At 46.3% G+C, this 72,089-nt stretch overlaps 1 long non-coding RNA gene across 1 annotated transcript in view; it reads left to right on the top strand.

The window, feature by feature from the left end:
• Window positions 1–71,907: 71,907 nt before the first annotated feature.
• LOC120939607 overlaps window positions 71,908–72,089 on the top strand; it is a 301-nt gene continuing 119 nt past the window's right edge. Inside the window, exons 1-2 of the long non-coding RNA XR_005749307.1 lie at window positions 71,908–71,944; window positions 72,024–72,089. The exon at window positions 72,024–72,089 is cut by the window's right edge and continues 119 nt beyond it. This is a non-coding gene — a long non-coding RNA (uncharacterized LOC120939607). The remainder of the gene's footprint in view (window positions 71,945–72,023) is intronic.

Below are 72,089 nucleotides of genomic sequence, written 5' to 3'. Positions count from 1 at the left end.
GTTTAGGTGCTAATACACAGCACAAGTGCAGTAACACCAATTACGTTTAGGTGCTATTAAACAGGACAAGTGCAGTAACACCAAGTACGTTTAGGTGCTAATACAGAGGCAAGTGCAGTACCAGCAACTACGTTTTAGGTGCTATTAAACAGGACAAGTGCAGTAACACCAAGTACGTTTAGGTGCTAATACACAGGCAAGTGCAGTACCAGCAACTACGTTTAGGTGCTATTGAACAGGACAAGTGCAGTAACACCGAGTACATTTAGGTGCTAATACACAGACAAGTGCAGTACCAGCAACTACGTTTAGGTGCTATTAAACAGGACAAGTGCAGTAACACCAAGTACGTTTAGGTGCTAATACAGAGGCAAGTGCAGTACCAGCAACTATGTTTAGGTGCTATTAAACAGGACAAGTGCAGTAACATTGAGTACGTTTAGGTGCTAATACACAGGCAAGTGCAGTACCAGCAACTACGTTTAGGTGCTATTAAACAGGACAAGTGCAGTAACACCAAGTACGTTTTGGTGCTAATACACAGGCAAGTGCAGTACCAGCAACTACATTTAGGTGCTATTAAACAGGACAAGTGCAGTAACACTGAGTACGTTTAGGTGCTAATACAGAGGCAAGTGCAGTAACACCAATTACGTTTAGGTGCTATTAAACAGGACAAGTGCAGTAACACCGAGTACGTTTAGGTGCTAATACACAGCAAAGTGCAGTACCAGCAACTACGTTTAGGTGCTATTAAACAGGACAAGTGCAGTAACACCAAGTACGTTTAGGTGCTAATACACAGGCAAATGCAGTACCAGCAACTACGTTTAGGTGCTATTGAACAGGACAAGTGCAGTAACACCAAGTACGTTTAGGTGCTAATACACAGCCAAGTGCAGTACCAGCAACTACAATTAGGTGCTATTAAACAGGACAAGTGCAGTAACACTGAGTACATTTAGGTGCTAATACACAGCACAAGTGCAGTAACACCGAGTACATTTAGATGCTATTAAACAGGACAAGTGCAGTAACACCAAGTACGTTTAGGTGCTAATACACAGGCAAGTGCAGTACCAGCAACTACGTTAAGGTGCTATTGAACAGGACAAGTGCAGTAACACCGAGTACATTTAGGTGCTAATACACAGACAAGTGCAGTACCAGCAACTACAATTAGGTGCTATTAAACAGGACAAGTGCAGTAACACTGAGTACGTTTAGGTGCTAATACACAGCACAAGTGCAGTAATACCAACTACGTTTAGGTGCTATTAAACAGGACAAGTGCAGTAACACCGAGTACGTTTAGGTGCTAATACACAGCCAAGTGCAGTACCAGCAACTACGTTTAGGTGCTATTAAACAGGACAAGTGCAGTAACACCGAGTACATTTAGGTGCTAATACACAGCACAAGTGCAGTAACACCAACTACGTTTAGGTGCTATTAAACAGGACAAGTGCAGTAACACCGAGTACGTTTAGGTGCTAATACACAGGCAAGTGCAGTACCAGCAACTACGTTTAGGTGCTATTAAACAGGACAAGCGCAGTAACACCAAGTATGTTTAGGTGCTAATACACAGGCAAGTGCAGTACCAGCAACTACGTTTAGGTGCTATTAAACAGGACAAGTGCAGTAACACAGAGTACGTTTAGGTGCTAATACACAGGCAAGTGCAGTACCAGCAACTACGTTTAGGTGCTATTAAACAGGACAAGTGCAGTAACACCCAGTACGTTTAGGTGCTAATACACAGCACAAGTGCAGTAACACCTATTACGTTTAGGTGCTATTAAACAGGACAAGTGCAGTAACACCGAGTACGTTTAGGTGCTAATACACAGGCAAGTGCAGTAACACCGAGTACATTTAGGTGCTAATACACAGACAAGTGCAGTACCAGCAACTACGTTTAGGTGCTATTAAACAGGACAAGTGCAGTAAAAACAAGTACGTTTAGGTGCTAATACACAGCCAAGTGCAGTACCAGCAACTATGTTTAGGTGCTAGTAAACAGGACAAGTGCAGTAACACCAAGTACGTTTAGGTGCTAATACACAGGCAAGTGCAGTACCAGCAACTACATTTAGGTGCTATTAAACAGGACAAGTGCAGTAACACTGAGTACGTTTAGGTGCTAATACACAGCACAAGTGCAGTAACACCAATTACGTTTAGGTGCTATTAAACAGGACAAGTGCAGTAACACCGAGTACGTTTAGGTGCTAATACACAGGCAAGTGCAGTACCAGCAACTACGTTTAGGTGCTATTAAACAGGACAAGTGCAGTAACACCAAGTACGTTTAGGTGCTAATACACAGGCAAGTGCAGCACCAGCAACTACGTTTAGGTACTATTGAACAGGACAAGTGCAGTAACACCGAGTACATTTAGGTGCTAATACACAGACAAGTGCAGTACCAGCAACTACGTTTAGGTGCTATTAAACAGGACAAGTGCAGTAAAAACAAGTACGTTTAGGTGCTAATACACAGCCAAGTGCAGTACCAGCAACTATGTTTAGGTGCTAGAAAACAGGACAAGTGCAGTAACATTGAGTACGTTTAGATGCTAATACACAGGCAAGTGCAGTACCAGCAACTACGTTTAGGTGCTATTAAACAGGACAAGTGCAGTAACACCAAGTACGTTTAGGTGCTAATACACAGGCAAATGCAGTACCAGCAACTACGTTTAGGTGCTATTGAACAGGACAAGTGCAGTAACACCGAGTACATTTAGGTGCTAATACACAGACAAGTGCAGTACCAGCAACTATGTTTAGGTGCTATTAAACAGGACAAGTGCAGTAACACCCAGTACGTTTAGGTGCTAATACACAGCACAAGTGCAGTAACACCAATTACGTTTAGGTGCTATTAAACAGGACAAGTGCAGTAACACCGAGTACGTTTAGGTGCTAATACACAGGCAAGTGCAGTACCAGCAACTACGTTTAGGTGCTATTAAACAGGACAAGTGCAGTAACACCAAGTACGTTTAGGTGCTAATACACAGGCAAGTGCAGTACCAGCAACTACGTTAAGGTGCTATTGAACAGGACAAGTGCAGTAACACCGAGTACGTTTAGGTGCTAATACACAGGCAAGTGCAGTACCAGCAACTACGTTTAGGTGCTATTAAACAGGACAAGTGCAGTAACACCAAGTACGTTTAGGTGCTAATACACAGGCAAGTGCAGTAACACTGAGTACGTTTAGGTGCTAATACACAGCACAAGTGCAGTACCAGCAACTACGTTTAGGTGCTATTAAACAGGACAAGTGCAGTAAAAACAAGTATGTTTAGGTGCTAATACACAGCCAAGTGCAGTACCAGCAACTATGTTTAGGTGCTAGTAAACAGGACAAGTGCAGTAACACCAAGTATGTTTAGGTGCTAATACACAGGCAAGTGCAGTACCAGCAACTACATTTAGGTGCTATTAAACAGGACAAGTGCAGTAACACTGAGTACGTTTAGGTGCTAATACACAGCACAAGTGCAGTAACACCAATTACGTTTAGGTGCTATTAAACAGGACAAGTGCAGTAACACCGAGTACGTTTAGGTGCTAATACACAGGCAAGTGCAGTACTAGCATCTACGTTTAGGTGCTATTAAACAGGACAAGTGCAGTAACACCGAGTACGTTTAGGTGCTAATACACAGGCAAGTGCAGTACCAGCAACTACGTTTAGGTGCTATTAAACAGGACAAGTGCAGTAACACTGAGTACGTTTAGGTGCTAATACGGAGGCAAGTGCAGTACCAGCAACTACGTTTAGGTGCTATTAAACAGGACAGGTGCAGTAACACCGAGTACGTTTAGGTGCTAATACTCAGGCAAGTGCAGTACCAGCAACTACGTTTAGGTGCTATTAAACAGGATAAGTGCAGTAACACCCAGTACGTTTAGGTGCTAATACACAGCACAAGTGCAGTAACACGAATTAAGTTTAGGTGCTATTAAACAGGACAAGTGCAGTAACACCGAGTATGTTTAGGTGCTAATACACAGCACAAGTGCAGTAACACCAATTACGTTTAGGTGCTATTAAACAGGACAAGTGCAGTAACACCAAGTACGTTTAGGTGCTAATACACAGGCAAGTGCAGTACCAGCAACTACGTTTAGGTGCTATTGAACAGGACAAGTGCAGTAACACCGAGTACATTTAGGTGCTAATACACAGACAAGTGCAGTACCAGCAACTACGTTTAGGTGCTATTAAACAGGACAAGTGCAGTAACACCAAGTACGTTTAGGTGCTAATACAGAGGCAAGTGCAGTACCAGCAACTATGTTTAGGTGCTATTAAACAGGACAAGTGCAGTAACATTGAGTACGTTTAGGTGCTAATACACAGGCAAGTGCAGTACCAGCAACTACGTTTAGGTGCTATTAAACAGGACAAGTGCAGTAACACCAAGTACGTTTTGGTGCTAATACACAGGCAAGTGCAGTACCAGCAACTACATTTAGGTGCTATTAAACAGGACAAGTGCAGTAACACTGAGTACGTTTAGGTGCTAATACAGAGGCAAGTGCAGTAACACCAATTACGTTTAGGTGCTATTAAACAGGACAAGTGCAGTAACACCGAGTACGTTTAGGTGCTAATACACAGCAAAGTGCAGTACCAGCAACTACGTTTAGGTGCTATTAAACAGGACAAGTGCAGTAACACCAAGTACGTTTAGGTGCTAATACACAGGCAAATGCAGTACCAGCAACTACGTTTAGGTGCTATTGAACAGGACAAGTGCAGTAACACCAAGTACGTTTAGGTGCTAATACACAGCCAAGTGCAGTACCAGCAACTACAATTAGGTGCTATTAAACAGGACAAGTGCAGTAACACTGAGTACATTTAGGTGCTAATACACAGCACAAGTGCAGTAGCACCGAGTACATTTAGATGCTATTAAACAGGACAAGTGCAGTAACACCAAGTACGTTTAGGTGCTAATACACAGGCAAGTGCAGTACCAGCAACTACGTTAAGGTGCTATTGAACAGGACAAGTGCAGTAACACCGAGTACATTTAGGTGCTAATACACAGACAAGTGCAGTACCAGCAACTACAATTAGGTGCTATTAAACAGGACAAGTGCAGTAACACTGAGTACGTTTAGGTGCTAATACACAGCACAAGTGCAGTAATACCAACTACGTTTAGGTGCTATTAAACAGGACAAGTGCAGTAACACCGAGTACGTTTAGGTGCTAATACACAGCCAAGTGCAGTACCAGCAACTACGTTTAGGTGCTATTAAACAGGACAAGTGCAGTAACACCGAGTACATTTAGGTGCTAATACACAGCACAAGTGCAGTAACACCAACTACGTTTAGGTGCTATTAAACAGGACAAGTGCAGTAACACCGAGTACGTTTAGGTGCTAATACACAGGCAAGTGCAGTACCAGCAACTACGTTTAGGTGCTATTAAACAGGACAAGCGCAGTAACACCAAGTATGTTTAGGTGCTAATACACAGGCAAGTGCAGTACCAGCAACTACGTTTAGGTGCTATTAAACAGGACAAGTGCAGTAACACAGAGTACGTTTAGGTGCTAATACACAGGCAAGTGCAGTACCAGCAACTACGTTTAGGTGCTATTAAACAGGACAAGTGCAGTAACACCCAGTACGTTTAGGTGCTAATACACAGCACAAGTGCAGTAACACCTATTACGTTTAGGTGCTATTAAACAGGACAAGTGCAGTAACACCGAGTACGTTTAGGTGCTAATACACAGGCAAGTGCAGTAACACCGAGTACATTTAGGTGCTAATACACAGACAAGTGCAGTACCAGCAACTACGTTTAGGTGCTATTAAACAGGACAAGTGCAGTAAAAACAAGTACGTTTAGGTGCTAATACACAGCCAAGTGCAGTACCAGCAACTATGTTTAGGTGCTAGTAAACAGGACAAGTGCAGTAACACCAAGTACGTTTAGGTGCTAATACACAGGCAAGTGCAGTACCAGCAACTACATTTAGGTGCTATTAAACAGGACAAGTGCAGTAACACTGAGTACGTTTAGGTGCTAATACACAGCACAAGTGCAGTAACACCAATTACGTTTAGGTGCTATTAAACAGGACAAGTGCAGTAACACCGAGTACGTTTAGGTGCTAATACACAGGCAAGTGCAGTACCAGCAACTACGTTTAGGTGCTATTAAACAGGACAAGTGCAGTAACACCAAGTACGTTTAGGTGCTAATACACAGGCAAGTGCAGCACCAGCAACTACGTTTAGGTGCTATTGAACAGGACAAGTGCAGTAACACCGAGTACATTTAGGTGCTAATACACAGACAAGTGCAGTACCAGCAACTACGTTTAGGTGCTATTAAACAGGACAAGTGCAGTAAAAACAAGTACGTTTAGGTGCTAATACACAGCCAAGTGCAGTACCAGCAACTATGTTTAGGTGCTAGAAAACAGGACAAGTGCAGTAACATTGAGTACGTTTAGATGCTAATACACAGGCAAGTGCAGTACCAGCAACTACGTTTAGGTGCTATTAAACAGGACAAGTGCAGTAACACCAAGTACGTTTAGGTGCTAATACACAGGCAAATGCAGTACCAGCAACTACGTTTAGGTGCTATTGAACAGGACAAGTGCAGTAACACCGAGTACATTTAGGTGCTAATACACAGACAAGTGCAGTACCAGCAACTATGTTTAGGTGCTATTAAACAGGACAAGTGCAGTAACACCCAGTACGTTTAGGTGCTAATACACAGCACAAGTGCAGTAACACCAATTACGTTTAGGTGCTATTAAACAGGACAAGTGCAGTAACACCGAGTACGTTTAGGTGCTAATACACAGGCAAGTGCAGTACCAGCAACTACGTTTAGGTGCTATTAAACAGGACAAGTGCAGTAACACCAAGTACGTTTAGGTGCTAATACACAGGCAAGTGCAGTACCAGCAACTACGTTAAGGTGCTATTGAACAGGACAAGTGCAGTAACACCGAGTACGTTTAGGTGCTAATACACAGGCAAGTGCAGTACCAGCAACTACGTTTAGGTGCTATTAAACAGGACAAGTGCAGTAACACCAAGTACGTTTAGGTGCTAATACACAGGCAAGTGCAGTAACACTGAGTACGTTTAGGTGCTAATACACAGCACAAGTGCAGTACCAGCAACTACGTTTAGGTGCTATTAAACAGGACAAGTGCAGTAAAAACAAGTATGTTTAGGTGCTAATACACAGCCAAGTGCAGTACCAGCAACTATGTTTAGGTGCTAGTAAACAGGACAAGTGCAGTAACACCAAGTATGTTTAGGTGCTAATACACAGGCAAGTGCAGTACCAGCAACTACATTTAGGTGCTATTAAACAGGACAAGTGCAGTAACACTGAGTACGTTTAGGTGCTAATACACAGCACAAGTGCAGTAACACCAATTACGTTTAGGTGCTATTAAACAGGACAAGTGCAGTAACACCGAGTACGTTTAGGTGCTAATACACAGGCAAGTCCAGTACCAGCAACTACGTTTAGGTGCTATTAAACAGGACAAGTGCAGTAACACCAAGTACGTTTAGGTGCTAATACACAGGCAAGTGCAGCACCAGCAACTACGTTTAGGTGCTATTGAACAGGACAAGTGCAGTAACACCGAGTACATTTAGGTGCTAATACACAGACAAGTGCAGTACCAGCAACTATGTTTAGGTGCTATTAAACAGGACAAGTGCAGTAAAAACAAGTACGTTTAGGTGCTAATACACAGCCAAGTGCAGTACCAGCAACTATGTTTAGGTGCTAGTAAACAGGACAAGTGCAGTAACATTGAGTACGTTTAGATGCTAATACACAGGCAAGTGCAGTACCAGCAACTACGTTTAGGTGCTATTAAACAGGACAAGTCCAGTAACACCGAGTACGTTTAGGTGCTAATACACAGGCAAGTGCAGTACCAGCAACTACGTTTAGGTGCTATTAAACAGGACAAGCGCAGTAACACCAAGTATGTTTAGGTGCTAATACTCAGGCAAGTGCAGTACCAGCAACTACGTTTAGGTGCTATTAAACAGGACAAGTGCAGTAACACCCAGTACGTTTAGGTGCTAATACACAGCACAAGTGCAGTAACACCAATTACGTTTAGGTGCTATTAAACAGGACAAGTGCAGTAACACTGAGTACGTTTAGGTGCTAATACACAGGCAAGTGCAGTACCAGCAACTACGTTTAGGTGCTATTAACCACTTCCCTACGGCCGTACGACTATTGACGGCCGCAGGGTGGTTCTAAATCTCTGAGCCGCCGTCAATTGACGGCAGCTCATTTCCGCGTTCCCCGCACGCGCTCCCGAGCGCGCGGCGGGGAACTTCTGTACTGGCCGTGTCCCTCGGACACAGCCAGTCACAGATCGCCGTGAACGGCCAATCGGAGCGGCCGTTTCCTAGGCGATCTGTGCGGCCAATGAGAGATGATCTCATATGTTTACATATGAGATCATCTCTCATTCGGGGCTCTCGCAGACAGCGGTGCTGTCAGGGGAGAGAGGAGACGGATCTGTGTCTCTTGTACATAGAGACACAGATCGGTCACCTCCCCCAGTCACCCCCCTTCCCCCACAGTTAGAACACTAATATTAGGGTACACATTAACCCCTTCCTCACCCCCTAGTGTTAACCCCTTCCCTGCCAGTCACATTTATACAGTAATTAGTGCATATTTATAGCACTGATTGCAGTATAAATGTGAATGGCGCCAAAAATGTGTCCGATGTGTCCGCCATAATGTCGCAGTCACAATAAATGTCGCAGATCGCCGCCATAACTAGTAAAAAAAATAATAAAAAAATAATAATAATTCTGTCCCTTATTTTGTAGGCGCTATAACTTTTGCGCAAACCAGTCGCTTATTGCGATTTTTTTTTTTTACTAAAAATATGTAGAATACGTATCGGCCTAGACTGAGGATAATTTTTTTTTTTTTTTTTTAAATTGAGCCATTTATTACAGCAAAAATTTTTTTTTTTTTTTTTTTTTTCAAAATTGTCGCTCTATTTTTGTTTATAGCGCAAAAAATAAAAACCGCAGAGGTGATCAAATACCACCAAAAGAAAGCTCTATTTGTGGGAAAAAAAGGACGTCAATTTTGTTAGGGAGCCACGTCGCACGACCGCGCAATTGTCAGTTAAAGCGACGCAGTACCGAATTGTAAAAAGTCCTCTGGGCAGGAAGGGGGTTTAAGTGCCCAGTAAGGAAGTGGTTAAACAGGACAAGTGCAGTAACACCAAGTACGTTTAGGTGCTAATACACAGCCAAGTGCAGTACCAGCAACTACAATTAGGTGCTATTAAACAGGACAAGTGCAGTAACACCGAGTACATTTAGGTGCTAATACACAGCACAAGTGCAGTAACACCAACTACGTTTAGGTGCTATTAAACAGGACAAGTGCAGTAACACCGAGTACGTTTAGGTGCTAATACACAGCCAAGTGCAGTACCAGCAACTACGTTTAGGTGCTATTAAACAGGACAAGTGCAGTAACACCGAGTACGTTTAGGTGCTAATACACAGCACAAGTGCAGTAACACCAACTACGTTTAGGTGCTATTAAACAGGACAAGTGCAGTAACACCGAGTACGTTTAGGTGCTAATACACAGGCAAGTGCAGTACCAGCAACTACGTTTAGGTGCTATTAAACAGGACAAGCGCAGTAACACCAAGTATGTTTAGGTGCTAATACACACGCAAGTGCAGTACCAGCAACTACGTTTAGGTGCTATTAAACAGGACAAGTGCAGTAACACCGAGTACGTTTAGGTGCTAATACACAGGCAAGTGCAGTACCAGCAACTACGTTTAGGTGCTATTAAACAGGACAAGCGCAGTAACACCAAGTATGTTTAGGTGCTAATACTCAGGCAAGTGCAGTACCAGCAACTACGTTTAGGTGCTATTAAACAGGACAAGTGCAGTAACACCCAGTACGTTTAGGTGCTAATACACAGCACAAGTGCAGTAACACCAATTACGTTTAGGTGCTATTAAACAGGACAAGTGCAGTAACACCGAGTACGTTTAGGTGCTAATACACAGGCAAGTGCAGTACCAGCAACTACGTTTAGGTGCTATTAAACAGGACAAGTGCAGTAACACCAAGTACGTTTAGGTGCTAATACACAGGCAAGTGCAGTACCAGCAACTACGTTTAGGTGCTATTGAACAGGACAAGTGCAGTAACACCGAGTACATTTAGGTGCTAATACACAGACAAGTGCAGTACCAGCAACTACGTTTAGGTGCTATTAAACAGGACAAGTGCAGTAAAAACAAGTACGTTTAGGTGCTAATACACAGCCAAGTGCAGTACCAGCAACTATGTTTAGGTGCTAGTAAACAGGACAAGTGCAGTAACATTGGGCCAGATCCTCAGCCAGCGGTGCAAATTTAGTTTGTCCTAACATATGTCATTTAAGTTACGTTGCCCTAAGTTGGTGTCGTAAGTGCCGTATCCACAGCGCATTTGCGTCTAAATTTGCGCCAGCGTAACTTAAATTCAGAGGCGTAAGGCGGGGTTTTCGCAAGTGGGAAGGAAGTGGGCGTGCTTGAGCCGTGACCCCATGCAAATGAGGCGACGGCCGTACTGCGCATGCGTGCACGAATCGGGACCTCACTGGGCATGTGCAGAACTGGTCTCGGCGCAATCAGTGAGATAGGTAAAAGGCCAAGTGTACTTAGTTTGAGGATCGCCCTGTGTCTAAAAAGCCCCACACACACACACTTCTCTTGCAAAAGTATATCCCATTGTTTCCCTTCCATGAGCAATTTGCTTCTGCTCTGATTGTTTGTGTGTTGGTAAGTTGTGTTTGTGAGAAAAGTGTTTGAGGAGTTGGAGAGTCTAGTTGTTGTTTGTTTTTGCGAAGTGTCTTTATTTAAAGTGGTTGTAAACCCACTATTTGGACTTTTACCTACAGGTAAGCCTATAACAAGGCTTACCTGTAGGTAAGGAGAATATCTCCTAAACCTGCACGGTTTAGGAGATATTCCCCCCGCAATGCGGGCGGCGCATGCGCAGGGGGGAATCCACGGCTGAAGGACCGGCATCCGCCGGACCCTGCCGATTTTAAATCTCCCGCGCGCACGTGCGGGAGTGACGTCATCGCCGCTCCAGCCAATCACAGCGCTGGAGCGGCGATACCCGGAAGACACGCCGGAGCAAGATGACATCCTGCTCGGCGTGGACCAGGTAAGTGGTACACACCTCGTTCCGAGGTAAGTATTTCATAATAGGCTAGTATGCGGTGCATACTAGCCTATTATGCCTTTTGCATTGCAGGTTTGGGGGGAAAAAAAAAAAGTTTATGCGGTTTACAACCGCTTTAATTTGTTTGTTAGTGTTTTTGCTGATTGTTTTTTGGTGTTTGTTTTTTGTTTTTTTGTTTGTGCGTGTTTGTTTGTTTTTGAATTTATATTAGCTGTGTCCTTGTGTGTTTATATTTGTTTTTGTTTTTTGTGGTGTATATTTTTGTCTGTTTTTTGGGTGTGTATTCTAGATTGTTTGTCGGGTGTGTTTGTTGTTGCTGGGTGGTGTATGTGATGCCCCCCAAACGCAGGAAGCTTAATTTCACCCTGGGAGAGAAGCAAATTCTTGCTCGGGGCATTGTGAAATATGGGCGATTTCTGCATGGCCCTGAGAGCCAGAACACCACCCCGGCCAGGAGGAGGCAGCTTATTAAAAAAATCACGGACGAGATCAATGCGGCGGGGGGGGGGAGACCAGGCCCCCCCGCTGGCATACAGAAAAAAATAAATGATCTGAGGAGCGTCGTCCGGAATAAGATGGCAAGGATCGACGCCCATACCAGGGGCACTGGAGGAGGGGGACCCTGCCCAGTCAGACTGACGGAGGAGGAATGGGCAGTGGCCCAGTGTTTCCACCCACAGCAGGTGGTGGGCCTGCCTGGCTATACGTCAGATGTTCCAAGGAGGACAGGTACGTTTTTTTTTGGAATCTCTGTTGATTAGCATGTGTGGGTGGGGGAAGGGAAGATGTGCCAAGTGTGTGGTTCCTCAAACATGTGATTGTTTTGTGTCCTCCACAGATGGCCAGGTGGTTGCAGGCCAGGAGGTTGCAGGCCAGGAGGTTGCAGGCCCATCGGGCCAGGCTGCTGCACCTCCCCCAAGACAGGCTGATGATGAGTCCCAAGAAGGGCAGGATTCCCCAGGGGAGGGGATTGGCCAAACCTCCACTCATGAGGAGGTTGAGGGGGAGGAGGTTGAGGGGGAGGAGGATGAGTGGGAGGAGGATGAAAATATGCAGATTGGCCGGGAAGTCCTCCTGGCCACTGATATGATGACCTTTGAGTCTTCCCCTGAGGCTACCCCTGAGGCTGGCACCAGTCAGGCCACCATCAGGGGTAGCCCCTCCCACTTCTCCCCCAACAGGCCTCCAGTCACAAGGGTCACTCTCTCCCCTCCTCCAGGCCCGCAAGACTCAGCGGCAGCCAGGGGGCCAACCCAGGAGACCGTGGCTGTGGGCGAGCGTCTGTCGGCCAGTGTGGTGAAGGACAATGCCCGGCAGACCCGCACTCTTGGGAAAATACTTGAAAAAATTACGCAGATGGAGCACAGCCAGGGTGAAATGATGGAGGCACTCGGTGATGTGGCCACCAACTCAACGGCGGTCATTACATGTTTGAACGACATACAGACCGCCACAACACGCGTAGCCCATGAGCTGAGTGCCCTGACCCAGGCTGTGCAGGACAATACTAGGTCTGGCCAGGCCAATGCGGCTGCCCTCACTGCCTGTCTCACTCGAATTGCAGGGGCCATGGAGGGCAGGCCAGCAGGGGCGGCTCCTCCTTCCCCAACTCACCCCCCCCAGGAGGCTCCTCCTTCCCCAGCTCACCCCCCCCAGGAGGCTCCTCCTTCCCCAGCTCACCCCCCCCCCAATGGACATCCCCCGTGGCCATGGCTGTGCCCCTGCCCGTGCCCCTGCCCGTGCCCCTGCCCAGCCAAGGCGTAGCAATCGCCGCCGCTAATTAATTAGCTGGGATACTTTTGTTTTTTTGTTTATGCATTTTTTTTTATTATTATTTAATTTGGTCTTCTGTACTTATGATTTGATTTATGTGTGTGAATGATGTGTGAATGTGGGGGGGTGGCATTCCTGATAAATTTAGGGTGTCACCCTCAGTTTTGGTGGAGTAGGGATCCCCAGGACCAGGGAGAAGTGCAATCCCAGGTTCCTGAATGGTGTATGAATGCAAAGTGGCATAATTGGAGCCGTGGCGTGGCGTTACTGCTCCCAAGTCCCAAAGGGGGGGGGGGACTTGGATCCAATCCAATTCGATGTGCATGTGATGTGTCTGTGCTAGGAACCACAGTGGTGTGCATTCATGCATTATCATTGTGACTTTATTGATGTGCATTTACAGGGAAAAGATACATTCTTATTGTGACATTAATCATGTACGTTTACTGGGAAAAAATGCCTTCTGCAAGGCGTCTCCTGGCTGCTGTGCCCTCAGCAGACCGGGTAGAGTTGGTTGGGGGGGTATTGCCTGGGTCGGGGGTCAGGTCATCACATAAGTCAATATGCAGTCCCCTTCTCAGGGCAAAGTTGTGGAGTATACAACATGCCCCAATTATTTGGCACACAAAGTCTGGGGAATACAGCAGTGTACCCCCAGACTTATCCAGGCATCTGAAGCGGGACTTCATAAGCCCAAATGTACGTTCAACCACTCCCCGGGTACGTATGTGCGCCTGGTTGTAGCGTTGCTCTCCTGGGGTTTGGGGGTTCCTGAATGGGGTCATCATGTGAGGTCCCAAGGCATATCCAGAGTCACCTGTAAGGGAAAAGACAGGAGGATATTAGTCATGCATGTGCCCCTTGTGATGTCAGCATCATGGGGGGGACATACCTGACACACATGTCACTCACCAATCAGCCAGCTGTCTCCATACATGTTCTGGTCCAAATCTCTGGAGATCTGTGTTTGCCTGAAAATATAGCTGTCATGGCAGGATCCCGGAAATTTAGCACAGACGTGCCAGATGAGGCCATGGGCATCTACGATCACCTGCACATTTATGGAATGCCAGCCTTTACGATTCCGGAACATGTGCTCAGTATCATGGGGGGTTGTAGTGCCACATGGGTACAATCAATGGCCCCGATGGTGCGTGGGAATCTGGCAATGTGATAGAAGTCTGTCATGGTCTTCAAACGCTGGTCCTCCTGGGTGGGTTTTTGAAATTGATTTCCCATGCGCGGCAGGATTGCAGGGACCACTTGGTGCACACACCTGCTGATGGAGGATTGTGCCATCCCAGCCATGCCTCCACTTGTGCGTTGGAAAGAGCCAGTGGCAAGAAAATGCAGAGTTGCCAGTACTTTGATGAGTGGCTGCAGTGCATGGGAGCGTTGTGTTGGGCTGGTAAGATCATCCTGAAGTATTGTTGTTAATTCCAGGATGGCCTCACGGTTAAATCTGAAGTTGCGGAATACTTCAGAAGCAGGCATGCCAAACAGATCTTGGCGTGGGCGGTATACCCTCTCCTGTGCCCTCCTCCTCCTCCTCTGTGCCCTCCTCCTTCTTTGCGCCTCTATAGACACTAATGCAGCTAGGATCATTGATGGTCCTGGCATTTTGGCAGACAGATTGTAGTCCTGAAAGTGTGTGTGTGCTGAGCTCTTCCTCAATGGTGTTGCTTCAGCAGACATTCAGACGGCATGTGTAAAATTAGGGCTGCTTTTATAAAGTGTAAATTCCCACCGGGAAACTAACAGGTGCGCACAGGGCGTAATCTACGGCGCACACACTTAATTCTGTGGATCGCCCTATCTCCCTCATTTGCATCTTTGCCTATCAAAAAAAGCGGCGTGCCTAGCGTAATTTGCGCCCGAGAATGCGCCGGTGTAATTATTTTAGGTAGGACGGAAAAGCCGGAATTTCAGGCGCTTCTCGTTTTGAGGATCGGGCGCAAAGATACACGCCGTGTAAATTTAGAAAAATCGAGTTAAGTCGGCGTATCTCTTTTGTGGATCTGGCCCACAAACTACGTTTAGGTGCTATTAAACAGGACAAGTGCAGTAACACCGAGTACGTTTAGGTGCTAATACACAGCACAAGTGCAGTAACACCAATTACGTTTAGGTGCTATTAAACAGGACAAGTGCAATAACACCGAGTACGTTTAGGTGCTAATACACAGCACAAGTGCAGTAACACCAACTACGTTTAGGTGCTATTAAACAGGACAGGTGCAGTAACACCGAGTACGTTTAGGTGCTAATACACAGGCAAGTGCAGTTCCAGCAACTACGTTTAGGTGCTATTAAACAAGACAAGCGCAGTAACACCAAGTATGTTTATGTGCTAATACTCAGGCAAGTGCAGTACCAGCAACTACGTTTAGGTGCTATTAAACAGGACAAGTGCAGTAACACCCAGTACGTTTAGGTGCTAATACACAGCACAAGTGCAGTAACACGAATTAAGGCCCAGATTCTCGTATATCGGCGCATCCTTATGCGGGCGTAGCGCATCCAAGATGCGCTACGCCGTCCTAACTTAGAGAGGTAAGCTCCGTATTCCCAAAGCACCGGCGTTCAAATTTGCGCCGGCGTAGTGCAAATTCGTGGGCGTATGTGGGCGTAAGTGAAAGTAGGAAAGAAGGGGGCGTGATATATTTAAATGAACCGTGACCTTATGCAAATGATGGTCTGAACGGACGGCGCATGCGCCGTCACGTGACCGGGTGTCCCCCGCCCCTATGCGCATGCGCACAACGCGATTGGCGAGTTGCTCCGACCAAGTGCATAAATACGCCCAGACATGCGCCCATCGTGTGCAAAAGTACACCTGTTAGTTTACTGTTGGTGGTGAGCTTACTTTTGCAGTGCTTTGCCATGTCTGCTGAGCGTACAAGGAGCAGGAAAAAGAATTTCTCTCCTGATGAGAGGGCCATAATTCTCGCAGGCATGGAGAGGCACTATGACCGCCTCCATGGGTCCAGGAGTAAAACTACAAGCAAGGGGCGAAGGGATGAGATCCTGCAGAGGATAACGAATCAAGTGAATGCTGTGGGCAATGAGGCGAGGAGGCCCCATCATATAGGCAAAAAAATAAATGATCTTAGGAGGAGGGTCAAGGACAAGATGGCCCTCATGGCGAGGCATGCCAGGGGCACTGGTGGGGGACCTGCCTCAAGGATCCGTCTGACACCAGATGAGGAGGTAGTTGCCCGGTGCCTTACCAAGGTGCAAGTTGAGGGAATGCCGGGCTATGATTCTGTTCATCCGCCCTTGAGGACAGGTAAGTGTTTATTTCAACTATCTGGTGTGTAGCATGTGTGGGGGGGGGGGAAGGGAATATGTGTGTGGGTCCACCAACATGTGAATGTTTTGTGTCATCCACAGGTGTCCAGGATGAATCTGGCCCGTCTCGTGCCCCTGCCCGTCACACACCATCCCCTGATGCTGATGTCCCTGCCCGTCCCACACCATCCCCTGATGCTGATGTCCCTGCCCGTCCCACACCATCTTCATCTGATGAAGATGCCCCTGACCCCCAGGGAATGCAAGCGGCATCGGTGGAGGAGAGTGGTGGCCACGCCTCCATTGAGGAGGTTCTGCAGGATGCGGAGCATTTGGGGGAGGAGGTGTCACTGTCCCTTTTCATGGAGGATTTGGGAAGCTTGGCTGGTCCATCCCGGACCTCAAGCCCACGATCCTCCATATCCTCGGACTCCATCTCCAACCCAGCCACTCCCTCTGTCTCCATCCCCAACCCACCCCCTCCATCTAATCCCTCCCCCTATGCCAGGCCTGAAGCCTCTCGTGGACCAAGGAGGTCAACGCCGAGAACCAGGGGGGTACCCGAGTTCCTGCCTGTGACCCTGACCACTGCGCAGGAAAACCAGACCCGCCTTATGGGTGCGATGGGCCAGGACTTCACTCGAGTGGCTGACAGCCTTGGGGAGAGGGGACATGTCACCGATGTGATTCAGTTCATTGCAGGCAACACCACTGCAATTATCACCTGTTTGTGGGATCTCGAAACCACCACAGCAAGCCTGGTGAAAGAGGTGCAGACCCTAAATGAGTCTGTCCAGGGGCACACAGCTGCCATTGTTGGTGTTCAAACCGAGACCAATAACCTCCTGAGGAGGATAGCAGTGGCATTAAAGGGCAGGCCTCCTGCCCCGGTGGATGCTCCTCTGCCTGATGCAACCCCCTCCCCCTCAACCAGGCAGTTGAGGAGCCGGGGCCGGGGCCGTGGCCGAAGGCAGGCCAATTAGTGATTTTTCTTTATGATTATTGCTCGGGTAAAGAGTTATTTTCTTTATTTTTCTAAGTATTGCTCTGGTAAAGAGTATTTTAATTTATTGTTGACAAATGCACACGGTGAGGCGTGCAGAATAGTGTGACTGGTGTGAGAATGGGGGGGGGGTTGACACTCCTGCCAGCAAAGGGGTGTCACCCTCTGCCGTGTGAAAGGTGTATGAATGTACAGTAACATAATTGGAGCCTTGGCGCGGCGTTACTGCTCCCTAAAACCATGTGGTTTGATTGGGTCTAATCCAATTCGATGTGCATGTGGGGTGTGTGTGCTAGGGACCACAGTGGTGTGCACGCGTGCATTCACATTGTGCCATTTTTAATGTGTGTGTTTAACGTTCAAAGAGACGTTCAACGAGGCATCTCCTGATTGCTGATCCCTCAGCAGACGGGGTACCCTCAGGCAGGGGGGGATTGTCGGGTTGGGGGCTCAGGTCATCACGTAGTTCAATCTCCAGGCCCTTTCTCACTGCGAAGTTGTGCAGAATGCAGCATGCCCCGATGATCTGGCACACAAAGTCTGGGGAATACAACAGGGTCCCCCCAGACTTATCCAGGCATCTGAAACGGGACTTCAGTTGGCCAAAGGTTCGTTCCACCACTGCACGGGTACTTATGTGTGCAGCATTGTAGTTTTCCTCTCCTGGGGTTTGGGGGTTCCGGAATGGGGTCATTAGATGAGGTCCAAGTGCATATGCCGAGTCACCTGGAAGGGAAAAGACAGGAGGATGTTAGTCATGCATGTGTCCCTCGTAATGTCTGCGTCATGGGGGGGACAGTCATACCTGACACCCATGTCACTCACCAACCAGCCAGCTGTCCCCATACACATTCTGGTCAAACTCCATTGGGATGTCGCTTTGGCGGTAGATGAAGCTGTCATGACAGGATCCGGGGTGTTTGGCACGGACGTGCCATATGAGGCCATGGGCATCCACGATCACCTGGACATTGATAGAATGCCAGAGCTTCCTATTGCCGAATAGGTGCTCTGTGTCATGGGGGGGCTGTAGTGCCACATGGGTGCAATCAATGGCCCCGATGGTGCGTGGGAATCCTGCAATTCTGACAAAATCTGCCCTTGCCTTATTCCGCTGGACCTCCTGGGTGGGTCTGACGATTTGGTTGGACATGTGTCTCAGGATTGCGGGGACAACCTGGTGCACACATCTGCTCATGCTGGTTTGTGACATCCCAGCCACACCTCCACTTGTGCGCTGAAAAGATCCAGTGGCCAGGAAATGGAGTGTTGCCAGGACCTTGATCAGTGGCTGCACTGCATGTGAGCAGTGTGTTGGGCTGGTGAGGTCATCCTGCAGGATTGTGGTTATTTCCTGGATGGCTTGAGTGTTAAATCTGAAGAGGCGATACACCTCTGCTTCTCCGATGGCCAAGACGTCTAATGGCGTTCGGTAAAAACGCTGCCGTGCCCTCCTCCTTCTCCTTCTCATTCTAAGCGCCTGGGCGCACACTAGTTGTGCTATGACCATGCCTGCCCCTGGCATGTTGGCATACAGAAGTCTTGTCCTGCAAGTGTGGTTGCTCAGCTCGTCCGTAAGGGTGCTGCTAAAGCTGCTCTCCAGCTGACCTGCACACGTCTGGTGCAAAGTTGCCCCTGCTTTTATGAGGGGCAAGTTTACACCGGACGAACAGCTTACGCGCACCGCTCGTAGCCTGCGTCGGGCGGTCGTACGTTCGGGAATCTCCGTATATCCCTCATTTGCATATTTGATTATGAAATCAATGGGAGCGCTGGGCGTTCTCGGCGTAAATGTGCGCCTACGCTACGCCGGCGTACAAACGTTGCGCCGATCGGAACAAGACTAATTTCTGGCGGACCTGGTTCTGTGGGTACGGCGCACCGATACGACAGCGCATCTGTACAGTTGCGCCGCGCATATCGAGGTGCCCCGGCGTAACGCCTTTGAGAATCTGGGCCTATGTTTAGGTGCTATTAAACAGGACAAGCGCAGTAACACCAAGTATGTTTAGGTGCTAATACTCAGGCAAGTGCAGTACCAGCAACTACGTTTAGGTGCTATTAAACAGGACAAGTGCAGTAGCACCCAGTACGTTTAGGTGCTAATACACAGCACAAGTGCAGTAACACCAACTACGTTTAGGTGCTATTAAACAAGACAAGTGCAGTAACACCGATTACGTTTAGGTGCTAATACACAGACAAGTGCAGTACCAGCAACTACGTTTAGGTGCTATTAAACAGGACAAGTGCAGTAACACCAAGTACGTTTAGGTGCTAATACACAGGCAAGTGCAGTACCAGCAACTACATTTAGGTGCTATTAAACAGGACAAGTGCAGTAACACTGAGTACGTTTAGGTGCTAATACAGAGGCAAGTGCAGTACCAGCAACTACGTTTAGGTGCTATTAAACAGGACAAGTGCAGTAACACCCAGTACGTTTAGGTGCTAATACACAGCACAAGTGCAGTAACACCAATTACGTTTAGGTGCTATTAAACAGGACAAGTGCAGTAACACCGAGTACGTTTAGGTGCTAATACACAGCCAAGTGCAGTACCAGCAACTACGTTTAGGTGCTATTAAACAGGACAAGTGCAGTAACACCGAGTACGTTTAGGTGCTAATACACAGGCAAGTGCAGTACCAGCAACTACGTTTAGGTGCTATTAAACAGGATAAGCACAGTAACACCAAGTATGTTTAGGTGCTAATACTCAGGCAAGTGCAGTACCAGCAACTACGTTTAGGTGCTATTAAACAGGACAAGTGCAGTAGCACCCAGTACGTTTAGGTGCTAATACACAGCACAAGTGCAGTAACACCAACTACGTTTAGGTGCTATTAAACAAGACAAGTGCAGTAACACCGATTACGTTTAGGTGCTAATACACAGACAAGTGCAGTACCAGCAACTACGTTTAGGTGCTATTAAACAGGACAAGTGCAGTAACACCAAGTACGTTTAGGTGCTAATACACAGGCAAGTGCAGTACCAGCAACTACATTTAGGTGCTATTAAACAGGACAAGTGCAGTAACACTGAGTACGTTTAGGTGCTAATACAGAGGCAAGTGCAGTACCAGCAACTACGTTTAGGTGCTATTAAACAGGACAAGTGCAGTAACACCCAGTACGTTTAGGTGCTAATACACAGCACAAGTGCAGTAACACCAATTACGTTTAGGTGCTATTAAACAGGACAAGTGCAGTAACACCGAGTACGTTTAGGTGCTAATACACAGCCAAGTGCAGTACCAGCAACTACGTTTAGGTGCTATTAAACAGGACAAGTGCAGTAACACCGAGTACGTTTAGGTGCTAATACACAGGCAAGTGCAGTACCAGCAACTACGTTTAGGTGCTATTAAACAGGATAAGCACAGTAACACCAAGTATGTTTAGGTGCTAATACACAGCACAAGTGCAGTAACACCAATTACGTTTAGGTGCTATTAAACAGGACAAGTGCAGTAACACCGAGTACGTTTAGGTGCTAATACACAGGCAAGTGCAGTACCAGCAACTACGTTTAGGTGCTATTAAACAGGACAAGTGCAGTAACACCAAGTACGTTTAGGTGCTAATACACAGGCAAGTGCAGTACCAGCAACTACGTTTAGGTGCTATTGAACAGGACAAGTGCAGTAACACCGAGTACATTTAGGTGCTAATACACAGACATGCGCAGTACCAGCAACTACGTTTAGGTGCTATTAAACAGGACAAGTGCAGTAACACCAAGTACGTTTAGGTGCTAATACACAGCCAAGTGCAGTACCAGCAACTACAATTAGGTGCTATTAAACAGGACAAGTGCAGTAACACAGAGTACATTTAGGTGCTAATACACAGCACAAGTGCAGTAACACCAACTACGTTTAGGTGCTATTAAACAAGACAAGTGCAGTAACACCGATTAGGTTTAGGTGCTAATACACAGGCAGGTGCAATACCAGCAACTACGTTTAGGTGCTATTGAACAGGACAAGTGCAGTAACACTGAGTACATTTAGGTGCTAATACACAGACAAGTGCAGTACCAGCAACTACGTTTAGGTGCTATTAAACAGGACAAGTGCAGTAACACCAAGTACGTTTAGGTGCTAATACAGAGGCAAGTGCAGTACCAGCAACTATGTTTAGGTGCTATTAAACAGGACAAGTGCAGAAACATTGAGTACGTTTAGGTGCTAATACACAGGCAAGTGCAGTACCAGCAACTACGTTTAGGTGCTATTAAACAGGACAAGTGCAGTAACACCCAGTACGTTTAGGTGCTAATACACAGCCAAGTGCAGTACCAGCAACTACAATTAGGTGCTATTAAACAGGACAAGTGCAGTAACACAGAGTACATTTAGGTGCTAATACACAGCACAAGTGCAGTAACACCAACTACGTTTAGGTGCTATTAAACAAGACAAGTGCAGTAACACCGATTACGTTTAGGTGCTAATACACAGGCAAGTGCAGTACCAGCAACTACGTTTAGGTGCTATTAAACAGGACAAGTGCAGTAACACCAAGTATGTTTAGGTGCTAATACACAGGCAGGTGCAATACCAGCAACTACGTTTAGGTGCTATTGAACAGGACAAGTGCAGTAACACCGAGTACATTAAGGTGCTAATACACAGACAAGTGCAGTACCAGCAACTACGTTTAGGTGCTATTAAACAGGACAAGTGCAGTAACACCAAGTACGTTTAGGTGCTAATACACAGCCAAGTGCAGTACCAGCAACTACAATTAGGTGCTATTAAACAGGACAAGTGCAGTAACACCGAGTACATTTAGGTGCTAATACACAGCACAAGTGCAGTAACACCAACTACGTTTCGGTGCTATTAAACAGGACAAGTGCAGTAACACCAAGTACGTTTAGGTGCTAATACACAGGCAAGTGCAGTACCAGCAACTACGTTTAGGTGCTATTAAACAAGACAAGTGCAGTAACACCGAGTACGTTCAGGTGCTAATACACAGGCAAGTGCAGTACCAGCAACTACATTTAGGTGCTATTAAACAGGACAAGTGCAGTAACACCAAGTACGTTTAGGTGCTAATACACAGGCAAGTGCAGTACCAGCAACTACGTTTAGGTGCTATTAAACAGGTCAAGTGCAGTAACACCAAGTATGTTTAGGTGCTAATACACAGGCAAGTGCAGTACCAGCAACTACGTTTAGGTGCTATTAAACAGGACAAGTGCAGTAACACCAAGTACGTTTAGGTGCTAATACACAGGCAAGTGCAGTACCAGCAACTACGTTTAGGTGCTATTAAACCGGACAAGTGCAGTAACACAGAGTGCGTTTAGGTGCTAATACATAGGACAAGTGCAGTAACAGCAACTACGTTTAGGTGCTATTTAACAGGACAAGTGCAGTAACAGCAACTACGTTTAGGTGCTATTAAACAGGACAAGTGCAGCAACACCAAGTACGTTCAGGTGCTAATACATAGGCAAATGCAGTACCAGCAACTACGTTTAGGTGCTATTAAACAGGACAAGTGCAGTAACACCCAGTACGTTTAGGTGCTAATACACAGCACACGTGCAGTAACACCAATTACGTTTAGGTGCTATTAAACAGGACAAGTGCAGTAACACCAAGTACGTTTAGGTGCTAATACACAGGCAAGTGCAGTACCAGCAACTACGTTTAGGTGCTATTAAACAGGACAAGTGCAGTAACACCAAGTACTTTTAGGTGCTAATACACAGGCAAGTGCAGTACCAGCAACTACGTTTAGGTGCTATTAAACAAGACAAGTGCAGTAACACCGAGTACGTTCAGGTGCTAATACACAGGCAAGTGCAGTACCAGCAACTACATTTAGGTGCTATTAAACAGGACAAGTGCAGTAACACCAAGTACGTTTAGGTGCTAATACACAGGCAATTGCAGTACCAGCAACTACGTTTAGGTGCTATTAAACAGGACAAGTGCAGTAACAGCAACTACGTTTAGGTGTAAACTAAACAGCACACAGGCAATACAAGACGTTAGAACACTGCAGTTAGCACAATCTACTGCCTGACAAATAGGAATAGCTGATCTAGCTAAGCTATACAGTGTATAAATATATGTACAACTTCTAGGATGTATATATATCCTCTACACACTGTGGGCTAGATTCTGATAGCCCGCCGTAACTTTGTGCGGGCGTAGCGTATCTCAGATACGCTACGCCGCCGTAACTTAGTGAGGCAGGTTCTGTATTCACAAAGAACCTGCGCCCTAAGTTAAGGCGGCGTAGCGTATGTGGTCCGGCGTAAGCCTGCGGAATTCAAATTATCCATGTGGTGGGCCTGTTGTATGGTAATGAAGGCTCACCCCACGTAATTGACGTTTTTGACTAATGGCACATGCGCTGTCTGTGAACGTAACCCAGTGCGCATGCTCCAAATGAACACGCAAAAAGCCAATGCTTTCGACGTGAACGTAACTTACCACAGCCCTAATCGCGAACGACTTACGCAAACAGCGTAATCGACGGAAAATTTGACGCTGGCCCGACATCCATACTTAACATAGGATACGCCTCATATAGCAGGGGTAACTTTACGCCGGAAAAAGCCGAACGTAAATGACTTAAAAAAATGTGCCGGCGGACGTACGTTTCTGAATCGGCGTATCTACCTAATTTGCATATTCCTCGCGTAAATCGACGGAAGCGCCACCTAGCGGCCAGCGTAAATATGCAACTAAGATACGACGGCGTAAGAGACTTACGCTAGTCAGATCTTAGCCAAATTCTGGCGTATCTTGTTTTCTGAATACAGAAAAAAGATACGCCGGAGCATCCTAGAAGTTACGCGCCCTGGGGGAGATTCAGATAGAGATACGACGGCGTATCTCCTGATACGCCGTCGTATCTCTGAGATACGACGGTCGGATCTATGCGACTGATTTATAAAAATCAGTTACACATTGATCTCCCTTAGATCCGACAGGTGTAAGTGACTTACATCGTCGGATCTTAGGCTGCAATCTCCCCCCGGCCGTTAGGTGGCGCTTCGGTTTTTTACGCGACGAATATGCAAATTCCGATTTCTGCCGATTCAGAAAGGAACGCCCACCCGTCGCTTTTTTTTTACGTCGTTTGCGTTCGGCTTTTTCCGGCGTATACTTACCCCTACTATATGCGGCGTATCCAATGTTAAGTATGGGCGTCGTTCCCGCGCCAAGTTTTGAATTTTTACGTCGTTTGCGTAAGTCGGTCGCGAATACGGATGGACGTAATTTACGTTCACGCCGAAACCAATGACGTCCTAGCGACGTCATTGGGAGCAATGCACGCCAGGAAAATTCACGGACGGCGCATGCGCATTTAAATCGACGCGGGGACGCACCTGATTTAAATACTACACTCCCCCTAGCCGTGAAATTTTAATTCCGCCGGGGGAGTTACGATCCGCCGGCGCAAGTTTCGAGGTAAGTGCTTTCTGAATACTGCACTAGCCTCTCAAATTTGCGCCGGCGGATCGTAAATCAGATAGATTACGCGGATCTAAAGATCCACTAATCTATCTGAATCTAGCCCCGTATCAATAGATACACCAGCGTAACTTCTTTCTGAATCTACCCCTGTAAATTTAACTAAACTGACTAGCCTGCCTGCTCTATGGGCCATATTCTTAGAGATCTCCGGCGGCGTAACGTATGTCATTTACGTTACTACGCCGCAAGTTTAACTGGCAAGTGCTTGATTCCCAAACCACTTACCTGTAAACTTGCGGCGGCGTAGCGTAAAGTCCACCCGCGCAAGCACTCCTAATTCAAATGATCCTGGTAGGGGGCGTGGATCATTTAAATTAGGCGCGCTGCCGCGCCGATCGTAATGCGCATGCTCCGTCGGGTAAATTACCCGACGTGCATTGCACTAAATGACGTCTCACGGACGTCATTTGTTTTGACGGTAATGTAAATGGCGTCCATCGCCATTTACGGACGACTTACGCAAACGACGTTAAATTTTCAAATCTCGACGCGGGAACGACGGCCATACTTAACATTGAGTCCGCCACCTAGGGGGGCATCTTTATCTTTACGCCGCGTATCGCTTACGGAAACGACGTAAAATCACTACGACGGGCAAGCGTACGTTAGAGAATCGGCGTGACTAGTCATTTGCATATTCTACGCTGACCGCAAAGGAAACGCCACCTATCGGTCAGCGTAGATATTGCAGCCTAAGATACAACGGCGCAGGCCGTCGTATCTGAGGCATGTTTAAGTGTATCTCAGTTTGAGAATACACTTAAACATAGGACGGCCTTAGAATCGGATTTACGTCGGCGTATCTGCTGATACGCCTGCGTAAATTCTTTAAGAATATGGCCCTATCTATCTATCTGGTAGAAAAGACACTGGCCCAGATTCTCAAAGAAGTTACGCCGGCGTATCTCGAGATGCGCGGCGTAAGTGTATATATACGCCGGCGTATCTATGCGCCATACCCACAGAACCAGATACGCCTGAAAATAGGCTTCTTCCGACCGACGTAACTTTTCTATGCCGGCGTAGCGTGGGCGCATATTTACGCTGGGCGCATCTGGCGCTCACATTGATTTTGTATTCAAATATGCAAATGAGGGAGATACGCCGATTCCCAAACTTACGTACACCCGACGCAGGCTACGCACGGTGCGCGTAAGCTGTACGTCCGGCCTAAAGTTACCCCTCATAAAGCAGGGGTAACTGTGCACCAGACGTGTGCAGGTCAGCTGGAGAGCAGCTTCAGCAGCACCGTTACGGACGAGCTGAGCAACCACACTTGCAGGACAACACATCCGTACGCCAACATGCCAGGGGCAGGCATGGTCATAGCACTACTAGTATGTGCCCAGGCACGTAGAAGGAGGAGGACACGGGAAAGGATATACCGAACGCGCATGAACGTCTTTGGCATGGGGGATTTGGAGGTGTATCGTATCTTCAGATTCAACACTGATGCCATCCTGGAATTAGCCACAACCCTGCATGATGACATCACCAGCCAGACACAACACTCACATGCAGTGCAGCCACTGGTCAAGGTACTGGCAACACTGCATTTCCTCGCCAGTGGATCTTTTCAGCGTACAAGTGGAGTTGTGGCTGGGATGTCACAAACCAGCATGAGCAGATGTGTGCACCAGGTTGTCCCCGCAATCCTCAGACGCATGTCTCACCACATAATCAGACCCACCCAGGAGCACCTGCGGCATAAGGCAATGGCGGATTTTGTCAGAATTGCAGGATTCCCACGCACCGTGGGGGCCATTGATTGCACACATGTGGCACTATGGCCCCCCGAGACACAGAGCACATATACCACAATCGGAAGCACTGGCATTCCATCAATGTACAGGTGATAGTCGATGCCCAAGGCCTCATATGGCACGTCCGTGCCAAACACCCAGGGGCCAGCCACGACAGCTACATATAGTTAGTCAGGTTGAAAAAAGACAGAAGTCCATCCAGTTCAACCACAAAAAAATAAACAAACAAAATAAAAAAACACAATACAATCCCATACACCCAACTCCATACCCACAGTTGATCCAGAGGAAGGCAAAAAACCCCAGCAGAGCATGATCCAATTTGCTACAGCAGGGGAAAAAATTCCCTCCTGATCCCCCGAGAGGCAATCGGATTTACCCTGGATCAACTTTACCTACAAATCTTAGTACTCAGTTATTTTATGTACATTTAGGAAAGAATCCAGGCCTTTCTTAAAGCAATCTACTGAGCTGGCCAGAACCACCTCTGGAGGGAGTCTGTTCCACATTTTCACAGCTCTTACTGTGAAAAAACCTTTCCGTATTTGGAGGTGAAATCTCTTTTCCTTTAGACGTAAAGAGTGCCCCCTTGTCCTCAGTGTTGACCGTAAAGTGAATAACTCAACACCAAGTCCACTGTATGGACCTCTTATATATTTGTACATGTTGATCATATCCCCCCTAATTCTCCTCTTCTCAAGAGTGAATAGATTTAGTTCTTCTAATCTTTCCTCATAGCTGAGCTCCTCCATGCTTCTTATCAGTTTGGTTGCCCTTCTCTGCACTTTCTCCAGTTCTCTGATATCCTTTTTGAGAACTGGTGCCCAAAACTGAACTGCATATTCCAGATGAGGTCTTACTAATGATTTGTACAGGGGCAAAATTATATCTCTGTCTCTGGAGTCCATACCTCTCTTAATACAAGAATGGACTTTGCTCGCTTTGGAAACCGCAGCTTGGCATTGCATGCCATTATTGAGCTTATGATCTACCAAGACCCCCAGATACTTCTCCACTACAGATCCCCCCAGTTGTACTCCCCCTAGTATGTATGATGCATGCATATTCTTAGTCCCTAAGTGCATAACTTTACATTTATCAACATTAAACCTCATCTGCCACTCAGTCGCCCAATTAGACAGAGCATTGAGGTCGGCTTGTAAATTGGCGACATCCTGCAAGGACGTTATTCCACTGCATAGCTTGGTGTCATCTGCAAAGACAGAAATTTTACTTTTGATCTCAGACCCAATATCATTTATAAATATATTGAAAAGTAAGGGTCCCAGCACTGAACCTTGGGGTACACCACTGATAACATTGGACCATTCAGAGTAAGAATCATTAACCACGACTCTCTGAATTCTGTCTTTCAGCCAGTTTTCTATCCATTTACAAACTGATATATCCAATCCTGTAGACCTTACCTTACACATGAGCCGTGTGTGCGGAACTGTATCGAACGCTTTTGCAAAATCCAAATATATCACGTCCACAGCCACGCCTCTGTCCAGGGTTTTACTTACCTCTTCATAAAAGGAAATCAGGTTTGTCTGACAACTTCTGTCTTTCATGAATCCATGTTGTCTGCTGCTTAAATAGTTTTTTTCCAGCAAGAACTCATCCATGTGGTCTTTATCTGCCAAAGAATTTATATTTTTATTTCTGCGCATCCAGTTTTTAAAAGAAGTGCCCTATGACATATCTTAAGATCCTCGATATGAATATGACACCTAAAATGAGGAGCCATAATCCGCTCAACGCCGCCAAGGTGATATTGATGAGCGACCTGCACATCTCATGCCCTGTCACGAGCATGCTGGTGAGTAACAGAAATAGTTTGCTGCAGGCGAACAGAATGGCAATAAAAGAAGTCGCCATCTGACAAAGGCTCCGGACAAGCTGATAGATCGCCATTCTAAAACCTTCCGGTCTGGTGAAATAAACGACCTCCATTATATCGTTTTCTAATGGTGAGGTGAGCGAGACACCGACAAGGATTCGATTTAGCTGTAGTTCTGTGGGTGATGAACTGTCAGTGCCTGAGAGCGGCGTCCATTCACGTCTGCGTCCCAGTTCATATGAATAGGATTGCCTCACAAACACTGCGTCCAGCCGTTATCTCAGGATCTGATCCATGTGGTCTTTTATTAAACGTTCCAGTATCTTCCCAACTATAGAAGTTAGACTAACAGGTCTATAGTTACTTGGTAAAGACGTTGTTCCCTTTTTAAATATAGGCACCACATTGGCTCTACGCCAATCCAGTGGTACTATTCCTGTCATTAATGAGTCCTTAAATATTAGATACAGTGGCTTTGAAATGACAGAGCTCAACTCACCTAGGATCCGTGGGTGGATGCCATCAGGTCCAGGTGCTTTATCCACCTTTATTCTGTCTAAATATTTCTGGACCATATCACTTTTGAGCCATTGTGGATTTGGGGCTGTGTCACTCCCACCCCCATTTTGGACATGAGCTCCCCCATGCTCCATTGTATACACAGAGCTGAAGAAAGCATTTAATAAATTTGCGTTCTCTTTGTCCCCAGTCACCCACTCTAGATTATTTTGTAAGGGGCCTACATGCTCAGACTTTACCTTTTTACTATTAATATATTTAAATAATTTTTTGGGGTTTGTCCTACTATCTTTTGCAATCTGTCGTTCATTTTGAATTTTTGCATCCTTGATTTCCTTTTTACATATCCTGTTATATTCTTTGTAACATTTAAACAACACTAGTGTTCCTTCATTTTTATATTTTTTAAAAGCTACTTTCTTATTGTTTATAGCTTTTTTAACTTTGACCGTGGGCCACATAGGTTTTATTTTTAGCCTTTTAAACTTATTGCCCATGGGAACATACTTTGCCGTGAGGTTCCACACAGTCTTTTTGAAGAATTCCCATTTCTGTTCTGTGTTCATCGGTGTCAATAGTCCCTCCCGGTCCAAGTCCTGGAGAGCAGCCCTCATCCTTGGAAAATTTGCTCTCTTAAAATTTAGTGTTTTAATATTTCCTGTATGTATTTCTTGCTTATAGTTAACATTAAATGAAATCATGTTATGATCACTGCTACCCAGGTGTTCCTTTATCTGAACATTAGTAATAAGCTCTGCATGGTTTGAGATTATCAGGTCCAACAGAGCATCATTCCTAGTTGGGGCCTCAATAAACTGCACCATAAAATTGTCCTGCAATAGATTTTTAAATTTTTGTCCTTTAACTGTCCCAGAAGTGCCATTAATCCAGTCAATTTCTGGGTAGTTAAAATCCCCCATTATTATCACCGTCCCAGCCCTTGCAGCCCTTTCCATCTGTGCAAGGAGCTGAGTCTCCACCTCCTCATTAACATTGGGTGGTTTATAACAAACTCCAATGATTAATTTTGAACTACGCACATCTGTATGCAGTTCCACCCATAATGCTTTAGCCTCATCACACTCTCCATCAACCAGGTTCTCTTTCACGCTTGCTTTGAGGTCACTTCTCACATAGAGACAGACCCCTCCACCTTTCCTTTTTACCCTGTCTTTCCGAAAGAGAGCATAGCCAGGAATATTAATAGCCCAGTCATGTGAGGATTGAAGCCAAGTTTCAGCAATACCGATTACATCATAGCTCTCCTCATGCGCCAGAGCTTCCAACTCACCTGATTTGCTTGGCAGACTTCTGGCATTGGTGAACAAACACTTAAATGTATTGTTACATTTTTCTCTGGTGTTTTTCATATGATTTATAGTAGTACAAATGGCACTATTATTTCCAATGGCTGTTTGCAACATGGGAACTTTCTTGTCACCTGCCATAACCCTCCCCCCATCTATCCCCATTCCACTCTCCATTAATGTCTGACCCCTAGCTGACCTGTGTGCCCGATGTAATTCTAGTTCACCCTCCCCCTCAATCCTAGTTTAAATACTCCTCCAGCATTCCCATAAACCTCTCCCCAGCACAGCAGACCCCCTTCCATTCAAGTGCAAACCGTCTTTAGCATATAGGTTGCACCCCAATGAAAAGTCAGCCCAGTGCTCTAGAAACCCAAATCCCTCCTTCCTACACCAGGTCTTTAGCCATGCATTCAGCTCTCTAATCTCCCCCTGCCTTTCCTGTGTTGCGCATGGCACAGGCAATATTTCAGAGAATATCACCTTGGAGGTCCTTCCCTTCATCTTGCAGCCTAGTTCTTTAAATTGATTCTTAAGGAGCCTCCACCTTCCATGTATACTGTCATTGGTTCCAACGTGGACCAAGACAGCTGGGTCATACCCAGCCCCTCCCAGTAATTTATCCACCCGGTCCACCACATGCCGAACCCTGGCACCAGGGAGACAGCAAAACATTCGGTTGAAGCGATCCTGACAACAAATTATTCTATCAGTCCTTCTGATTATAGAATCCCCTATTACCACCAACTGTCTAGGCCTACCTGCACTCCCCTCCCCACCTCTACTAGATGGGTTGCTCTCCCGGCTGTTAGGGGTAGCAGTAACATCTAGGGCTGCCACCTCTTTGTTTGCCACCTCCACATCATCACCCAAATTGGCAAATTTGTTTTGATGCACATATACAGGACTGGCCTTCCCTTTCTTCACGCCCCTTCCACTCCCTCTAACTACATTAACCCATCTCCCTATCTGATAATGCTGACTTGCCCCTCCACCCTCCACATCAACCTTTCTGACCACCTGCTCAGCGAGCAGAGGACCCCTTTCAAGGTTGTCATTTCTACCCAGTGTTGCAACTTGCTCCTCCAGATCTCTAATACGAGCTTCCAGAAGGGCAACCTGCTCACATCTGTCACAGCGGTATCCATCTTGGAGCTGTTGCACCAATTTTGCATACATGTGACACACTGTGCTGGGATGTCACAAACCAGCATGAGCAGATGTGTGCACCAGGTTGTCCCCGCAATCCTCAGACGCATGTCTCACCACATAATCAGACCCACCCAGGAGCACCTGCGGCATAAGGCAATGGCGGATTTTGTCAGAATTGCAGGATTCCCACGCACCGTGGGGGCCATTGATTGCACACATGTGGCACTATGGCCCCCCGTGACACAGAGCACATATACCACAATCGGAAGCACTGGCATTCCATCAATGTACAGGTGATAGTCGATGCCCAAGGCCTCATATGGCACGTCCGTGCCAAACACCCAGGGGCCAGCCACGACAGCTACATATAGTTAGTCAGGTTGAAAAAAGACAGAAGTCCATCCAGTTCAACCACAAAAAAATAAACAAACAAAATAAAAAAACACAATACAATCCCATACACCCAACTCCATACCCACAGTTGATCCAGAGGAAGGCAAAAAACCCCAGCAGAGCATGATCCAATTTGCTACAGCAGGGGAAAAAATTCCCTCCTGATCCCCCGAGAGGCAATCGGATTTACCCTGGATCAACTTTACCTACAAATCTTAGTACTCAGTTATCATGTGACACACTGTGCACTGTGCACTGAGCAAACCCTTCAACCCTGCTAGCACTCATTTCCCAGTTACAATACAATTACTTGTAGGAAGTTTAAGAAGTTACTTACAGTTTTAGAAGACTCCTGTCTTAACTCTTGTTTTAAACTCCTGGTTTTTAACTCTTCCACTTGTATTCAAAAATCCCACTTATGATCAGAAATTCCACAGATCTACTCTTAGCAAGGAGCCAGCTCTTATGGAGTTTTTACAGACACTTATATACTCACCTGTTACCAATTAAACACTCCCCTTAACCACTTACCCCCCGGACCATATTGCTGCCCAAAGACCAGAGTACTTTTTGCGATTCGGGACTGCGTCGCTTTAACAGACAATTGCGCGGTCGTGCGACGTGGCTCCCAAACAAAATTGGCGTCCTTTTTTTCCCACAAATAGAGCTTTCTTTTGGTGGTATTTGATCACCTCTGCGTTTTTTATTTTTTGCGCTATAAACAAAAATAGAACGACAATTTTGAAAAAAATTAATATTTTTTACTTTTTGCTGTAATAAATATCCCCCAAAAATATATAAAAAAACATTTTTTTTCCTCAGTTTAGGCCGATACGTATTCTTCTACATATTTTTCGTAAAAAAAAATCGCAATAAGCGTTTATTGATTGATTTGCGCAAAAGTTATAGCGTTTACAAAATAGGGGGTATTTTTATGGCATTTTTATTAATATTTTTTTTTACTAGTAATGGCGGCGATCAGCGATTTTTTTTTCGGTATTGCGACATTATGGCGGACACTTCGGACATTTTTGACACATTTTTGGGACCATTGGCATTTTTATAGCGATCAGTGCTATAAAAATGCAGGGGTTAACACTAGGGGGCGGGGAAGGGGTTAAGTATGCCTGGGTGTGTTCTTACTGTGGGGGGGGGGTGGCCTCACTAGGGGAAACACTGATCTTCTGTTCATACATTGTATGAACAGAAAATCAGCATTTCCCCTGCTGACAGGAACACACAGCTCCCGTTCCCCGCTCTGTACCGAGCGATCGCGTGTGCCCGGCGGCGATCACGCCCGCCGGGCACACGCACGGGAGTCGGGGGCGAGCGCCCCTAGTGGCGGCTAATAGGCAGGACGTCATATTACGTGCTCTCGCCTAGGAGAGCCACCTTGTGGACGTATTTTGACGGTGCGGCGACGGCAAGTGGTTAATTAGCAGAAAGAAAAAAAAGAAAGCTGTTTAAAAAGTGTCAGAGAAATGAGACAAACAATTCAACACGTTCAAGCACAAACAGTTAAAAGCAGCTAACAGCAAATCCTGTTTTTTAACTCTTCCACTTGTATTCAAAAATCCCACTTCTGATCAGAAATTCCACAGATCTACTCTTAGCAAGGAGCCAGCTCTTATGGAGTTTTTACAGACACTTATATACTCACCTGTTACCAATTAAACACTCCCCTTAATTAGCAGAAAGAAAGAAAAAGAAAGCTGTTTAAAAAGTGTCAGAGAAATGAGACAAACAATTCAACACGTTCAAGCACAAACAGTTAAAAGCAGCTAACAGCAAATCCTGGTTTTTAACTCTTCCACTTGTATTCAAAAATCCCACTTCTGATCAGAAATTCCACAGATCTACTCTTAGCAAGGAGCCAGCTCTTATGGAGTTTTTACAGACACTTATATACTCACCTGTTACCAATTAAACACTCCCCTTAATTAGCAGAAAGAAAAAAAAAGAAAGCTGTTTAAAAAGTGTCAGAGAAACGAGACAAACAATTCAACACTTTCAAGCACAAACAGTTAAAAGCAGCTAACAGCAAATCCTGGTTTTTAACTCTTCCACTTGTATTCAAAAATCCCACTTCTGATCAGAAATTCCACAGATCTACTCTTAGCAAGGAGCCAGCTCTTATGGAGTTTTTACAGACACTTATATACTCACCTGTTACCAATTAAACACTCCCCTTAATATACCGTCAAAGCACCATCCCAACGGAATTCGAACAAAACATGTATGGGGACAACTGGCTGGTTGGTGAGTGACATGGGTGTCATGCATGACTGTCCGACCCCATGATGCAGACATCACGAGGGGCACATGCACGACTAACATCCTCTTGTCTTTTCCCTTCCAGGTGACTCTGCATATGCACTTGGGCCCCATCTCATGACTCCATTCCGGGATCCCCAAACCACAGGAGAGAGAAACTAAAATGAAGCACACATACGTACCCGTGCAGTGGTGGAACGCATATTTGGCATCCTGAAGTCCCGTTTCCGATGCCTGGATAAGTCCGGGGGGACCCTGTTGTATTTGCCAAACTTTGTGTGCCAGATTATCGGTGCATGTTGCATTCTGCAAAACTTTGCCGAGAGAAAGGGCCTGGAGATTGACATACGTGATGACCTGACCCCCGAAACAGACATTCCCCCCTGCCCGAGGCTACCCCATCTGCTGAGGGATCAGCAGTCAGGAGATGCCTCGTGGAACACATCTTTGCACGTTAAACACACACATTCATCATGGCACAAAGAGAATGCACACATGCACACCACTGTGGTCCCTAGCTCACACACACCACAACCACATCACATTGGATTATCCCAAGTCCACCATGCAGGACTTGGGAGCAGCAACGCCACGCCAAGGCTCCAATTATGTCGCTGACCATTCATACCACATTCACACGGTCGTGGGGATAACTTCTCCCCAACGACCGAGGGTGACACCCCTTTGCTGGCAGGAGTGTCACCCCCCCCCCATTCACACACCAGTCACACTATAATCTGCACGCCTCACCGTGTGCAGTTATTGTAAAAAAAAAAAAAACATGACCTGAGGAAAAATAAACAAAAACGCTCTTCACCAGAGCAAAAAAAAGCCAAAACCAAAAAATCAGTTGTCTTGTCGTGGGCCAAGCCTGCTGCCACGGCCACGGCCATGGCTACGGCTCCGTAACTGCCTGGTAGAAGGCTCAGGTGGGGGGGGCATCAGGTTGAAGAGCATCCCCTAGTCTCTCCCAGGCTGGCCCTCTAAAGCCGGTGCAATGCGGGTAAGGATTCTATTTGTCTCTGCCTGCACCAGCTGCGACTGCCTCCCCTCTACCTCAATGGCAGCTGTGTTGCCCTGTACGGCCTCAGTCAGGGACCTCACCTCTGTCACGAGGGTAGTCGTTGTGGCCTGAAGCTCCCCCAGGCAGGTGATCACTGCTGCACTGTTGCCAGACAGATCTTAAAGGGCGTCATTGATGTGGCCCGTGGAGGCCAGACCGTCTGCCACACACCGCATCTCCATGGCCATCTCACCCATATGGCGGGTCTGGGAATCCTGGGCCCTGGTTAAATGTTCCGGAAGGAACTCAGGAACCCCCCTGGTCTTCCTGGTTGCCTTTCTGGGGCCAGGAGAGGCTTGAGGCCTGGCATATGGGGAGGCACTTGAGGGACTGGGTGTGTTGGGGATGGATCCTGAGGGGCTGGATGAGATGGGGCTTGACGTCCACGACGGATCAGCCGAGAGGGAGGACTCCTCCAAATACAGGGACACCTCCTCACCCATATGGACCGCATCCTCCTCAACCACCTCTTCATTGGAGGTCTGGCCACCACTCCCCTCCACCAATGCCTCTTGGCTTCCCAGGGGGTCAGGGGCATGATGCTCAGGGGATGAAGGTGTGGGACGGGCAGGGGCAGATGATGGCCCAGCTCCCTCCTAGACATCTGCGGATGACAGAAAACATTCACATGTTGGTGGACCCACACACTTGTCACATGTTCCCTTCCACCCCCTCACATGCTACACACCAGATAGGAGAAAAACACACTTACCTGTCCTCAAGGCCGGCTCAACTGAGTCATAGCCCTCCACTCCCTCCACTTGCTCCCTCTCAAGGCACCGGGCAACCACCTGCTCCTCAGGAGTCAGCCTAATAATAGAGGCTGGTCCACCTCCAGTGGCGCTGGCATGCCTCCTCATCTTGCCCAGCTTCTCCTTGACCTTCCTGCGCAGGTCGTTCGTTTTTTTGACAAAGTCCTTAGGCCTCCTTACCTCATTCCCAAAGGCAATGACCTGGGTGGTTATCTGCATCAGGATCTCATCCCTCTTCCCCTTGCTGGTGTCCTTACTTTGTGCCCCAAAGAGCATCATACCTCTCCATGGCAGATATTATAATGGCCCTCTCCTCTGGGGAGAAGTTTTTCTTCCTACTACCACTACGCCGAGCAGACATGGCACAAAGGAAGATAGCAAAAGCACTTACACCACTAACAAACAGACGGGTGTACTTTTGCACTCGACGAGCGCATGTATGGGCGTATTTATGCCCTGGGCGTAAACGGTGGGCCGGCGTATCTCAGGGTTTATGCCGGGCATAGTTGTGAGCATGCGCAGAGGGGAGTGGGACATACAATCACATCACGGCGCATGCGCCGTTCGTTCGGCCCTTCATTAGCATGGGGTCGCGATTCATTTAAATGGATCACGCCCACTTCCTTCCTACTTTGAATTACACCGGCTTACGCCAACGAATTTACGTTACGCTGGCGCAAAATTGGACGCATTTGCTATGCTATTACCTCTCTAAGTTACGTCGGCGTAACGCATATGAGATGCACTACGCCGGCATAAAGATGCGCCGATCTACGTGAATCTGGGCCACTGTGTCTCTCTCTCTCTCTCTAACTGACTGACTGTTCTTTTCTTTAACAACGCCGCAAGACACTACACACGGCCACCTTGCAGGCGGCCTTATATAGTGTGGGGCATGTACTAAACCCCCTGAGCCAAATTGGCCAAATCCACCCTGGCTTTGGCCAAATATGGCTTTCCGTTTTTTGTGCGCTGTGATTGGCCAAGCATGCAGGTTCATAGTGCATGCTTGGCCAATCATCAGCGTGCAATGCCGCAGTGAATTATGGGCCGTTGCGCGTCACTCGAATTTGGTGCAAACGACCCGTTTTGTTCGAATTTCGAGGAACGTACGAACAGACATGCGTTCGACTCGAACACAAAGCTCATCCCTAGTGCAGACCCACAAACTGTATCATTATTGTATCATGTATAGAGCTGAAAAGTAATGATGTGTGGTTTCAGAGTGTGTCACTATACAAACAGGGAATGATGGGTAAGACCTGTTCTCTACTTAGGGTTAGGACCAGCTTGTTGTGCATCCTGGGTTTAGGGAGACAATTTTGTGTTATAATAATATAGAATTTGTAAACTCTTGGGACAAATGGAATAATTCATTTATGGAACTAATTTCTTAAGTGGAAGTCAAATTGTTAAAACCTATATTTGTAAAACATAATTAATTGATTTCTATTTTTTTTTTTGTTTCATAAAGTTTTATTGAGTAGAAATATTGCAAAAGACAATGCAAATATACATTTTGTGTACAAAAAATATTGAACTATACAGTACAGAAACTTTTAAAGGTCTGAACAGTACAAATAGGGATGGTGCAAACATTATGCATATGGAACAGACTGAAGCTCGCTTGAAGTGTTGGTATGAGACATAACTTCTCTTTTATTTTTTGTACAAGTATTAAGGATTTGGGGAGGGAAAGGATTGAGATAGGGGGGGGGGGGGTATAAAAAAATAAAAAAAAAGACTAAGCGATTAGAAAGGACATATGCTTTGTGTATGGTAAGAAAAACAGCAAAGCCATCTATCTTGAAGCAATCAGATCTGAAGGTCAGGGATTTACAAGTTATAGGCTTTAAATTCTGGGGTGTTTTTAAACTCCAGCCATTTGTACCAAGTCGCATTGAATGAAATAATCCGTTCCTGAGCAATGCTGATGAGTTCTTCGATTCTCTCTATGTTGATAAGCCTGCGAAACCACTCTATTTTTGTTGGCGTGATAGTTGAACGCCAGTGGCACGGAATACAGTGCCTAGCAGCGTTTATCATTAACATTGTGAGGGATTTCAAGTATCTCCTTCTGGGAATTGAACTGTGGTGTAGCAAGTATTGTGGCAGTTCAAGTCTGAGATCATCTGAGGTGATTGCAGTGATAGTCTCATGCACCATTTTCCAGAAGGATTGGATCAATGGACATGACCACCATATGTGGAGCATCGAGCCTTCCCCGTCCCCGCATCTCCAACATTTGTTAGAAATTTGGGATGAAAACGTATGGAGCAAAGTGGGAGTTCTGTACCATCTGGTTACAATTTTAAAGCCACACTCCTGGGTGGCAACATTTAGAGAGCCCTTGTGGGCATGCATAAAGATGGTTTCCCACTCCGTTCGTGACAAGTTCAGGTTAAGGTATTTTTCCCATGCCAGACATGACGCACTGGAGAAGTCCGCAACTGTCTCAAATAGTGAGTTATACAGTATAGAGATGGTGTGCCTTTGAGGCTGCTTTTGCAAGGCTAAGGTTTCTAGAACTGTGAGGCGTCTTGACCAGATACGAATATGCTCCTTCGTATTCAAAAAGTGTTTGATTTGCAAGTATTGCCATTGTGAAAATACATTCGACTTCAATTTTCTATTTAGTTCCTCTCTAGTTAGTAAGGTACCAGACTTAAAAAAGTGCAAAAACAATTTGTCTCTGTGAGGCAAAGTTTTGGGAAAGAAGTTTCGTTCTAACCCAGGAGGAAAATCGGGATTGTTGTTTAGCGGGGTAAGAGGGCCTAGCCATGGTGATGGGCAGGATGTCTTAAATGTGGTACGGAATATTTCTAAGGTGGGGCCAATGAGAGGGTGATGCTTGGCAGCTGGAGGGTGATGTTTCGGGTGGATCCACGGAAGATTCCTGACTGGTAGGATAAATTGTGAGTGTTCTAATGTGACCCAGTCCTTTACTAAGTGGTGATTGTTCCAGTCCACTATTCTCGCTAAAAGGGCCGCTTGGTGGTACTTACGCAGATCAGGGAGTGCAATCCCTCCCTTATGTTTGGGTAGATTCAGCTTTGTGAAGCGTACTCTTGGAGATTTGCCTCTCCAAATAAAAGAGGAGCAGGCTTGCCTAAAGGAAAAAAAAAAGGCGGGGGGAAGTTTGATAGGGATCGTTTGCATAATGTAGAAGAAGCGGGGTAGAATTGTCATCTTAATCAGCGAGGCCCTACCAAACCAAGAGACATTTAAGGAGTTCCATCTCTTGAGATCGTCTTTATATTCTTTTAGAATTGGGGTGAAGTTTAGTTTAAACAAATCTGACAGGGTTTTAGGAATTTCAATTCCCAAATAGGTAAAGGAATTTTCTGCCCAAGTGAAGGGAAAGTTTTTTTTAGAAAGATCTATCTCGCCCGGGGATAACGTAATGTTCAGCGCTGTCGATTTTGAGTGGTTGCTTTTTAGGTTAGATATGGCCTGGAATTGTTCCAAGTCATTCAGTAGATTAGGTAGGGATATATGGGGATATGAAAGGAAAAGAAGCATATCTTGTACATTTTTTCATTTATTTGGATTCCCTTGATATCTGGGTTTTCCCTTATTCTATTTAACAAGGGTTCCAATGTTAGTACATACAATAGAGGGGAGAGGGGACAACCTTGTCTTGTTCCATTCCGCAATTTGAAGGCGTCCGACGGGTGGCCATTGACGCGTACTTTTGCAACTGTGTCTGCATAGAGGGCTCGAACATATGATCTCATTAAGGATGGGATCCCAATATGGTTCAGTACCGCATTCATATAGTCCCAGGCCACCCTGTCGAACGCCTTCTCAGCGTCTAGAGACAACATTTTTTTTTAAACTTGTTAGAGGTAAGCCAATGGTGTATATTTAAAGCTTTGATCGTGTTATCGTGCCCCTCCCTACCTGGGATAAACCCTACCTGATCAAGGGAAATGAGGGAGGGTAGCAGTGGGATAAGTCTATTTGCTAGTATTTTTGCATATATTTTAACATCCACGTTGATCAGGGATATCGGCCTATAGTTTGTAACCTGGGTAAGATCCTTTCCTTCCTTTGGGATTACAGATATATGGGCTTCTAAGAGCTGAGCTGGTGGGTTTTGTTCAGAGTGGAGGGCCCGGAAGGTTTTCAGAAACCTGGGCTTCAATATATCTTTGAAGGTCTTGTAATACAATAGAGGTAAACCATCTGGTCCCGGGGCTTTTCCTACTTTCATGTCTTTAATGGCCTTGTCAAATTTGCACTCCGATATGTGCTACGTTCTCTGCTATCTTAGGTGGGCTGTATTTTTGTAGAAAATCTTCGATAAGTTGAGATCTTTTAACCGTATTATGGGGGCATTTTGGGTTGGAGGGTAGATTATACAGGGATTGATAGTACAATTCGAATTGCTTGGCTATATCTTCATTAGAGGAGTGTATTTTGCCTTTATTGTCTCTAATTTGATGGATTAGAGCAGCAGCCTTTTTATCTTGGACCGCTTTCGCTAATAGTCTACCGCTCTTGTTGCCCTGTTCGTAAAATATTTTATGACGCAATATGTACTGTCTTTTAGTCTTTAAGCTTAACTCTTCAGATAGGGATAGCCTAGCGTTCGTCAGTTCTTCCAGGGTATTTGCTGCAATAGTTTGTGTGCTGCATCTAAAGTCTTTATTCGAGCGATCAAGGATGTAATCCTCGACTGCTGGTCTTTTTTCTGTCTGGCCAGTGTGGCGATGAATTCACCCCTCATGACACATTTATGTGCTTCCCACTGGGTCAGAAGTGAAGTATCTTCATTTTCATTCCGTGAGAAGTAATCAGTCAATATATCGTTAAAGATATGTACCTGCATCTGGTCTTTCAAGATAGATGAATTGAGTCTCCATGTTTTTGTGGTAGTGATTCGGTCTGGAAATACTAACGTCATAGTGATTGGGTTGTGATCGGAAATCAACATAGGTTCAATCGTGGCACTTTTTAGTACTTTTAAGTCTGTTTGAGATAGAAAAAAGTGGTCTATCCTAGAGTACTTTTGGCAGACTGCTGAAAAGAATGTATAGTCTTTAGTTTGTGGGTTTAAAGTTCTCCAGGCGTCATGTAACATTAATCCGTGCAGTTGAAGTTTGATTTGTTTCAATGCACTATAGGGAAGGCTCGATGCTCCATTAGAAGTATCTAAAATAGGATTGAGGGGTACATTAAAGTCCCCTCCCAGAATGAGCATACCCGAGGCAAAGGTGGTCAGTAGATGTGTAATCTTACGAAAGAATGTTACCTGTTTTGTGTTAGGGGCATATATGTTTGCAATAGTGATCGGATGTGATCTAAGTTTTCCTTTAAGAAATATGTATCTCCCTTCCGGGTCTAGCATAGTGTCTTGTATTTGAAATGGGGTATGTTTTGCTATTAGTATCGAGACTCCTTTTGTTTTACCGTCAGGGTTGGATGCATGAAAAGCTAGAGGAAATCTTTTATCATTAAATTTCGGGATCTTGTCTTTTTTAAAGTGGGATTCTTGGGCACATATAATGTTGGCTTTCTGTTTATGGCAATTATTAAGGAGTTTAGTTCTTTTTTCAGGAATATTTAGTCCTTTCACGTTTATAGAGAGTAGCTTTAGCGACAAAGGAGTAGAGTGATGGCTATCGGGTGACATGTTTGCAGTCTAACAAAGTCTCTGCAGAGAAGAAGAAAAGAAAAGAAAAAAAAAGGGACGGGAGTGGGAGGGGGGAGGGGAATGGGTCAAGGACTTCCGGGAGTAGACCTTAAACCTGAAGGTCCACTCTATCAATACAACCCGGCAATGTCAAAGGGTGCAACCAGTTACACCCCTTGTGTGGGTACGGTGTCTAGGCGAACCAAGATAGATTAGACAAAGTACAATACTGGTAAAAGTTGTGAAGAACAATAAAGACCAATAAAATAGGTCTCCCTGCACCTCAGAAAATATTAGATGTATGGGCACTGTGGAGCGGCTATCTAAGTATAGCATATATCAAGCTCAGGTTAAGGGCTGATCAATAACAGGGGGGGGGGGGGCTTCAAGTTTGCTTCAAGTTTCTTAGTACAACACGTGTGTAGGGAGAAATCACACTGGTAAAGGTACATGACGTGTTCTGCAACCCAAGGATAAACTTCAGTTCACAGACATTCTACTACTTTGACATTTCAAACATCTATGTGAGCTACATTTAGAGGACACTAGTGTGCATCCCTGAGTAAAATAAAGGTAAACAACCCTTGTTAACAGAAAACTGACAACATGTTCAAGACAAACAACTTTTAACAGTAGCAGATCCACCAAATGATATAATACCACCCTTCCCAACTTCTTTGTTTCTCCAAGCCTACCAACTTCCTGTCACATAGTCATTATGAGATAGAACCTAGGTCTCAAACTGGTTAATAAACTTGTCAGATAACTTTCCCCCGTGATATTAGTGACGTTTTGATTAGTTTTCAACGATTACATAGAGACTCAGCGTCTATCTTACTGTTTCTGGTACAGTTAAAGGGGAAATGTTGTTCTGTAAATAGTACCACAAATCACCCACTGCGTTAAAGAAGTTTACCAGAGAGGGAGAGAAAGCGTGCATGGCACATGTCCCTGCGCAGGATACCCCCACTCTCTTCCCCACAGAAGACAACATCCTCCAGGGGTTTAAGATAGATTATGTCTATTTTGTAATATAAGCAACCATATTTGTGAAACTCTGGGAGTATGGCGTAACAATAAAATCTATATCTGGACTAAACTTTCCTTACCGTATGACCTTATTAACATCGTAATGTAAGCCAATGTAAGCTAGTCTAGGATGTGGTAAGTACATCAATAATATAGAGACTTAGGTAGGATATTACCACTCTCCACCATCCTCCCCCCCCCCATATCAAAGCCCCCTAAGGCAGGAGTATGTTCAATAAACATATATAGAAAATTATGAGACCAAAGTAAGCAACCAGAAAAGATTGGCCCCCAGTGGTAAAAGGGTATATGTCTGCAATGTAAGACCACTCAGGGTCAATCACCCAAGGAATTAATATGTGTATCCCGATTTATGTGCGGGTGTATGAAATATAACCCAGAGACCAAAAGAGCTACTTACAGCTAGTTAGCCGCCCTGTCTGGTAGGTAGCAGACAGAATCCTTAAATTCAAGTAAAGGGTCCCAATATTGCAGAAGAATAAGAAGTCATGGAGGTCAGGCAATCTTCTTTTCACAGAGCTTCATATTTACCTGCAGGGGCAAATAGAGAAACAGAAAGAAAAAAAAAGAAAAGAAATAAGGGGAGACAGAAAAAATCTGAGAACCAGGGGGGAGGGGGGAGCAAGCGGCGAGAGGGGAAAACGGATCCAAAAAAAAACAAAAAACAGTTCATCAATATGTCTGAGTTGTATTTGTCATCTTAGCTCGGACATAGTCATAATAGTAACGTGGAGCTTTTTTTCCCCTTCAGAAGGTGGAGTGTCCTCCAACTTATGTAAAATTGGTCATAGGCACCATACAAGTCTTTGCTTTAGCATGAGGGTAGAGTGGTTAAGTGTCCATCTGATCAGGGCGATCTAGGCGGTCTCGGCGGGGAAAGGTCGGGACTTCCTCCGGCTGCTCCTCCTCTGTTGCGCTGGGGTGAAGAGGGTCTGCGACGTCGATCTCCGGTCCTCTGAGCTCTCGGATTGTAAGCATTGGTCACTTCGATCCAGCTTTCATTTATCATGAAGGAATTGTACCAATCAGGGACATCCACAAGCGGGATATTCAGGGCTTCACAGAACGAACGAAGTTCATCTGGCGTGCGAAGCAATGCCGTGTGGCCTCTCCAGGTAGCAGAGAGACAGAACGGAAACTTCCATCTATATGGGATGTTCCTGGATCATAGCTGTTCCAAGAGAGGTCTTAGGGCTCTGCGCTGCTGTAGGGTGATATTAGAGAGATCTTGATAGAGTTTGACCTCTACGCCATTAAAAAGCATCCTGTTTTTCTCTCTTGCCTTCTTAAGTATGGCTTCTTTTAGTGGAAAGTTCACAAGACAGCATACAATATCCCTGGGAGGGTCACTGTCTCTTCCCCTAGGTCTGAGGGCCCTGTGTATCCTCTCAAATTCAATGGGGGAGTCAGGGGGTCTTTCCAGGAGATCGTTAAATATCTGAGTCACAGTTTGTTCTACTGGGTTCTGGTCAGCGCTTTCAGGGACACCCCTTATTCTAACATTGTGCATCCTTCCGCGATTGTCCAGGACCTCCTAATGGCGGGTAATATCAATTATATGGGAGAGATGCAGGTCTGAGGATTTCTGGACCTGCTTAATGGCGTCTGCATGCCTTGCTGTGGATTGCTCTACTGCCCCCATACGTCCTGCTATATTCTGAATGTCAGCTTTAAGATCAGATATGGCAGATTTTATGTCGCAAGCTACTGCTTGTAGGTCAGCTAGGCACAGAGGCTGTGAAGGCTGAGGGGGGGGATGGTTCGTCTGCACTGACTGGGCATGTAGCCCTTGCACGCCATGAGGTAGGCTATGTGAACCATCCATGATGGGGCAGGAGCCTCCGAGTGGGATGTGCTGCTTGGGTACAGCTGCAGCTATGTGTCCTTCTCCCTGTGACTGTCTGAACATCGCAGGGATTTTTTTTATAGCTCGATCCCTGCGCGCTTCCCGCTGGGACGCGCGGTCCGTCGGCGATGGGGCTGGAGCCGCTGAACGGCGTGTGCTGCTTACTAGAGGCCGCGGATGTGAGGCCTTCTCCCTGCGAGGGCTGGAACATCGCGGGGATGGTGCTGTTTTGCGGCTGGTTCGCGTCTTGCGGTCCGCGGGAGGCAGAAGTGCTGCGGTCCCCCTTACCCATCCGTGGCGCTGCTTTTCTGGGCTATGTAGCTTAAGTTAGCCGCTCCTGTGTGCCGGAGGACGGGATTCACACGTCCATCTTGGTCCGGAGTTAGGCCACGCCCCCTTCTATTTTTATTAAAGAACAAAGAGTATTCATACATGGTCAGAACAACAAGAGATGTGACACCTGTCTGTTCTTAAGTGTGCAGAGTCACTCTGTGATACTTTATAGTGATGCTAAAAGCACACACAGTTAAGCAGAAGATGCACTCTTAACAATTTGCAACATCTCTGTGAGTGATAATAAGGATCCCCAGCAGTTGGGAGCACCTATTAATACCTCTTCCCCTTACAGATACATTACACAGTTCAGTCCTTGCCTAAATGTTGCATGCAATGCCTAAATTAGAAAGCAATTGGGTTATGTACTGTATACCTGTTTTGCGAGTTGTGTTTGCTTTATTTTTTGCAGAGACTCAAGTTCTCCCAAATCTATTTTTTTTAGCATTTTTGTTATGCTCTGATGTACTATCCAGTCAGAACAGGCACACAAATCATGTAAATAAAACACACATACAAAAAAAAGGAAAAAAAAAAGGTTTCTTTTGAAAGATGTAGCCATATAATTGACTATCTGTAAATGTTGTTAAGAAACACCAACAAAGAAATGTAAAACAGGATTCTAGAACTGAGACAGCTTGTAAAAGCTTGTTAAGCCATGTTAAAAAGACACTAATGTTCCCCTTAGAAAAAAAAAAACAGTTTCTTATTTATTGCTTATTTTCCCTAGCTCCAATCAACACAATTGTATCTGTTTCCTTTTTACTCTTTCAGAGCCTACAGTACTGATTGAACTCCTGGCAATTAATGTAATTAAAATTTATTGACAATGCAGCTGTCTGCTGAAGCCTCATTGTTCTGAATGCTTACTGTGCATCACTATTGAGTACCACCATGGCAGTGTCAGACAGCTCATACCTCACTCAATTATATCAATGGCCAAGTAGCTTCCAAGAGTTCCTTTGGGGGTATGAATGTTATGCAGTGATAAGAGCTTTTTAAAACAGAATACTTGAGTTCCATCACTGGTGGGAAAAGAAAATGAAATATGTATTTCTACACTGTTGAAAATGAATGTAATTGGCTTGACAACAAGCTTGGACAAGATGACCCATGCAAAATCTGAGTAGTGCATATGTCTCACTATGATATTGGATGTCTCAAATTTACCCCTACCTCATTTTTGTTTAATGTTTGAAAGTTTAGGTAAATATGATCAAAGATACTAATTTGTGCAGATGTTAGACATTTTTATCTTACAACTAACAGCAGTGATCACATTATGAATATTATTGAATCAAAATGATAGCTCAGCGATCAATTTTAATATATTTATATTTTTGAGGAAGATAAATATATGTTGTTGTTTTCTTTTAAACATTAACCACGTCAGCCCTGGACCATTTGGCAGCCTAAAGACCAGAGGACTTTTTACAATTTGGCACTGCACTGCTTTAACTGGTAATTGCGCGGTCATGCAATGTTGTACCCAAACAAAATTTGCGTCCTTTTTTTCCCACAAATAGAGCTTTCTTTTGATGGTATTTGATTGCCTCTGCCATTCAATTTTTTTGTGATATAAACGGAAAAAGACTGAAAATTTAGAAAAAATAAAGATATTTTCTACTTTTTGTTATAAGACAATTCGAATAAACTCAACTTTAGTCATACATTTAGGCCAAAATGTATTCAGCCACATGTCTTTGGTAAAAAAATGTCAATAAGAGTATATTTATTGGTTTGCACAAAAGTTATAGGCCCGGATTCAGAAAGCACTTACGCCGGCGTATGTCGAGATATGCTGCGTAAGTGTAAATTTGCACCATCGTATCTGTGCGCCGTACCCATAAAACAAGATACGCCGGAAAATAGGCTTCTTATAACCGACGTAAATTTCTTACGCCGGCGTATCGTTGGTGCATATTTATGCTGGACGCATCTGCCGCTCCCATTGATTTCCTATTCAAATATGCAAATGAGTGAGATACGCCGATTCAGAAACATACATTTGGCCGGCGCAGGCTACGCGCGATGCGCGTAAGTGCAATGTCCAGCGTAAAGTTACCCCTCATAAAGCAGGGGTAACTTTGCACCAGAGTTGCACAGGTCAGTTGGAGAGCAGCTACAGCAGCACCGTTTACGGACGAGCTGAGCAACCACACTTACATGACAACACATCTGTATGCCAACATGCCAGGGGCAGCTGTGGTCATAGCACTACTGCGTCTACGGGCACGTAGGAGGGCACGGGAGAGGATATACCGCACGCGCATAGACGTCTTTGGCATTGGTGATTCGGAGGTGTATAGCATCTTCAGATTCAGCCCTGATGCCATCCTGGAAATAGCCACAACCCTGCATGATGACATCACCAGCAAGACACAACGCGTACATGCAGTGCAGCCACTGGTCAAGGTACTGGCAACACTGCATTTCCTCGCCAGTGGATCTTTTCAGCGTACAAGTGGAGTCGTGGCTGGGATGTCACAATCCACCATGAGCAGATGTGTGCACCAGGTTGTCCCTGCAATCCTCAGATGTATGTCCCACTACTTCATCAAACCCACCCCTGAGCATCTGCGGCAGAAGGCAATGGCGGATTTCTTCAGAATTGCCGGATTCCCATGCACCGTGAGGGTCATTGATTGCACACATGTGGCACTACGGCCCCCCCAAGCCACAGAGCACATATACCGCAATCAGAAGCATTGGCATTCCATCAACGTACAGGTGATAGCCGATGCCCAATGCCTCATATGGCACGTCTGTGCCAAACACCCAGGGGCCAGTCATGACAGCTACATATACCGTCAAAGCAACATCCCAACAGAATTCGAACAGAACGTGTACGGGAACAGCTGGCTGGTTGGTGAGTGACATGGGTGTCAGGCATGACTGTCCGACCCTATGATGCACACATCACGAGGGGCACATGCATGACTAACATCCTCCTGTCTTTTCCCTTCCAGGTGACTCTGCATATGCACTTGGACCCCATCTCCTGACTCCATTTCGGAATCCCGAAACCAGAGGAGAGAGAAGATACAATGCTTCACACATACGTACCCGTGCAGTGGTGAAACACACATTTGGCATCCTGAAGTCCCGTTTCTGATGCCTGGATAAGTCCGGGGGGACCCTGTTGTATTCCCCAAACTTTGTGTGCCAGATCATCGGTGCATGTTGCATGCTACACAACTACACCATGAGAAAGGGCCTGGAGATTTACATATGTGATGACCTGACCCCCGAACCCCAAAGTACCCCCCTAACCGAGGCTACCCCGTCTGCTGAGGGAAGAGCAGTCAGGAGATGCCTCGTGGTAGGCTTCTTTGCACGTTAAACACACACATTCATCATGGCACAGGAAGAATGCACGCATGCACACCACTGTGGTCCCTAGCTCACACACAACACATCCGCATCACATTGGATTAGCCCAAGTCCACCATGCAGGACTTGGGACAAGCAATGGCATGCCAAGGCCCCAATTATGTCGCTGTCCATTCATACCACATACACACGGTCGTGGGGATCACTTCTCCCCAACGACCCAGGGTGACACCCCTTTGCCGACAGGAATGTCACCCCCACATTCACACACCAGTCACACTGTAGCCTGCACTACTCCCCGTGTGCAGGAATTAGAAAAAAAAAGACAACTCATAACCTGAGTTTAAATAAAAATAAACACTCATCACCTGAGTATACAAATAAAACCAACAACTCATCACTAGAGCATAAAAGAAAACCAAAAAATAAATCATCTGCCCTGTCGTGGGCTGTGCCTGGTGCCTAGGCTCCTGGGCCACAGTTGCCTGGGGGGAGCCTCAGGTGGGGGGGGTTGTCTGTTGGAGGTACATCCCCCGGTCTCTCCCTGGCTGCCTGCCTGCCCTCCAATGCCAGGGCTATGCGTTGGAGGAAAGTATTTGTCACCGCTTGCATCCGCAGCTGGCGGGTGGTGGTGTTGCACAGGTGGCGCCGTGTCTGCCTCCCCTCCTCTTGTATGGCAGCTGCCAGGCTCCTCCCCTCCACCTGCATGGCAGCCGTATTGGCCTGGACTGCCTCTGCCAGGCTCCGGACCTCCGTTACAAGGCCTGATGTGGTGGCCTGCAGTTCCCCCAGACAAGTCACAATTGCTGTGCCGTTTCCGACCACATCCTGCAGGCTGTCATTGATGGCAAAATTCTGATCTGCCTGCTGGGAGAGGGCCTGCTGCACAGCTAGGGTACAGGCAGCCTGGGTCTGGGCCGAGGAGGCCAGGCTCTCTGCCACACGGTGCAGGTCCCCCACTAAGGCACCCATATGGCTGGTTTGCGGGGCCTGGTCCCTCGCCAAATTCTCCTCCAATGCCTCCGGAACACCCCTTGTTTTTTGTGTAGCCTTCCTTGGGGCAGGAGAGGCTTGGAGCAGGCTGGATGGGGTGGCCCTTGAGGGGCTATCCCTGATGGGGGGGTGGCCCTTGAGGGGCTATCCCTGATGGGGAGGAGGTTTGGGAGGGTACTGGTATGGGGGTCTCCTCCACTATGAAGAAACCTTCCTCCATAGTGACCTGCTCCTCCTCTACTTCCTCTACAGGTGAGGTGGGGGCACTCTCCTCCAGGGATGGCATTGGTCGCCCAGCAGCCGACGACGGCCCAGCTCCCTCCTGGACCTCTGTGGATGACACAAAACATTCACATGTTGGTGGACCCACACACTTGTCACATGTTCCCTTGCACCCCCTCACATGATACACACCAGAGAGAAGATAAAACACACTTACCTGTTCTCAAGGGCTGATCAACCGAATCATATCCCTCCAGGCCCTCAACCTGCTCCCTCTCCAGGCATCGGGCAATCACCTGCTCCTCAGAAGTGAGGGTGATGTTGGTGGCTGGTCCACCTCCTGTGCCACTGGCATGCCTCCGGATCTTTGCCAGCTTTTCTTTAACAAGACGCCGCAGATCATTGATCTATTTCATTATATCCCTGGGGGTCCTAGCCTCCATGCCAAGGGCATTCACCTGCGTCGTTAACTCCAGCAGGATCTGATCTTTCTCCACCTTGCTGGTAGTGCCACTCAGTGCCCCATAGAGGCACGCGCCATACTTATTGAGGCCCTCAAAAATAAGTGCCTTCTCCTCAGGGGTGAAATTGAGCTTCCTCCGACCCTTAGCAGTCACCACTGGTGCAGACATGCCTCAAGAAACAAAAGTACTAGCACAAAACAATGCTTGTGTACTTTTGCACTTGACGGGCGCATGTCTGGGCGTATTTATGCACTGGGCGTAGGCGGTGGGCCGGCGTATCTTAGGGGTTACACCGGGCGTAGTTGTAAGCATGCGCATGCGCCATTTAAGATACGCCCGACGTAAACCACTGCGACACGGTCAGACCATCATTTGCATGGGGTGACGCCCACTTACACTTATGCTGTCCTACGCCGTCGAAAATACGTTACGCTGGCACATCTTTGAGTAATAGCTTTCTGAATACAGTACATGCCTCTCCGCGCTGCTCCGGCGTAGTATAAAAAAGATACGCTACGCTGGCATAAATATGCGCCAATGTATCTGAATCCGGGCCATAGCGTCTACAACAGGGGTCTTAAACTTGCGGGCCCTCCAGCTGTTGCAAAACTACAATTCCCATGAGGCATTACAAGGCTGACAGTTACAAGCATGACATCACAACAGCTGGATGGCCTCCAGTTTGAGACCCCTGGTCTACAAACTAGGGTAAAATTTCTTGAGGTGCTAAAATGCCAGGGCAGTACAAAACCCCTCCAAATGACCCCATTTTGGAAAGTAGACACCCCAAGGAAATTGCTGAGAGGCATGTTGAGCCCATTGAATATTTATTTTTGTCCCAAGTGATTGAATAATGACAAAAAAAAAAATACAAAAAGATTTCTCACACATGCCATGGTTAAACGTGGAATTGGACCACAAAATACATTTTCTGCTTCTCCTTAGTACGTGGATACCACATGTGTGAGACTTTTTGTCAGCCTAGCCACGAACGAGGCCCAGAAAACCAAGCATCGCCTTCAGGATTTCTAAGGGCGCAAATTTTTCCTCGCTACTTATCACAGTTTTGAACGCTATAAAATGCCAAAATAGCACAACCCCCCCCAATGACCTGATTTTGGAAGGTAGGCACCCCAAGCTATTTGCTGAGAGGCATGTTGAGTCCATGAAATATGTTTCGGAAAAATTACAAACTTATTTTCTTGCACAAAGTTGTCACTAAATGATATATTGCTCACACATGCCATGGGCATATGCGGAATTACACCCCAAAATCCATTCTGCTGCTTCTCCTGAGTATGAGGATACCACATGTGTGGGACTTTCTAAGGGCGTAAATTTTTGATTTCACTCCTCACTACCTATCACTACCTATCACAGTTTTGAAGGCCATAAAATGCCAAGATGGCACAAAACCCCCCCAAAAGGCCCCTATTTTGGAAAGTAGACACCCCAAGCTATTTGCTGAGAGGCATGGTGAGTATTTTGCAGTTCTCACTTGTTTTTGAAAATGAAGAAAGAAAATATATTATTTTAAATTTTTTTTTAATTTTCAAAACTTTGTTACAAAACACGAGATCTGCAGAATACTCAACATACTTCTCAGCATATAGCTTGGGGTGTCTAATTTCCAAAATGGGGTCATTTGAGGGGTTTTGTGCCCTCTTGGGCAGCTACCCGGGCTTACAGGGTGTCCTGAAGCAGGCCAGGAAACTCTGTGTGCATTTCCGACAGTCATATAATGCCAGTGCTCGGCTGGCTGACCTTCAAAAGGAATACAACCTGCCCAAGAACCGCCTAATTTGTGACATGCCCACCAGGTGGAACTCTACGTTGGCCATGCTGCAGCTGCTGCACATGCAGCATAGGGCCATCAATGAGTATCTGTGCCAATATGGCACCAGGACAGGGTCAGGGGAGCTTGTTTTTTCCCCCCGCACCAGTGGGCCATGATCAGGGATGCATGCACTGTCCTGTCACCATTTGAGGAGGCCACGAGGATAGTGAGCAGTAACAGTGCATGCATCAGTGACACTGTGACTCTTATCCACCTGTTGGAGCACACTCTGTGTGGAATAATGGACAGGGCCTTTGAAGCAGAACAGAGGGAGGAAGAGGAGGACTTCCTTACCTCTCAAGGCCCCTGTAACGAGACCCTTGCTCGCTCGCTTCCACTCCCCCGACACTCCTCTGCTACTATTGAGTCAGCTTGCAGATCGCAACGTCTGATGGTTTGGTCATCCAAGGCTCCGGGATCCGAACTACAGCTATGTGCCGTTCGGAATCCATTAGAACAAACAGGTGTACCGACAGCACAACTAATGTTACAGGAGTGATAACCCTTCCCTATGTTTTCCAAAAAGCTTAAAAATTGATTTTTTGTCTGAAGCTACACTTTAAAAATGTACCAGTTCAAAATTACAAACAGATTCTACTTAACAACAAACCTACAGTCCCTGTCTTGCTTGCACTGCCTGTATACTGCTGTTCAGAGTATATAGGGCCTGGGGGCCCCACGCCTTTCCTTTTTTTATTTGGGTGCAGAGTTCCTCTTAATATCCATAAAAGACCCAAATGGGCTGGTAATGGCCTGGGGGGTGGTACCCATGCCATTTTCTCAATGATTTTCATCCATATTGCCGGGACCAGACATTACATTAAAGCCGCGAGCAGTTTTAAATTACTTTTTTTCCTATAGAAATGTAATTTTGTGCAGGTACAGTTCTAAACACGGGTAAGACATGTGCCACTTCACAGGCATACTATAGACACCCAGCAGGTACTATATTTAAAGGAATATTACTTTTTTTTCCACTTTAAGCATCATTAAAATCACTGCTCCCGAAAAAATGTCCGTTTTTAAAACTTTTTTTGCATTGATACATGTTCCCTGGTGCAAGACCCGGGTCCCCAAACCCTTTTTAGGACAAAAACTTGCAAATTAGCCTTTAAAATTAGCACTTTTGATTTTGAACGTTCGAGTCCCATAGACTTTAATGGGGTTCTAAAATTCGCGCAAACTTTCGATCCGTCCGAAGGTTCTGATGCAAACCGAACTGGGGGGTGTTCGGCTAATCCCTAGCTCCCAATTAGGATTGGCGACTGCACTTATGGGACTCGCCATGTCACCAAGTGTTACTGCTGTGCTGGATGTATGACCAGGGTGTACTAGGCTGCTGGTGCTTGCCAGTTCACCAGAAGAATGGGAGAGCCCTGCGGTTCTTGCACCTCAACAACAGCAGAAGAATGGGGTCGGGTACACCTGACCTTGGCAGGGACCTCAAGTTCGTCGTCAGTGCTATCTGTCATGGAGCCGCTGTCGTCTACAAAATTGTATTCTGAGCCTTAATCTGACAGATGAGTGATCTCCTCTTCACTATCTGTCATGCTCATAAATGTGTAGGCCTCTTCACTAGTGTACCTTTGATTTGCCATTTCTGGCTCTAAATTTACTGGTACACTAGAAAGGTTCACAGGTAAAAAATCACCTGACTGTCAGCAATGGTATAAAACGCTACAAAAAAAACTGTTAGCGATTTCAGGGATCAGGCCTGACTCTGCGAACACAACTGTGTTCGCAGAGTCAGGCCTGATCCCTGAAATCGCTAACAGTTTTTTTGGGCACTTACAAAACACTGAACACATAACTATGTGTTCAGTGTTTTGTAAGTGACAGTGATCGATCGATAATGCACTTGGGTGGGCTGGACTGGGCTGGGCAGAGGGGCAAACCGCAGGTGCTAGCAGGTATCTGGGCTGATCCCACTAACACTGCATTTTTTTGGAACCCTAAAGTGCTGGGGATGCTAGTATAGATCAGATCAGATATTGATCCATTCAGATACTATACCACTAAGGGAGGTGTATGCTGCATGCGTGGGTGTTAGCGCTACTGGCACTAATCTGCCGTTGCCTGGGGCAACGTAGACCATATCTGACACTAAAACTAACTGATATCACCCGCCGGGCGATCAGGGGGTTAAACCTTTATTGGGTTATAAACGGTGGGTGCCCTGACACTATAAAAAGAAAACAAACTAATCAGAGTTACCCGTAACACTTATATGGTGATCACTAGTGAAAGGGTTAACTAGGGGGCAATCAGGGGGTTAAAACCTTTATTAGATAGATATGGGGGTACCTGATGCTATAAAAAGCTGACGGTGAACCTAAATAACTAACTGGCTACCTAGCGTCACCCGCGACACTTATATAATGATCAGATAAAAAAACACACTTAGTGACACTGGCAACAGGGGGTGGAAGGGTTACCTGGGGGGTGATCAATGGGTTAAACCATTATTAGGTGGGGTTAGGGGGGTACCTTATACCTAAAGGGGCCTAATACTAACTGCCCTGACACTTTTTACACTCACAAATGACACCAAATGCAGTGATCAGTAAATAAACGACCACTGCAATCAGTGACACTGTGACTGGGGGTGCAGGGGGTGATCGGGGGTGACTGGGGGGTTATTTATGTGCCTACGTGCTCTGGTGTCGGTGTACTGTTAGTGCAACTTACTATTGATGTCTTCTCTCCTCGGGCTCGGGACCAAAAGACCGCCACGAAGAGAGATGACATCACTTCCTCTGTCTGTGTTTACAATTCACAGACAGAGGAAGCTTCTCATTGGAGAGGAGCGATTGTGAAGGGGTGGCCATGAATCGATGGCCGCCCCCTCAGCACGGATCGCTCCTGGAGGGATTCCGACCACTGAAGGACATATACTGTATATATATATATATATATACAGTATGCCCATTTGCCTGCTTGTGCCATTCTGTCGACGTATATCGTCGTGCGGTGGTAGGTAAGTGGTTAAACTAACAAACAGTGCTTGTGGATTGAAACTTTCAGCCACAATTGGCATCAGACTAAAGCCACGATCAGAAAATCATCTGATATATTGTATGATTTTTAAGAAGGTGCATGTCATCAGGTTGGCTGAGAATGTTACTAACTTGTCCAAATTTTGTCATCCGACAAAGGCAAACATGAGCTACATGCTTATGTAGTGTGGCGCTACCCCTCAGGAGCCTCTGGTTAGATTGGGACGGCATGATTATGTTACCTCTGTGATGTGTCTAGGGGTGATGATAATGCGATGCAATAACGGAATGTCCAAACAGCAGGGTGTCGTTTTCTGTGCTTTTATGTCTCGCCCAACATGGCAAACGATTAACTTGAGGTAGATAGAAGTAGGTTAGTGAAAGGAGAATTTGCAGATTCAAGCCTATAGATAAACGGAAGCAGTCCTGCCTCCAATGGGACTTAAAGTGTACCTGGACAGGCCTCTCTCACTGACCTGGCAGCCAGAGTATCACTTAGAACCTCTGAGAAGGAACAAGTCTCTGCCACCGACTTGGCTCTAGTTGAATTAGAATTAGAAGCGTAACCTCTGCCACAGGCCCTTTACTCAGGAATGTAGATAATAGAGCGAATCCTCTCAGCGAATACAATTTGCCTGAATCTCCCTCAGGTAGACTTCTTGGTTTTGGGATCACTGACTGACAAGTTGCAGCTTACAACCTCTCAGTGTCCGGCCTCCCAGATCCCCGGTGTATTGTCAAAGCCCTGTTGGATCACCTGCCTCCGGGCTCACCTCAGACCGACTCCCCACCAAACAGCATAACTCGCTTGGGATTTTCCTCACTGAAGTGTGGGGACCCAGTAAGTCACTGGGGCCCCTTTGCAGCTTTAGTTGCTCCGGGCCATGAGGGCCCAGAGTCAGGAACTCCGCGTAGCACGTGCGTCCCGGCCTGGTAGGCCATCTCGCCGAGGCTCGTGATTGTGCGCACACCCTAAAGATGGGTGCCGCACCACGAACCAGGAGCGGACGAAAGACCCCACAAAATGGCATCCGCCCTAGAAGTACCCTCCCCCAGCATGCCCTGTGAGGGAGAAACTCCTCTGATTGGCTGATGGCAGGAAAGCGGCACCGCCTGGACCCCTCTGGCGCCACCTGCTATCCAAAGATGGAACGGTATCTTTGGAACACAAAAATGGAACCGCAGGACAGCCCAGCCTGGCAGAAGCCCAATTTAACAAATCAACATGGATGAGAGCAAAATAACTCTCTCATCCCCCTCTAAATTTAACATTGCACCTGTTCTGAAAGTACACAGGCGCTACAGTAGTATAAAGGAAGTGAAATGGCATTCATGACCCATGCAGCCAACATCCGGTGACTAAGTTTAGTCGTCGTTTCAGAATCAACATTTTGTGATTTGCGACAAATTGTTGATATATCAACTGCACTTCATGGCAGATGCCACAGTTTCTATTGTTGGTATAGGAATATTTGGCCTAAGCCAAGTGCTTAAAAATTACTAAACAGAAGAGGAGAAGCTGCTGTAAAAAATTGGTTGCATCAACGTAATCAGTTTTCCCATCTGTCCCTTCTCCTAGTGAGCTCCAGGAGAATAAGCCAGATGATTTTTAAAATGATCTCAGGATGACTGATGACTGTTTTAATCAGCTGTTGACAGTTGTTTCCTCCTATATCCTGAAAAAAGGTACATTAATGCGGGATGCCATCAATTCGCAGCAAAGGTTAATTGCCACCTTAAAATACCTTGCCACAGGAAGAAGCCTTCAGAATCTAAAGTTTACCACTGGGATCTCCCCCCAAGCTCTGGGAGTGATCATACCAGAGACCTGCTTGGCTCTCATTAAAGTGTTGAAGCCAGAATATATTATGGTATGAAACTTTTTGGGAGATTTTCAATAATCTTGGTGTGGTGTTTTCAAGTTATGTGTAGAGTATTTTTTCAGCCATGTTACTTTATGCTTGAACCCATTCATATCTTGACTACTTGCCTACTGGGCACTTTTTACCCCCCTGCCTGCCCAGACAGATTGTCTGCTTTCCACGCTGTCACACTTTGAATCTTTCAATTGCACAATCTTGCAACAATGTACCCAAAGGATGTTTAGAGCAATTTATTAAACCAAAATTACCTTTCTTTTAGTGGTATTTAATTACCACTATTTGTTTTTTTTGGTGCTCTATACAAAAAGGCTAAACTACATTTTTATTTGTTTCTTATCGGAAATTTGGCAAATAAAAGACCTTTCCTGACGCATTCATGGCAGCACACACTGGGTTGTGACTCCGCCCCCACAACCTGACAGGATTGGTTAGCTATAAATTTGAAGGGGAGACGCCCCGCACCATTCTCTTTTTTTATCCTCACCTGACAGATTGGACGAACAAGCAAGAAGCATGCCTCTTACCGCAGATCGCCCCAGCAGGTTCAGCCTCTCCTGTTTGGAAGTCCCTCCTGTACAGTCTCTAAATGAGCTTTATGGTGGGAACCCCCGTTCTGGTGGTCTCAGGGGCTCTGGAATTATACTGGCATCTGTAGCAAGCTTTAAAGAAGCTTCAAATCTCGCAGTGGTCCCCACTTTCGCTCTGTCTTTCCTTCCAGTGCAGTGTTTGCTTCCACAAAGGTATTTTGTATCATTACATTTGCCACCTAAGGTTAGTCCATTTTGTACCTTTGCCTGCCTGTTGTTTTTTTCTCAGCTCTGCTGAGCCCTGTGGTTCCTCTGACACCCCATACTCTCGGGGTCACCGCCGCGTACCCCTCAGCGCTCTGCGCATGCACACAGCTCAGTGATGACGCCGCCTGTCTCCTCTGCCCTCTGCCAAATGGCGGCGCTGTTTAAAAAAAAAAAAAAAAAGGAAACAGTCCTATCGCTCTGTAATTCTGGCTGCAGTCCTGCTGCTCTGCTCTACTCAGAGTGAAGATTGCACCAGGTGTGTGCAGGCTCGTACCAGTTCAGCCTGGGCCAATTGATACACAAAAAAAAAAAAAAAAGAAAAAGAAATAGGAACAAATAGGATAGAAGATATAATACATTTATATATTAATTTATAACATATTATAGGAGAAAGTATATCCATAATTAAACAATTAATATAATCCAAAAAATAAAAAATAAAATAAGGATAGATATATGTATATAAATCATTATATTTAATAAATAGAAATGTTGGGGGGGACATATTGTAATGTTTTCCCTTCTCTCTTTTTTCCCACCTTTCCGGGCTGTCTCCCTGCTATCCTCATGGGGGCCACTGCCCTCGCAGACCACCATCAGCTGACCAGTTATAGAGGCCGTCCAGAAGGTGGTAAGTAGAGAAGAGACAAAAAAGAGAGCTTGGCCACTGACGCTACAGTTTTGGTAGCCCTATCGGGTCAAAAGACGCAAGTTTGCGGCACAGAGGGAGATTCTAGCCATGCTTCCGGCAGAAGGCGCAAGAAGTCACTCAAGGTTACCCTCTTGCTTTCTTCAATCAAGGCATAGCCGCTCGCGTCACAGCCACTCCTGTCATAGTCGGTCCCACCGCAGACGATTACCTTCATCCCAGATGGAGCTATCTTACCCGCACCACAGCAAATGTTTGCCAAATATGCGGGGCGCCAGCCTTGCCAGGGGAATTGGCCTGCCGCTCGTGCTTCATTGAAGTAACCAAGGATTCGGAGGCCAGAGTATATACTGAGCTCCTAGGAGAATCACACAGGGATCAATTGTGGGCGATCCTTCCCCAAGCACATCGCCCAGCACCCGGCCGTTACGCCAGGCTGAAAAAACCCTCTCTAAGAATGAGGAGTGTGAGCAGGCGTCGGACTGTCTCTTCTTTAGTTGAACCATTTGCCCATTCAGTCGAGGAAGCGATCGGCTAGGAAGGGGTTATGGCAGAACCTCTGAAGGTTCAGAAATATTTCCTGGTGCTGAAAAGGGGGTCCTGAATCATTTCCCTTCATCAAAGAGCTGGAAAACCTCATAAAGGATGAGTGGGGGAGATCGCATAAGCGGCCCAGTATGAGCAACAAGTTTGCAGATTGTACCCCTTGTGGGAGTCTAGGATCAATTATTTGATCAATGCAACTACGGTCGATTCATCTTTAATGCGACTCGCTAGAGACGTTTCTCTACCGATTGAAGATGCAGTTACCATCCGGGACGTTCTTGATCGTGAAATCAATATAGAACTGAAGGAAGCCTGCTCCACGACAGGAGACGCTAGTAGGCCGGCTATCACCACGGCGGCAGTAGCTAAAACTATCGCTGCATGGGCAGCTAACGTTGAGAATTCCATTCTAGAAGGAGCCGACCAGCGGAAGATATTCTCCTCCCTGCAGGGAAATTAAGTTGGCTTACGGCTCCTGAGGGGGCGACTTCATGACTGGGAAGAGCCTTATGGCTGAGACCCTGGATAGTGGAGACAGCATCAAAATCTACTGGTGCAAAACTCCATATGGCGGCTCAAGTGTATTTGGCACAAAGATGGACTTGGCCATCTCCAAGGTTACCGGGGGAAAATCCGGGCTGATTCCCTCCGATAGGAGACCAGAGCCCCAGAAGGGCCCCGCTTACAGACGCGATCTTCCTGTCAAGTACAGGGATGCTAGATCCTACCGTCCCGGCAGGAAATTTAGGAGGGACTGGAAGACTCGACCCTCCTTCATGTATTTACAGTAAGCCAAGGCTATCACAGCCGGGGAAAAGCAGAAGTCCTTTTTGAGGGTCCGTCTGCCCACCCAGCTCAGGTGGGCACCAGACTCAAGAGATTCGCTTGGATATGGGCAACTCGTATAACAGATTCATGGACACTATCCTCTATCAAGACCGGTCACAATTGGAAATTCATGGGCACATTGCCAGGGAACACATTCCAGCCTACCAAGTACCTCCGCACCAGAAAGGGAGGGGGTTTTATTCCCCTTTTATTTCTGGTACAAAAAAACAAAAAAAAAAAACAAACAGGGGATCTACGTCCAGTCCTGGACCTAAAGAGGTTCAACAGACGATCAAAATAGAGGCCCTCAGATTGGAAAAGCCTTCAGTCCATTTTGTTGACAGTGGACGTGGGAGACTGGATGCTATCTCCTAGATTTTTCCGACGTTTACCTTCACGTCCCGATCATCCCGCCTTCCAGAGGTCCCTTCGGTTCTCAATCTATCAATCTCATTTCCAATTTTGGTGCCCCCCATTCGGCATCGCCTCAGCACCCAGAGCATTCAGCAAGTCAGGGTGTTCCTAGGGGCAGAATAATATACCAGGTTGTACCGGGTGCAACTCCCTCAAGAGAGGCTGAAGCCCTTACTCCAGAAGGTACAGAATCTGCTATCATCCAGACGTCTACTGTCAGAGCCTGCCTCAGTACCCGGGGGTCCATGTCAGCATCCATACCTTTGATACAGTGGCCCCTGTGACACATGCAAGTCTTACAGAACTCCTTTCTCAGGCAGTGGAATGGAACGTCAATACTCCAAACCATTCACATCCCGAACTGGGTAAAGCAATTAGTATGGTGGTGGACACACCCGTCCAACCTCAGGGAGTCCATTCCAATAGTTCCCCCAAGTCCAGAAGTAGTAACATCGGACGCCAGCCAGGGGGGATGGGGTCCACACTATCTAGACCAAGTAGCCCAAGGACAGTGGCACTTTCGGGCTCAGGGCATAATGTCAAATATTTTAGAGCTCAGAGCAGCCTTTCAGGCTCTCCTGGCCGTTGCGCCTCTTCTAGAGGGGAAGAGTGTCCTGATCAGGATGGACAACAAGTAGCGGTGTCATGTATCCAGATACAGGGGGGCATCAGGAGTCGCACGCTTCAAGAGGAAGTTTGCCCATATTGGAAAGGGCACAAGTGCACCTGTTAGATCTATGGGCAGTGTACGTCCCGGCAACACAGAATTCGTTGGCCAACTACCTAAGCCGAGAGAAACTTTCAAACAACGAATGGTCCCTGAACCAACAGGTATTCTCCATTCTTACAAAAACTTGTGGAATACCAGAAGTCGACCTAGCGGCCACGCTAAAGAACTCCAAGTGTCAGAGGTTCCTGTCCAGAGCCCACTTTCCATCAGCCGAAGGGACAAACTGCCTAGCTCTTCCATGGAGCTTCGAGCTGGGGTACATTTTTCTTCCAACTTCTCAGATTACAAGATTCCTGTCCCGACTTCGGAGGTCCTCAGCCACGGTTATTGTACTAATACCGTTCCGATCGAGGAGGCCATGGTTTACGACCCTGCTACAACTAGGTACGCGGCCTCCAATACATCTTCCAGTAACCTGGGATCTCATACATCAGAGGCAATTCTTCCATCCAGCCCAGAGAAGCTGCATTTGCCAGCTTGGAAGTTGAGAGGGCTAGGTTAGGGGAACTAGGATACTCTCAGGAGGTAATATCAACCTTATTACAAGCTCTAAGGAGCTCCACTAATGTCACCTATACTAGGATCTGGGAGAGGTTCGTGTCGTCGCAGCAAAGAGATTGGAATCCCATCTCAAATTCTTGAATTTCTTCAGTCAGGGCTTAACAAGGGCCCGGGTACCCTGAAGGTGCAAGTATCCGCCCTTTCAGCCATGACGGGTACTAGATGGGCTCTTCATCATCCGGTCACTCTGTTCCTCAGGGCCTGCGTAAGATCAGACCACCTAGAAGGCCAGCCTTTCCAACAGGGGATCTCTGTGTAGTACTCGAGGCCCTGTCCAATCCACCCTTTTCTCCATTCAACTTAGTCTCACCGTGGAACCTAGCTCTGAAGATGGCTTCCCGTATTGCGATCACCTCAGCTAAGAGGACGTCGGAGATACAAGCACTTATGGCTACGGAACCCCTATTTAGTGTTCTCCCCTGACAGTGGTTCTGAAGCCCTCAGACCATTTTTATCCAAGGGTAACTTCCTCCTTTCATTATAACCAGGACATCGTCCTTCCATCTTTTACTAATGAGAGGGGCGAGTCCCATGCCTAGGATGTCAAACCTACCATCTCCAGTTACTTCACAGCTACATCTCAGGAAGACGGATTATGTCTTAATTATCCCACACGGGAGCAGACGAGGTCAGCCAGCTACCTCCCGTACCATTACCTCTTGGTTGTTAGTGCTATCGCGGAGACCTATTCCATCCAGCAACTTACGACTCCTAAAGAGCATTAGGGCTCATTCGACAGGGGCAGTGGCCACTTCTTGGGCAGCATTTTGCGGGATTTCACCGGAAACCATAGGCAGAGCAGCAACTTGGTCTTCCCAACACATCTTAATTTCTCACTACAGAGTGGATTCTGCTCTCCTGGCTACCGTCGACTTTGGCAGATCTGTTCTTAGAGCCAATTCCTCAGCGCTATAGAGAATAAATATTACTGTTTTCTTGCACCCTCCCGACTGGCGAGTTATTTCCCAGTGTGTGCTGCCATGAATGCGTCAGGAAAACGGAAAATTGTATACTCACCTTTCCGTAATTTTCCTTTCCTGACGCATCTTCATGGCAGCACACAGATGCCCGCCCTATTGTTTTATGATGATATATACAGAGAATGGTGCGGGGCGTCTCCCCTTCAAATTTATAGCTAACCAATCCTGTCAGGTTGTGGGGGCGGAGTCACAACCCAGTGTGTGCTGCCATGAAGATGCGTCAGGAAAGGAAAATTACGGAAAGGTGAGTATACAATTTTCCGTTTTCTTCCAAAATTGTGGCCAACTTGGCTTCTGCTACATTTCTGGGGTGACAATAACCCAAATTATTGTTTATTATTTTTCCAGTCAGAAAGTTATAACATATACAAACTGTGGTGTATATATATCTGTAAATTGTTAAATCCTGATGTACTGATGGCCTAGCTAAGTTCTGGATGCCAAATTATGTATTTTTTATATTCATGAAGTTTGAAATAACATCTTGACAGTACAGATGTCCCCTCCAAATGACCTTTTTGGAAAGTAACCAGTCTGTGAGAGGCGTGTTGCTTTTTGGAAGTAGGACATTTTTGGCACTTTGTTAGGTCCCTATGTAACCACTTCAATACAGGGCTTTTATACACCCTTCCTTCCCAGACCAATTTTTAGCTTTCAGCACTCTTGAATGACAATTTGAGCACTTTGAATGACAATTATTACTCAGTCATGCTAAACTGTACCCAAACCAAATTTTTATAATTTTTTTCTCGACGCTGTTTTTTTTATTTTTTTGCAATATAAGCGAAGAAAGAGAGACATTTTTGAAAAAAATAACTTTTTTTTTAGTTTCTATTGTAAAATTTTGCAAATAAGTAATTTTTCTTCATAAAATTGGGCCAAAATGTATACTGCTACATATCTTTTGTAAAAATAACCAAAACACGTGTATATTATTTGAGCTCTGTGAAAGTTATAGAGTCTACAAGCTATGGTGCAAATCAATGAGAAATGATCACATCTAATCACACCTGATGTACTTAGACCCTAAGGCCCCTTTCAGACGAACGGCTGTTTTGCCGCAGCTAAAAGCATGTTTATGTTTTGCTGGAATTCAAGACTCCAGGCACAGCGATTAGCTGCATTTGTACAGTGCTTTTAGCTCCGGTTGCGTTTAGCCGCGGCACGATATTGAACGGGATCCGACTTGGATCCCTGCCAATACCAAGCACTGCGTTTGGTATGAATCTTGAGGGGGAACTCCATGCCAAATTTCAAATAAAAAACCGGCATGGGTTCCCCCTACAGGAGCATACCAGGCCCTTGGGTCTGCTATGGATTTTAAGGAGACACCCGTACGCCGAAAAAGTGGCATTGGGTTCCCCCCTAAATCCATACCAGACCCGTATCCGAGCAGCAGACCGACCGGTCAGGAAAGGGGTGGGGACGAGCGAGCGCCTCCCCCTCCTTAACCGTGCCAGGCCACATGCCCTCAACATGGGGGGCAGGTGCTTTCGATACGTATTCTTCTACCTATTTTTGGTAAAAAAAATCACAATAATCGTTTATCGGTTGGTTTGCGCAAAATTTATAGCGTTTACAAAATAGGGGATAGTTTTTTTGCATTTTTTTTTTTTTTTTTACTACTAATGGCGGCGATCAGCGATTTTTTTCGTGACTGCGACATTATGGCGGACACTTCGGACAATTTTGACACATTTTTGGGACCATGGTCATTTTCACAGCAAAAAATGCATTTAAATTGCATTCTTTATTGTGAAAATGACAGTTGCAGTTTGGGAGTTAAACACAGGGGGCGCTGTAACATTTAGTGTTCACTTTGTGCGTGTTTACTAGTGTAGGGGGGTGTGGCTGTAGGAATGACATCATCGATCGGGTCTTCCCTATAAAGGGAATCACCCGATCGATGCGCCGCCACAGTGAAGCACGGGGAAGCCGTGTTTACACACGGCTCTCCCCGTTCTTCAGCTCCGGGGAGCGATCGCGACGGAGCGGCCGCCCCGACGTCCTGGATCGCTCCCCGAGCGGACCCGACCTCCGCATGTACCGGGGGGGTCCCGATCGGACCCCCCACCCACGTCTAGCAGAGGACGTACAGGTACGTACATGTGCCTGTCCGTGCCATTCTGCTGACGTATATGTACATGAGGAGGTCGGGAAGTGGTTAATAAGGGGGCCTCCAGATTCTGGCCCCCCAGCCTAGGTGAATGAATATGGGGTACATCGTACCCCTAGCCATTCACCTGGCGGAAAAAAAATGTAAAAAAACACACTACACAGGGTTTTTAAAGTAATTTAATAGTCAGCTCCGTGGCCCCCCTCTATGCTTTAGCTCTTTTACAAGGGGGGCCTTCTTCTTCGATGTCTTCTGCGGGGGGGATGTATTGGTCTTCACCACCGTCTGGTTCTCTTCCGCCAGGGGGGCGCTTTCTTCTTTAGCTCTTTTACAGCGGCCCCCTCCCAGGCTTCTTCGATGTCTTTGGCGGGGGGTGCCCGGGCTTCTGTCGCCTTCTGCCTTCTTCTTTGATGTTGACAAGTCGCTTCCTCCCGCTGTAATGCCGTGTGCACGGCTTGCACCGATTTATATAGGCCTCTTATGACGTCACAGTCCCATCATGCTCCGTGCACCCGCAGCATGATGGGACTGTGACGTCATAAGTGGCCTATATAAATCGGTGAGAGCCACGCACACGGCATTACAGCGGGAGGAAGCGACGTGTCAACATCGAAGCAGAAGAGAAGAAGAAGGCAGAAGGCGACAGAAGCCCGGGCACCCCCGTTGAAGACATCGAAGAAGCCCGGGAGGGGGGCTGCTGTAAAAGAGCTAAAAAAGAAAGCGCCCCCCGGCGGGAGAGAACCAGACAGCGGTGAAGACCGACACATCGCCCCCCCGCCGAAGACGTAGAAGAAGCCCGGGAGGGGGGCCGCTGTTAAAGAGCTAAAGAAGAAATCGCCCCCCGGCGGAAGAGAACCAGACAGCGGTGAAGACTGGCACATCCCCCCCAGAAGACATCGAAGAAGAAGGCCCCCCCTTGTAAAAGAGCTAAAGAAGAGAGGGGGGCCCCGGAGCTGACTAATAAATTACTTTAAAAACCCTGTGTAGTGGGTTTTTTTACATTTTTTTTTCCGCCAGGTGAATGGCTAGGAGCCCTGTCCTCATCAACATGGGGACAGGTGCTTTGGGGTGGGGGGGCCACAGGGCGCCCCCCCTGCCCCAAAGCACCTACCCCCCATGTTGAGGGCATGCGGCCTGGAACGGTTAAGGAGGGGGGGTTCGCTCGTCCCCACCCCTTTCCTGACCGGTCGGGCTGCTGCTCGGATACGGGTCTGGTATGGATTTTGGGGGGAACCCCACGCAATTTTTTCGGCGTACGGGGTGTCTCCTCAAAATCCATAGCAGACCCAAGGCCCTTGTATGCTCTTGTAGGGGGAACCCATGCCGTTTTTTTATTTTAAATTTGGTGGGAAGTTCTCCTTCAAGATTCATACCAAACGCAGCTGACACAGTGCACTGCGGTTATGTGCCGATAGCTGTGGAATTTCGCAGGTGGACGCATTGAGATAAATTTTTTCTATCCGCACAAAACCGCAGGGAACAAAACCGCAGGTAACCGTAGTGTGTGAATGATGTCATAGGTAAGCATTGTGTGCTTCTACTGTAGCTGTGGTAAAATCTGCAGCTAAAAGCACCATTCTATCCGTCCGTGTGAAAGGGGCCTAACAAACCAGGAAAGTACAAATACCCCCCAAATTACCCCTTTTTGGAAATCAGACATTCCAATGTATTTAGTAAGAGGCATGGTGAGTTTTTTTAAGTTGTAATTTTTCCCCACAATTCTTGGGAATTTTTTTTTTTTTTGCACAAAATTGTCATAATAACAAGTTATTTCTCTCACACAGCACATGCATACTTGCAATGACACCCCAAAATACACCCTGCTACTCCTCCTGAGTATAATGATACCACATGTGTGAGACTTTTACACAGCCTGGCCACATACAGAGGTCCAACATCCAAGTAGCACCGTCAGGCGTTCTACAAGCATAAATTTAACATCTCATTTGATGACAACATATCACACTTTTGAAGACCCTGGAGCACCAGGTTAATGGAAACGCCCACAAAATGACACACCCTAATGTATAATCTATGCAGCATAATGAGTATTTTTAACGGTCCATTTTTTTTAAGGAAGTTTTTGGAATATGTGGGGAAAAAATGAAATCACATTTTGTTTTACACAATGTTGTCGATTTATAAGACATTTCTAACACACAGCATGTACATAGCAAAAAGGACACCCCAAAATACATTCTGCTACTCCTCCTGAGTATGGCGATACCACATGTGTGAGACTTTTACACAGCCTGGCCACATACAGAGGCCCAACATCCAAGTAGCACTGTCAGGTGTTCTAGGAACATAAATTGCACACATAAATTCCTGCCAACCTATCACATTGTTGAAGGCCCTTCATATTTCTAACACATAGCATGTACTGTACATACCAATTACAAACCAAAATACATTCTGCTGAGCAAAGGGTAAAGAAAAGATTACCTCAGTGGTCCACAGAGGAGAGCATCGGTCCAGGCAGCAGGCAGGAACGTGGACAGCGACAGCAAAACAGGCAGCAGGCAGGAATAGTCAGTACAGGTAGAGATGATGTCAGCACAGCCAAAGCATTGGTCCAGATAGCCGGCAGAGATGTGGCCAGCAGCAACAAAAGGATCAAAGGATCATCCATGCAGCAGGCAGGAATACTGTCCATAGTTAGTACATGCAGCAGGCAGAGGTATGGTCAGCACAGTCAGAGCATTTGTCCAGGGAGCAGGCAGGACCATCAAGCTTAGGGCATCGGTCAGGAAAGAATGGGGAGAGGGGTAGAGGCTTCTCCCACCCAAATCGCTTTGAAGCCTCTGGACAACCAGACCCTGTTCTGGGAACACAGACAACCAAAAACTGTTTTTCTGAACTCAGAACACTACTCTGGAGCCCCTCACATATGTGAGACCCCTGTGTAACAGGGTAAAAGATCAGTCCAAGGGGGCAGGCAAAAACATGGTCAACAGGCCGAGGTCAGGCAGAAATAAACAGTAGGCAGAGGCATAGTCGATACAGTCCAGGGTCAGTTCACGTGAAAGGCAGAAACATGACAGGTAAACAATGCAGACAGTAGGCAGAGGCATAGTCGAGAAACAGGCAAGGGTCAGTTCACATGGAAAACAATGATATAGTTGGTTAAGGCAGGGAAATATTCAGGACAGAAATTGAAAACGGGGAAATGGCAGTATTAGAAAGATGGGCTAATAGTTTTAGAGAGTGTGATATTGTTTGAAGCATTCTCCGATGCAAGGCCAGGTTGGGAGGGACAGTCATAACAATGGAAGCTGGTGTCTTTCCTAATTCCTATTTTGGTGCACACCCAACATTTTTCTGGCGTCGTCTTCAGGATCCTGATGGTGGAATTTGGTCCGGAAAATGGCGCTCATGTAGTCTGCTGACACAATCTGAGTGAATGCTTTCTGGGGGGATGTTTGTTGGTAGATCAGGTAAGTGACAATGTCTTCAATAAACCTTATGAAGGTGGTGGGTCTTTCTGTTGATTTTTGGTAGATGATAAAAGAATTTAAAAGGGCTAAATGAAAAAAAGTCAATTGCAACTTTTTTGTACCAGAAAGATTTGAATGTTGAAAGGTAGGGCTGCAACATATGATCATTTAAATCCACCTCCCCATGAATTTATTGTACTCATTGATACAGGAAGGCTTGCGAAAGGTACCACGTCTTCTGTGAAGTTCCACCGAGGTGTCATCGTGGATGGTGGCCATGATGTACACATCTTTCCTATTCCTCCACTTCACAGCCAACACTTCCTCGTTCCTTAAGTTTGCTGATTTCCCCCTTTGAATGGTTGTGGTGATAAGATGATGTGGGAAGCCCTTTCTGTTTTTTCTTGTTGTACCACAGGTCAGAGTTTTTTTTAGGTATCGGTGGCGGAGAAGGGGCAGGTTGGTGTTATAGTTGTCCATGTAAATATGATACCCCTTTTGGAGGAGTGGGAATGTCAACTCCCAAACAATTTTTCCACTTATTCCCATGTACTATGGACACTCAGGGGGCTGGAGCTGGGAATCTTTGCCTTCATATACGCAGAATGAGTGGTGGTGGTGCTTTCACAGAGCTTTTTGAGCTTCAAGCTGTACCTTGCCCGCTTACTGGGGATATATTGCTTGATTCCCAGCCAGCCTGTTGAATGCACCAGGGATTCGTCCACAGAAATGTTTTTGTCGGGGACATAAAGTTCGGCAAACTTCTTGGAAAAAAATTAATTAGGGGGCGAATTTTATATAGTTTGTCAAAGTTTGGGTGATTTCGGGGGGGGGGGGGGGGGGGGGTCACTGTGAGTTGTCATTATAATTTCATATCGGTACCTGGACATGGCTGATGAAAAAATTGGCATATGGTGGATGGGTTTGGTGGACCAATACCTATGCATTTCATTTTTTTTGTAAGCCCCATGTTAAGCGTTAGGCCTAAAAACAATCTAAGCTACACCACCGTTAGGGGTCTCCATTCAAAAGGGCGGGCATAGCTGGAGCTGGGGTTGGTTGCAATGAATTGTTGGGCCTTGAACCATGCCTTGAATTCATCAGGGAAAAAAATCAATTTGGGAAAAACCTGCAGTGTTGACCTGCACACCTGGCTGTGCTGTAAAAGGGGGGTTATGGTTGACCCTGTGGTAGAAGGCAGCCACAATGGGTTTGCCAAGCCATCTGGAAGCTGGATTTGGGCCCTAATTCTTTGGCATGCACTTGTACTGGGCCTTTCCTCCTGGGGTCTAGCAGCGCTTGTACTGGGCCTCTCCTCCTGGGGTCTACCGCCGTTGGCACGGCTGGTAGCTGCCTGGTGTTCAGACCTTTTTTTTTTTGGATGGACTGTGTCCTCCTCTAATTCAGATCCTGATGTGCTGCCTTCGGGGGGGTCATATTCTAAACCAGAATCGGAATCAGAACTGAGCAGTGAGAGCTCCCCGTTGTTCTCATCGGTCAGACAGAGTATTTGGTATGCCTCTTCTGGGGTGTACACCTTTCTAGACATAGTGGCTGTATGTACTCTGGTGGCTGGTACTCTGGTGGCGGGTACTCTGGTGAGATGGCAGGCACTCTGGTGGCGGGTAGGGATGAGCCGAACATACCCGGGTTCGGTTCGCACCAGAACGTTCGAACAGACCGACCGTTCGCGCAAACATTTAGAACCCCATTGAAGTCTATGGGACTCGAACGTTCGAATTCAAAAGTGCTCATTTTAAAGCCCAATATGCAAGTTATTGATCGAAAACATCTTTGAGAACCCGGGTCTTGCCCCAGGGAACATGTATCAATGGAAAAATAAGTTTTAAAGACTGTAGTTTTTTCTTGAGCAGCGATTTTAATGATGCTTAAAGTGAAAAAAAAATCCTTTAAATATGGTACCTGCTGAGTGTCTATAGTAGTGGCACGTGTTTAGAAATGTCCCTGCACAACATGAGATTACTCTCAGAAAAAAAGTAATTTAATACTGCCTGTGGCTTTAATGTTTTTTTTGTTTTTTTTTGTGCGTGTACTCGAGAGAAGAGCCGGACTGCAGGAGTTGGGAGTAGGCAGGCCTCCCCCAGAGGCAATCTGCCACCTTTTTCCATGCCCCGGGTGGCAATGGCGGGTGTGTGAGGGGGTCCTCCCATGTAATGTAATGCTTGGTCCCTGCAATATGGATAAAAATCATTGAAAAAAATAGCATGAGTTTCCCCGCCACCACTCCCCCCAGGTCATTACACAAGACCCAGTGCCGATCCTGACCTCCCTGGGGCCCTAAGCAAAATGACATGGCACATTAAAAATGAGAAGCGGGGGGGCCCTGATGACAGTGACATGTCACATTAAAGAAAGTTGAGAAGCGGGGGGAGGGGTGTTCTGCTGTCAGAAATGACTCAGCCAGCGAGTATGGAATCGGGGTGAGGGTGCGAAAATGACTTCTCACCAGACGGGGCCTCTAGTACTTTGGGGGGCCCTTCGCGGCTTTGCGGGGCCCTAAGCGGCTTGCATAGTGAGCCTATAGTGAGGATCGGCCCTGACAAGACCTTTTGGCCCTATATACTTTGAACAGCAGTATACAGGTGTTACAAACAAGATAAGGACTGTAGGTTTCTTAAGTAGAATCAGAACCATGTCATACTTTGCTCCTGCATATTGCACAATTTCCTAAAGAGACCCTCAACAAACTACATGACACTTGTGCCTGATGAGGCCACTGATGTTCCAGTGGTGGTGGCCCATGAGACTGTCCATACTGGCTTGGCCCCCCAAAGTGCACATGCTGTGTGGCAACAATATGTTGATTATTTTATGGGTGGGGGGGGGGCATTACAATGCCAGATCTTGGCTCAATAAATAATTTATTTGGGAAATAAAAATTCTAGAGAAAAGGGGGGTTGCCATCCGGGGCCTCTTTTGAACAAATTCTGTGAAGAACTCCTGTTCTCTGAAGGCCTCCATTATTTCTGCAAGTCAAAATTTAGCAAAAAAAACTAATGTCAGTCAAGCCTTAGCTTTATCCCCATATCTAACCCACAAACCCATCCACTGATCATAAAGTCCAAAAATCAAGTTTCGTATTGTCGTATTGCACGATCGTTTTTCTGACGTTTTTTACCGACTATGAACGACGTTCTCATTCACGCAATATCCCTTTATACACTGCGCATGTGAGAAGCTCCGCACGTTTCCACGCCCATGACGATCGTTCTAGTGATTGACATGCACACACCAGGAGGAGCAGGAGGTACAAAGCCACCAACATGAGCTTCGACGAGATGGTAGAGATGCTGGCTGTACTTAAAAAGGAGGACTACAAGGGCAAAAAAGGGCCTTACAAGAACCCCAATAAAGTGAAGGCCCAGATCATAGAGAAGGTGAGGAGGACTCTCCATGCAAAATTCGGGGTGCAGAGGTCCAGGGAGCAGTTGCGCAAGCGATGGTCTGATTTGAAAATCAGAGAGCCGGACCAGATGGAGAGAATTAGAAGAGTTCTCAGAAGACGTAAGTAAATTTCATGTGTACTCTGAATATTTGTTTTTATTATTTTGCGTCATGTGGTTTTTCTTTCAGGTTGTGTATATAGACAGTCCAAGAATAGATGTTTCAAGGTTCATGTTTGTGGGCATAATAATTGGTTGTTCATTGTATTTAAGATCTTTTTATGTGAGACCAATTTTTTATTTAATGTAGATGTGTTATTAACTAGATTTAAATAATCCAACTTAAGTCAATATACAGTAAAAGGAGAGTATGCTCAGCACAGCAGTTAATTACACATATGGACTCAGTAGCACAATGGTTGGCATGGCCGATCCGCCCTATAGGCTCGCTATGCAAGCCGCTTAGGGCCCCGCCAAGCTGCGAAGGGCCCCCCCGCTTCTCAACTTTCTTTAATGTGACCTGTCACTGTCGTCAGCGCCCCCCGCTTCTCATTTTTAATGTGCCATGTCATTTTGCTTCGGGCCCCAGGGAGGTCAGGATCGGCACTGAGTGTTGGTCACAAGAACAACCTAGTTAGCGTGTCTCACAGAGGTGATCCAGTGTATACTTGTTGTTTTTCCATGTAGGAAACGTGTCCAAAGATAGAGAATGCAGCAGCTTTGGTAATGGATAAAATCCAGTGTTAAGCTTAGAAGGATTGTAAAAGCAGACAATTGTACCACACTTTTTAAAAATAATGATTGATATTCCTCTTTCAGGCCTCTAATCTTTTTGATTCATCTATCCCTTTTTTTACAATCTCATAGGCCGCAATCAAGCTGCAGCAGTGGAGCCGACCAACCCCACACAGTGCCAAGCCCCACCCTCACCGGATGTACAGGAAGTGCAAAATGCCACCACATCAGGTCAGTGTCATACAGCACAGCTTCAGGTAATACATGTAGGCCTGCATAATTTTAATACATGTTTTTTTCCCAAATTTAGGTGTACGAGCTGTTGGTGGCGGCTTAGACACTTACAGTGCCCAGGTGCTAATTGGGGAGATAATGT

The sequence above is a fragment of the Rana temporaria genome, chromosome 5 (assembly GCF_905171775.1).
Source record: "Rana temporaria chromosome 5, aRanTem1.1, whole genome shotgun sequence".
NCBI lineage: Eukaryota > Metazoa > Chordata > Amphibia > Anura > Ranidae > Rana > Rana temporaria.
The sequence above is the reverse complement of the archived record's forward strand: the minus strand, read 5'-3'. Positions and strand labels throughout refer to the sequence as shown.